The sequence below is a fragment of the Capra hircus genome, chromosome 8, assembly GCF_001704415.2.
Source record: "Capra hircus breed San Clemente chromosome 8, ASM170441v1, whole genome shotgun sequence".
Taxonomy (NCBI): domain Eukaryota; kingdom Metazoa; phylum Chordata; class Mammalia; order Artiodactyla; family Bovidae; genus Capra; species Capra hircus.
Window position 1 is genome coordinate 19647028 of NC_030815.1, and position 72089 is coordinate 19719116.

A 72089-nucleotide genomic window follows, 5' to 3' on the forward strand; every position below is an offset into this window, starting at 1 on the left:
AGTGAATATATTTATGCCAAAAAATGATAATAATTTATAGAATATAGAATCCAACACTCTCTTCCCATTTACTACAGGTAACACTATAATTCCTATCCTTTGAAAAAGAAACTGAACAAATATCTGCTGTTAAACTTACACTAAACTTAAGGAAAAATTAATATGAACTGTACTATTCAAGCTATCATTCTCTGTTTAAGAGAGCAGGTATGTCAGCTTGGAAGAACTCATTCAGTTAAGCCCAAACCCCTAGGCAAGACTGCCAATACAAACAAAGGTGACCACTAATCTGTAGGAAAGAAGATTCCAACCTTCTTTGGTAGCTCATTTCCATAGCTAAAGTTAATAACTCTTTCACAAAGTTCTTCTTTCTTCCACTGAATTAAAACTTTCCTACTTTAGGTCAGACACATTAAGTTTCCTTTTATCAGTTAAGTTCAGTCACTCCGTTGTGTCTGACTTTTTCTGATCCCATGGACTGCAGCACAGCAGGCCTTCCTGTCCATCACCAACTCCCAGAGGTTACTCAAACTCATGTCCATTGAGTTGGTGATGCCATCCAATCATCTCCGTCTCTGTTGTCCCCTTCTCCTCCCACCTTCAATCTTTTCCAACATCAGGGTCTTTTCAAATGAGTCAGTCCTTCGCATCAGGTAGCCAAAGTATTGGAGCTTCAGCTTCAATATCAGTCCTTCCAATGATTATTCAGGACTGATCTCCTTTAGGATGGACTAGTTGGATTTCCTTGCTGTCTAAGGGATTCTCAAGAATCTTCTCCAACACCACAGTGCAAAAGCATCAATTCTTTGGCACTCATCTTTTTTTATAGTCCAACTCTAACATTCAAACAAGACTACTAGAAACACCACAGCTTTGACTAGATGGACCTTTGTTGGCAAAGTAATGTCTCTGCTTTTTAATATTTTGCCTAGGTTGGTCATCACTTTTCTTCCAAGGAGCAAGTGTCTTTTAATTTCATGGCTGCAGTCACCATCCACAGTGATTTTGGGGCCCACAAAAATAATGTCTGTCCCTGTTTTCACTATTTCCCCATCTCTTTGTCATGAAGTGATGGGACTAGATGTCATGATCTTCATTTTCTGAATGTTTAGTTTTAAGCCAACTTTTTCACTCTCCTCTTTCACTTTCATCAAGAGGCTCTTTAGTTCTTCTTCACTTTCTACCATAAGGGTGGTGTCATCTTCATATCTGAGGTTATTGATATTTCTCCTGGCAATCTTGATTCCAGCTTGAGCTTCATCCAGGCCAGCATTTCCCATGATGCATTCTGCATATAACTTAAATAAGCAGGGTGACAATATATAGCTTTGACATACTCCTTTTCCTATTTGGAACCAGTCTGTTGTTTCATGTCCAGTTCTAACTGTTGCCTCCTGACCTGCATACAGATTTCTCAAGAGGCAGGTCAGGTGATCTGGTATTCCCATCTCTTTAAGAATTTTCCACAGTTTGTTCTGATCCATATAAAGGCTTTGGCATAGTCAATAAAGCAGAAGTAGATGTTTTCTGGAACTCTCTTGCTTTTTTGATGATCCAACAGATATTGGCAATTTGATGTCTGGTTACTTTGGTTTTCTAAATTCAGCTGGAACATCTGGAAGTTCATGTTTCACAGACTGTTGAAGCCTGGCTTGGAGAATTTTGAGCATTACTTTGCTAGCATGTAAGATGAACGCAATTGTGCAGTAGTTTGACCATTCTTTGGCATTGCCTTTCTTTGGAATTGGAATAAAATCTAACCTTTTCCAGTCCTGTGGTCACTGCTAAGTTTTCCCAGTTTGCTTGCATATTGAGTGTAGCACTCCTTTTGCAATAAAGAGTTCACAATGTGAGCCACAGGTTGCTCTCGATCTTGTTTTTGCTGACTATATAGAGCTTCTTCATCATTGACTGCAAAGAATATAATCAATCTGATTTTGGTATTGACCATCTGGTGATGTCCATGTGTAGAGCCTTCTTTTGTGGACGAGGATGTTTGCTATGACCAGTGCCTTTTGGCAAAACTCTATTAGCCTTTGCCCTGCTTCATTCCATACTTTAAAGCCAAATTTGCCTGTTACTCCAGGTATTTCTTGACTTCCTACTTTTGCATTCCAGTCCTCTAAAATGAAAAGGACATGTTTTTTGGATGTTAGTTCTAGAAGGTCTTATAGGTCTTCATAGAACCATTTAACTTAGCTTCTTCATCATTCCTGGTTGGGGCACAGACTTGGAGTATTGTGATATTGAAAGGTTTGCCTTGGAAACCAACAGAGATCATTCTGTCGTTTTTGAGACTGCATCCAAGTACTGCATTTTGGATTATTTTGTTGACTATGATGGCTACTTCATTTCTTCTAAGGGATTCGTGCCCACACTAGTAGATATAATGGTCATCTGAGTTAAATTCATCCATTCTAGTCCATTTTAGTTCGCTGATTCCCTAAAATGTTGATGTTCACTCTTGCCTTCTCCTTTTGATCACTTCCAATTTGCCTTGATTCATGGACCTGACATTCCAGGTTCCTATGCAATATTGCTCTTTACAGCATTGGACCTTGCTTCTATCACCAGTCACATCCACGACTGAGTATTGTTTTTGCTTTGGCTCCATCCCTTCATTCTTTCTGGAATTATTTCTCCACTGATCTCCAGGAGTATATTGGGCATCTACTGTCCTGGGAGTTCATCTTTCAGTGTCCTATCATTTTGCTTTTCCACTGTTCATAGGGTTCTCAAGGCAAGAATACTGAAGTGGTTTGCCATTCCCTTCTCCAATGGACCACGTTTTGTCAGAACTCTCCACCATGACCCATCCATTTTGGGTGGTCCTACGTGGCATGGCTCATAGTTTTTTATTGAGTTAGACAAGGCTGTGGTCTATGTGATCAGATTGGTTAGTTTTCCCTGATCATAGTTTTAGGTAGCAAATAAATGGACAGTAAACTTTCTTGAGACTGTTTTTCAGAAGACCCTGCCAGATATAACAGAACTTATTAAATTTCTGGTGAGTGAATCAATAACCCAATAGAACTAAAGTACTGAAGTGAGGCTGCATTTAAGAAGAAAATAATTACTTAGCATATTATTAAAAAATTAAGAGAAACTCACTCATTTCAAGATGACAAATAGTGCTGTGCAAATAGCTGCTGCTGCTACTGCTAAGTCACTTCAGTCGCGTCCGACTCCATGTGACCCCAGAGATGGCACCCTACCAGGCTCCTCCATCCCTGGGAATCTCCAGGCAAGAACACTGGAGTGGGTTGCCATTTCCTTCTCCAACTGTGAAAACTGAGAAAGGTTCTAATGTAATTTTGATATTAATTAGAGGGAGTTTAATGAAAAGGAATTATCAACAATAAGATTAAAAGGCAGTGATCATATAGGCAAATTCAATTAAGAGTTGCCCCCTTCCTTATACTTTTAAGAGAACTCTATTTCTATGAGTGTCAGAATTAGACCTGAGCATGTGTCATACATTAGGTAACAAGGCCTCACCCACAAAATGTTAGTAATTTTGTCATTAGACTCTGCCTGTCAGTAGTTCAGCACTAATTCCAATACCTAGCTTCACCCATTAGTAAGCAGGAAACAACTCTAGAGTCTTCTGGACCCTGACTCCATCCAGCGAACCAGCACTAGCCCCAGGGCTCCCACAGGCTTCTGCAATGAGCCGTCTCATGACTAGACCCTGCCAAACAGTGGCCAGCAGAGTCCACACAAAGCAGAGTCTGGCAACCAGCCAGACTGGGAGTCAAACAAGCCTACCAGATGATCTAAATAGCCAGTTCATTACAACAAATAGACCAATGCAGCCCTTAATAGTAGAACCCCTAGAGTATATAGCTCTAGTGAACAAAGAGAGGAGTCCCCTGCAGAAACACATGGGATGACTCCTAGATAAAACCATTTCTCCAAGTTCAGGAAATGTAACTAATATACCAAAGATAGAAAAACACAAAACCAACTTAGTCAAAATGAGGCAGAAGAGAAACATGTTCCAGACAAAGGAACAAGGTAAAACTAAGTGAAATGGAGACAGACAATCTACCTGAGAAAGAGTTCAGGGTAATGATAAGATAACCAAAGAACTCAAGAGAAGAAAACATGCAAACCTTCAAAACATGCAAACCTTCAAAACATGCATGAGAAGTTAAAAGTTTTTAACAAAGAGTTGAAAATATAAAGAACAACCAAACAGAGACAAAGAATACAATAAATGAAATGAGGAATCAAGAATAAGTAAATGATAAAGAGGAATGATCAATGACCTAAACGATAGAGTAGTAGTAAATCACTGAAGCTGAAAGGAAAAAAAAAAAGAATGAAAAGAAAGAAGACAGCTTAAGGGACCTCTGCAACAATATCAAGCACACTAATATTCACATTACAGGGGTCTCAGAAGTCAGAAGAGAAAAAGGGTCTGAGAACATACTGAAGATATAATAGCTGAAAATATCCCTAATCTGGGAAAGGAAACAGTCAAGTCCAGGAAGCACAGAGAGTCCCATATAGGATTAACTGAAAAAGGAACACACCAAAACACATTGTAATTAAAAGGAAAAACAAAATTAATAATAAAGACAGACTATTAAAAGCATCAGTGAAAAATCAACAAATAGCATAAAAGAAAGCTCCCATAAGGAACAGAAATTCTACAGACCAGAGCAACTGGAACAATGTATTTAAAATGATGGAAGAGGGAAACCTACAACCTAGAATACTCTACACAGCAAGATTCTCATTCATTTTGGTGGAGAGAGAAAAAGTTTTACAGAAAAGAAAAAGCTGAAACAGTTCAGCACTACCAAATGAACTTTAAAACAAATGCTAAAGGAACTTTAACATGAAAAAAAAAAAAAGGCAACAACAAGAAACAATTAGGAAATAAAAATACTCATCAGTAAAGGCAAACCTTTGCTTCACTTTCTTTTCACATGCCAGCAAGGTCATGCTCAAAATCCTCCAAGCTAGGCTTCAACAGTACATGTACTGAGAACTTCCAGATGTAGAAGTTGGATTTAGAAAAAGCAGAGGAACCAGAGATCAAACTGCCAACATCCATTCAATCACAGAAAAAAACAAGAGAATTAAAAAAAAAAAATCTACTTCTGCTTCATTGACTATGTTAAAGCCTTTTACTGTGTGTATCACAACAAACTGTGGAAAATTCTTAAAGAATTCTTAAGAATTTCGCTTAAAGAGAATGGAATACCAGATCACATTACTTGCTTCCTGAAAAACCTGTATGCAGGTCAGTAAACAACAGTTAGAACCAAACATGGAACAACAGACTGGTTCAAAATTGGGAAAGGAATCCATCAAGGCTGTATACTCTCACTCAGTTTATTTAACTTATATGCAGAGTTAATCATGCAAAATGCCAGGCTGGATGAAGCACAAGCTGGAATCAAGATTGCCAGGAGACTCTTGATGAAGGTGAAAAAGGAGAGCAAAAAAGTTGGCTTAAAACTCAATGTTCAAGAAGCTAAGTTCATAGCATCCAGTCCCATCACTTCATGGTATATAGACAGGGAAACAGTGGAAACAGTGACATACTTTATTTTCTTTGGCTCCAAAATGGGCAGATGGTGATTGTAGCCATGAAATTAAAAGATTCTTGTTCCTTGGAAGAAAAGTTATGACCAACCTAGACAGCATATTAAAAAGCAGAGACATTACTTTGCCAAAAAAGTCCACATAGTCAAAGCTATGGTTTCTCCAGTAGTCATGTATGGCTGTAAGAGTCGGACCATAAAGAAAGCTGAGCACTGAAGAATTGATGCTTTTCAACTGTGTGTTGGAGAAGACTCTTGAGAATCCCATGGGCTCTAGGAGGTCAAACCAGTCGATCCTAAAGAAAAATCAACCCTGAATATTCATTGGAAGGACTGATGCTGAAGCTAGAGCTCCAATACTTTGGCCACCTGATGTAAGAACTGACTTATTGGAAAAGATCCTGATTCTGGGAAACATAGAAGGCTGGAGAAGACAGGGATGACAGAGGATGAGATGGTTGGATGGCATAACTGACTCAATGGACATGAGTTTGAGCAAGCTCTGGGAGAAGGTGAAGGACAGGGAAGCCTGGTACGCTGCAGTCCATAGGTGTGCAAAGAATAGGAAATGACTGAGCAACTGAACAACAACATACACAGAGGCAACCTATACTAAAGGTAGAAAGTCATCCACACACAAAGCTAATAGCAAGTATAAAGACAAAAGTAGTAAAGTCATCTACATCCACAATAAGCAATTAAGGGATACATAAAACAAGTAGAGTAATATATGACAGAAAAAGACAGTAATCACAAGGGGAGGATAGTGTAAATTGAGGGTTTTGAAAATGCATTTGAAATTAACAGATAAGCAATTTAAAATAATCACATTTACAGAGAAAATGCTACATAAAAACCTCATGGTACTCAAAAACAAAATTTATAATATAGATATAGATATACATACACACACACACACACACACACAACACACACACACACACAAGTATAAGGAATCCAAACACAACATTAAAGATAGTCATCAAATCACAAGGGAAGAGAAAATAAGAGGGGAAAAAAGGAGTAGCTAGATGAATACAAAAACAAGACCCATATACAGGCTGCCTACAAGAGATTCACTTCAGATCTAAAAACACACATAGACTGAAAGTGAGGGGAGGAAAAACGTTATTCAGTACAAATGGAAATCAAAAGAAAGCCTGAATAGCAATACTTCAGTTCAGTTCAGTTCATTTGCTTAGCCATGTCTGACTCTTTGTGATCCCATGAATCGCAACACGCCAGGCCTCCCTGTCCATTACTCCAACTCTTGGAGTTTACTCAAACTCACATCCATTGAGTCAGTGATGCCATCCAGCCATCTCATCCTCTGTCGTCCCCTTCTCCTCCCGCCCCCAATCCCTCCCAGCATCAGGGTCTTTTTCAATGAGTCAGCTCTTCACATGAGGCGGCCATTATATCAAAGGAAATAGATATTAAAACAAAGACTTAAAAGAGACAAAGAAGAACACTAAATATGATCAAGTGATCAATCCAAGAGGTTATAACAATTGTAAATATTTATGCACCCAACACAAGAGCACCTAAATGTATAATATAAATATTAACAGAAACAAAAGGAGAAATGAACAGTAACATAATAATAGTGGTAGACTTTAACACCCCACTTATATCAAAGGACTGATCATCCAGACAGAAAATCAATATGAAAATATTGGCCTTAACTGACACATTAGAGAAGGGGGCTTAATTGCTATACAGAGAGCATTCCACCTGAAAGCAGCGGATGACACATTCTTTTCAAGTGTACATTGGACAATGCACATACTTATCTTCAATTAATCTACAAAAATGGAAACAAGACTATACAATGGGGAAAAGATAGTCTCTTCAATAAGTGGTGCTAAGAAAACTGGACAGCTACATGTAAAAGAATACAATCAGAACATTTTCTCACACCATATACAATAAACTCCAAGTGGCTTAAAGGCCTAAATGTAAAACCACAAACCATAAAATTCCTAGAAGAAAACATAGGCAGAACACTTTTTGATATAAATCATAGAAATATTTTTTTGAATCTGTCTCCTAAAGCAAAGGAAATAAAAGCAAAATAAATAAGTAGGACCTAATTAAACTTAAAAGCTTTTGCTCAACAATGGAAATCATTGACAAAATTAAAAATCTTACTGAATGGGAGAAAGTATTTGCAAATAATATGACCTATAAGGGATTAATATATATAAACAGCTCATACAACTTGACGTCAAAGGAAAAAAATAAAAAACCTGATTGAGAAACAGAAGATCTGAAAGAACATTTTCCTAAAGAGGTCATGCAGATGACCAACAGATAGCCATATGAAAATATACTTAACACTGCTAATCATCAGGGAAACGCAAATCAAAACTGCAATAAGATGTCACTTCACACTTGTCAGAATGGCTATCATCAAGAAGACTACAAATAACAAATATTGGTGAGGATGTGGAGGATTCTTCTGTTGGTAGGAATGCAAACTGGTACAGTCACTGCAAAAAACAGTATGGAGGTTTCTCAAAAAAAAAAAAAAAAAAACTAAAAGAATTACCATATAACCCTGCAATTCTGCTCCTGGGTACGTATCCAAAAAACCCGGAAGCACTAATTTGAAAAGATACATGAACTCCAATGTTCATGTGTGTGCTTAGTCACTTAGTCATGTCTGACTCTTTGCAACCCTGTGGAATGTAGTCTGCCAGGCTCCTCTGTCCATGTGGATTCTCCAGGCAAGAATACTAGAGTGGGTTTCAATGCCATCCTCCAGAGGATGTTCCCAACCCAGGGATCCCACATGGCAGGTGGATTCATTACTGTCTGAGCCACTAAGGAAACCCAAGAATACTGGAGTGGGTATCCTATCCCTTCTCCAGGGGAACTTACCAACCCAGGAATTGAACCAGGGTCTCCTACATTATAGGCAGATTCTTTACCAGCTGAGCTACCCAGGAAGCTATGCCAATGTTCATAGCAGCACTATTTACAATAATCAGGACATGTAAGTAACTTAGATGTCCATCAACAGATGAATAAAGAAGTTGTGGTACATATATACAATGGAATATTACTAAGCCATTAAGAAGAATGAAATTGGGTCATTTGTAGTGATGTGGATGAATCTAGAGTCTGTCAAACATAGTGAAGAGTTCAGAAAAAGAAAAATAAATATTGTATGCTAGCAAATATATATGGAATCTTGAAAATTGGTACTGATAAACTTATTTCAAGGGCAGGAATGGAGATACAGATGTGGAGAATGGACTTAATGGACACAGCAGAGTAAGGAGTGGGGGGACGAACTGAGACAGTATCATTGACATATACACACTATCATGTGCAAAACAGACAGCTAGTAGGAAGCTGCTGTATAGCGCAGAAAGCTCAACTCGATGCTTTGTGATGACCTAGAGGGGTGGGATGAGGAGCTGAGGGAGGTTCAGGAGGGAGGGGAAGTATGGGCACTTATGGTTGATTCCTATTGTTGTACAGCAGAAACTAACACAACATTGTAAGGCAATTATCCTCCAATTTAAAAAAAAAATTAAACTGAAAAATACCTTCCTAATCATTGAACATCCAGCCTGTTTTAACAAACTATGAGTTTAACTACGGACTCAATCCATCTTACCCAATACATTAAAATGAACTATTTCTAGTACTTAAAACCCCTGCATTTTCCTTCTTATTGAAGTAGACACTAGCTTTCTTCTCTGATGTGTATTTCCTTCATGATTTTTTTTTTTTTGAACTTTGAGGATATCTGCTCCATGCTCTGACAATGTTTTGATATCTTTATGTAAGGTTGGTACCACCCCACTTCTGATCTGCTTGTAGTGTTTGCTGAGAAACTGCATGTGGAACACTTTGAATCTGTTCTCTATTTCCTCAGGCTCTAGTGGATTTTCCTAACAATTTGGTCCCAGCAAGGCCAGAGGGCTTGGTGCAGATTCCTCTTCCTTTCCTGACCTGGAAGCTTGCTATCCAGATCTTAGACAAGGGACCCTTTACCTAGAGCTTTAATGATACACATTGACAGGTTCCCCCAGATCCTGAGTTCACTTATATACCCTTGCCTAGTAGCCAGTAGGAACATACTTCTTTTTGCATGCCATATGGGAAATGGCATTGTCTCAGGAGTACCTTCTATTACCCCGCCCTACAGGTTTTTCCTTAGCTACTACTGTCCACGTGTGGGTAACGGTATAGCTTTCAGAGCCCCTAACGGGTGCAGGACAAAAACTCCTCTTCTCTCATTATTTCCTTTAACCGAACATAGCTTCCCTTCTGGGACCTGTCCAGAGAGAAGACACTGTGACAGACATCCTCCGCTTCCTTTACTTCTCTCCCCTCCTCCTTCCCACAGTCCCTATTAATCGGATCAACTATATTTTAGTTTGATTTCCTACCAAGTAGAGATTTCTTCAAAGACTTCTAGGCTCAAATCTTATGACTCTTCCTAAATGATGAGCGGAATATGGAGACATTGGCTTAATAACAATGGAATATAAATGAACAGGAATACAGAAAATAATGAAATGATTTTACTGTGAAATGTCTGGCACATAGTAATTATTTAAACATTTAAACCTATGATTATTACACTACCTAGAAAGATACTTTACAACATAGCCAAATAGCAATTAATAGCTTCCAAGTCTCAGTTTTCAATCAGGAAAGAGGTTAATATAGCCTGAGAGTGAGAAATACCCAGGTCATTTGCCAAACTTGTAAAAAATCCTGTGAAGTGATAAGAAAAGCAATGCAGCAGGGCACAGCTGGACAGACAAACTCTGCAGGAAGCTTGAGCCACAGAGATTTGTTATTTTTATTTTTTGTATGGATCTGGGCTCTACCAGAGAATGTGGGCAAATTACTGTAACAGCTTCTTGCTCTTCCTTATGCAACCTGTTCTTCAGATTTTAAACCTCAGGGCATTGTGTTATAACACCAAGGCCAAATGTTTCAACACCACTGATCCTAGCCCTTAGAAGAGGGACTGTCTAATTCAGGGGTCCCCCAGCCCCAAGCCTCATACAGAAAGTGGTGTGCGGCTTGTAAGGAACCATGCCACACAGCAGGAGGTAAACAGCGTGCTAGGGAGGGAAGCTTCATCTGCTGCTCCCCATGGCACCCTTTACCACCTAAATCTCCCTCTCCCAAGTTCCATGGAAAAATTGTCGTCTATGAAACCAGTCTCTGGTGCCAAACAGGTTGGGACCACAGCTCCAATCGATAGTGCTGTGTGATCAAAAACAAAAAATACACAACACTGACCATGAATACTTTATCTGTGCAAGAACCACCACCAGGCAAATATATATTTGGTAAATTATTATGAATGCATGTGCTATTATACATCAGGACTCAGTCTCTCCATAAAAAATTTCTCCAGACTCGGTGCCGTTCTGTCTTCCCCAGACCTTTGTGTGTAACCTTCACCTTTAGCACACAGTGTTGTCATCTGCCTACTGTTTACTTCATGAGGGTGATACTTCCTCCACTATTTTCCCTTTTATATGCACCCTTCAATTACAATCTCTGCCTGTCTTTTTTAGGAAATGGCTTGCTATTTCCAGACTTGCCAAGACTACACAAAAGCCAAATTATTTTTTTCTCTCATCCTAAAAGTCTCAGATTGCAAATTAAGCTGGAAAGGTAAAGCAAAAATAAAATGGTAGATGGGCTACTAGGTCAGAGTCAAGAAAATATGCCATGGAATGAGGTAGAGTTATTCAGTAGTATGATAGAGGATTACAAATCCAATCCAAAATGAAAAGCCTGTAGTGTTAACTGGAAGATAACTATAATATGTTTTTTTTTTTTTGAATAATGTCTTTCTTTGGCCACCTGCCTACCAAGTTTCTTAACGTTTTTAGTCTCTAACTTTGGTTTCCAAAGTTACTTTAATCCCATTAACACACATACCTTCAGACCTCAGCCATTGAAAATCTTTTGTGGGTCATCGAAAGATGAGATCATTGAGCCAAGGGAACATAAAGCCAGATCAAAGAAGGGCCAGTTTTTGAACATGAAAGAATTTGAATAAAACACTCCCCATCTTCCAATTTATCAAATTCCAAGAGACTGCTTTCTGTATTATTCCAGAAAATTTTGAGAGGCAATATTTAATGTATATAGAGTTTGAAGTTAAGCAGACATGAGTTTGAATCCAGATCCCTAATCACTCAATTGTTTTGATCCTCAGTTTCTTATCTATAAAATGGGAATAATCTCTCAGAGTCTTGCTACGCCATGAGGACTTGGGAGATTCTATCTAAAGAGTTTCCAGCACAAAGTTGGGCGCATGGAAGTCACAATATTAGTGGTAGTTCTTTTAACTTCCTTCACAATCTTCTACTCCAGGACTTTGCCATACCTTAGGTTTCAAGTCTACCACCAACCTTTGAGGATCCCAGGGTTTCCTAGTTTCCAGGGAGTCATAGCCGTACATGCAAAGTATTAGAAAAGAGGTAACTAGTCTGGAAAGTCTGCAAAGCAACATTAATTTCTTCATATAAGAAAGAAAATTCTTATTCAAAAAGCTTTAAACCAAAGGAAAACATGTTTATTAGGTCATTTTCCATGGAAATGGCTGGATAACACAGCCCATGGTAATTGTGGTCATATGCTTATAAGTTATGCACTTTATCATGAGCATATTCAAAAGATGCCTATTAAAGGACCATGAATTTTACTGGAGTCTCACTTATCACCATGTATTCCTCAACTGATGTTTCTAGTCTTCTGGTTCCAGAGTCTCTAAAAGAAGAATGATATCTAAATAGGTTATATAGCATGGCTGGAGCAATATTCCTGCTGAAAAATGTCTAAATTTCTGAGATTATCAATTGTATCAAAACCATTATTATCTATGATAATTATATATAGACTCCCATTTTAATTTTCAACAATATTTTTCAACAATACTGCTACCATAAAGGATTGGGGCCCTAAGCAAATAAATATTCTGGGTTTTCTTACCTTTTCTATTAAAGCAGAGCTTGCATTAAACAAACTAAAGTCCTAAGATATTTCTTTCAACATCCACTGATACTTAAATGATCAGGAGGAGTGCAGGCATTTACTAAGAATACAAGTAAGAGAAAGGGTTAACAACTGTTTTCTGAGCTGTCTCCCTGCACAGAACTCTGCTTGTATGAGCTCAAGACTTCTCTCTCTCATTCTGGGTTCCACACTCAGAACTCAGGTATCTACTCCCCAGCTGGTAGTTCCCTCTGTCTGGAATGAAGGATAAAAGTCAGAAAACAACCAAAGATCCTTAGAAAAATGAGATTGCCTAGAAGTGGGATGGAAACAGAGGGAAAGGTGGAGTCAGACTACCCAAGACAAGGCTCTCCCTACTGGAGTTTTGAAGGAAAGGGAACTAGGTGAACCAGTTGCCAGGACAACCTGCTGTTGGGGCAAGGGCAGTCGGGGCAAGGATATGGGAGACCTGTGGCTGCTCCTGCTCCTGCCCCTGTCCCTGGCAGCCTTCCATGGGGTCAAAGGCTGTTTGGAATGTGACCCCAAATTCATCGAGGAAGTTAAATCCTTACTTGGAAAGTTGGTACCCCCAGAAGTCCCTGGCCGAACTCATATGCTTGAACGGCAGATGGAGGAGATGATCCGTTTAAGCTTCAAGGTCTCCCACAGGGACAAGATGCTTCGGGTGTTGGGTGAGGGAAGCCTAAGCCCCTAAGAATTTTGGGACCTAAAGGGAGAAGGGAGGTAGGGAAGAGAGTACCTGGGGCCACATAATTTCCTCTGTAAATGTAATTAACCCCTACATGTTCCTTTACCCCTCCTCTCTAGCTGTTCAAAAGGTTGTCGATTTGAGAACATGGCTGAAGATCGAACTTGATAAACTGAGCAAGGAAACATGGAAAGGTGAGGTACTGTTTCAGTGTTAAAAGAATGTATCGCCCAAGCAAGTCTGAGAACAATTCACTGGGGGAAACAAGGCAAAACAATTAGGATTAAATTATGAACGGAAAGGCCACCTCTCTCTTCTGATGTCCATTCCACCCCTTTTCAGGTGTTTTTATCCTTCAAGGCAGGCTTCTCGATATCCGCAAAAACCTGGACTCCAGACTGGAAAAACTATTAAAGAAATTCTCTGAAGTTGGTAATATCAGATGTATATCTAATGCCACTGAAATTATGTGAAAGGAATAGGAAATGAGGGGTGAGAGGAGGAATAGGGATTCACATTAAAATAATCCAGAATGGGTGGAGGGGTGGCTGGAAGGTAATGGGTAACCAAATAAAGACAACTTGAGTATAAATATGACACACTTTAAGTTGATTCTAAGCTCATTAGATCTTTCTGATTCTCTTTTAGCTTGTTCTGAAGATTGTGGTAAGTACAGTATATGTAGTGCCTGGAGGTTTCAGTTCCCATCTCTTTCATCTCCTCCACTTGTCACCGCTGAGAACATAATTCCTAAAGCTCTCAGCTACAAGGGGGAATGTCAATGATCTGTGACAACAAAATCTAGCTTATGAAATCTCAATCACTCCATATAATTTGATGTGCTCAGAGGCCTTCTATACCAGAGTCTTTAATCCATAGCCTCAAAATAAGCTGAGGCATTATTTTCCCACTTCTTCCCAGAGATTGGGCTTAAAGTTGTGATCCATCTCTAAAATTGACGGATAGTGAGTGACTAAACTGAACTGAATTGAACTGAGGGGAAGAAGAAAGTTACAACAATGTAACCAATGGAAATGCCCAAGACCTAATTCACACGGATGTCTAAGCTAAGGAAACTCCATGCTGTGGCCCCCTTCCCACTATCCTTCTTCTCTCCATCAGTTGTGACTGAAGGTCCTATCCTGGATTGTTGGACATGTCTTCGCATCACGTCTCGATGTTTCAAGGGAGAATATTGTGAAGGTAACAAACATTGTTGTGTGGCACTTTGGAAGGCCAGGGATCAAGTAGTTTCTCATTGATCTAGTCAACAAATATTTGTTGATCACATTCTATGTAGGTCATGCTAATGCTACAAATAAGAGATAAGATGCTGGACAAAATTTGTGCCAGAATAAATTATTGGGCACTGGATCACTGAAGAGCTTAGAAATGAAAAGGTGTACTAAAGGTGGAGAAATTAGGCTAGGGGTAGTAGGCGAAAATGTTTTGTAGAGCCTAGGAGTCTAAAAAAGAGCAGAATAACCAGGGAACAGGATGTAAATAGTGAACAGAGCAATTTTTAAGGTTAAAAAGAGTCTTATGGATAAAGCTTTCAAGTTAATAATTTTCCCCTCTAGCTCATGTTTTCCCCTTTTTTCCTCCAGAGGACGATCCAAAGAAGGCTGAGAATCGAGAAATTGGACTATTTCTGATACTATTAGCAGAAGGTGTAATACTGGGAGGTGTTTTGCTACTGTGAGTTTTCCTGCTTTCAAACACACACTGGGTCAAGCATTTCTTTGGCAAAGAGACTGCCCCATCTTCCCCCTTCTTCCAATGGAAATAAGGGGAAAGAAGTAATCTCAAACTTTAGGATATCCTACCAATAGGAATGAAACATAAAAGTTTGATGGGATAAAAGTTGGGAACATAGGAAATGGAGAAAGTGTGATGAAGTACGAGAAAAATGCTTGTAGAGGAATTCAAAAAAAGGAAGAAAAAAATAGTTACAATTTTTTAAAGAATTGGGCTACTAATATTTAAGTTGGGATTATTTTATTTCTCTAGATTCCATTTTTGCATCTCTCATCGGAGGAAAATGAAGGCAATACGAAGGTCATTAAAGAAATACTTGGAGAAGAAACTTGAAGAATTAATGGGGGTAAAGGATGAGAAGGAGAAAGATCTCAGAGGCAGAGAATAAATACATAGACACAGGCAGGAGGTCTTTCGTAATTTTCTTATGTGTTGACTCTGAGTAGAAAATCAGGAATTAAGCTCTTTTGCAGTCATAAAGTCAAAGTATTCTAAAACTGAATTTAGTTTCTCTGGTAAAGATCCTTTCCGATATCCTGAGGGCAACGGAAGCAAACATTTTATTGGAAATTGGACAGAAAGCAATGCTAGTATGTAGCAACACACATGAAAGATAGTACACTACATAATAACAAAGAGAGAATGGTAATCTAAGATTCCACAGAAAAGGTAATAAAGACGAGTTTTATTTCTCATTCTATCAGTCTAAGCATCCAAACAATGGACTTAATGTGTGTAACTATTACCAACAAAATTTTAAGTATGGTTTTGGTTCTTTTGTTTTAAAAAAAAGCAAAATAAAAGACGTGGAATCAATTTTCTGATAGTGTAGACTCCATTTAGGATAATGATGAAATAGATGAAAAACTTATGCTTGCAGAACAGAACTTGTCACTTTTCTAAACTTGTTTTTTTCTATGATGTCAACCCACGTTCAATTTATTATAAATAAAGTTCTTTGTAATCACATTTTAAGAAAGACTGCATGGTTGGTAATTCTCATTAATATCTTTAATCAAGATCACTTTCAAATGTCTAGGGCTGTTTTATTTCCATCTTTCATTTAGTAACTCTTTCCATATTTATCAGTAGGTTCAATGCAGGAAATTTTCTTTGACATTTAATCATCATTATGATATCATAAACACACACACAAAAGTCCAAAATATGAGCCTGAGTTTTGTCCCAACCATTTTCCATAAATCTATGTTCTATGATTGAGTTGGATATTGTCTCAGTCTAGTTTCTCTTATTAAACACTTCTAATGTGTATATTAAATCTTAATTACTGTTTTACATCTACGATCAAATTGAACTCTCACAATAATCTTTTGAGTAATACTGTTATTGACTGCAGCACTGTGAATGAAGAAACAGGAAGATATCTAACTCAAGGCCCCACAACAAGTAATTTAGGCTATGACAAACTCCCGTGGTGGCTAACCTTACTCATACCATCTGATTGGAACTGACATCTATAATCATGGAGATAAATGGAAAGATGGTAAGTGTGGGTTTATTCTCAACATATTCTTGATTACAGACAGTGGTGGCAAAACCTGGAATAAAACTGCTGCTGCTGCTGTCACTTCAGTCGTGTCCAACTCTGTGTGACCCCATAGATGGCAGCCCACTAGGCTCCGCCATCCCTGGGATTCTCCAGGCAAGAACACTGGAGTGGGTTGCCATTTCCTTCTCTAATGCATGAAAGTGAAAACTGAAAGTGAAGTCGCTCAGTCATATCAGAATAAAACTGAGGCCTGGCTAACCCTAAAATACATGAACTGTCCACTCTATTTTGTTTTGTTCTAGTTTGGAAGCTTATTTAGAAAGAATACCACCACAGTTTATTGTTAGGAAGATAGGTCCTGCTTCAGTTATACATGTGTGTGTGCTCAGTTTCTCAGCTGTGTCCGCTTCTCTGTGACTCTCTGGTCTATAGCCCACGAGGCTCCTTTGTCCATGGGATTTTCCAGGCAAGAATATTGGAATGGGTTGCCATTTACTCCGCCAGGGGGTCTTCCTTACATGGGGATTGAACCTGCGCCTCCTGTCTCTCCCACACTGGCAGGTTGATTCCTTAGTGGTAGGGAGAAATAATTTGCAATTTTTTCACCCACTTTAGATCTCTGAGTGCTTGTTTGTTGTTGCTGCTATAATAATGAAATATTGAATGAATCTGAATATATTTGAGGAAGACTTGAACATTAATATCTCTCAGTTTCTAAATTTGAATTTCCTGTTAAAAATTACAGGACAAGCATATCACTGGCATCTATCATTTCCCTATGACTTAAGGTTTATCTCACCAAAAATTCTTGAAACATATTAACTTCATTCATGGTCTTTATTAAATTACTGTATTTATCTTGCTTTAAGTTCAGTTCAATTCAGTTGCTAAGTTGTGTCCGACTCTGTGACCCCATGGACTGCAGCACATCAGGCTCCCTGTCCATCATGAACTCTTGGAGTTTACTCAAACTCATGTCCATAGATTCAGTGAAGCCATCCAACCTTCTCAATCTCTATTGTCTGCTTCTGCTCCTGCCTTTAATCTTTCCCAACATCTAGTTCTTTTCAAAAGTCAGTTTTTCACATCAGGTGGCCAAAGTATTGGAGTTTCAGCTTCAGCATCAGTCCTTCCAATGAATGCTCCAGACTGATTTCCTTTAGGATGGACTGGTTGGATCTCCTTGCAGTCCAAGGGACTCTCAAGAGTCTTCTCCAACACCACAGTTCAAAAGCATCAATTCTTAGGTGCTCAGCTTTCTTTATAGTCCAACTCTCATATCCATACATGACGACTGGGAAAACCATAGCCTTGACCAGACAGATCTTTGTTGGCAAAATAATGTGTCTGCTTTTTAAAATGCTATCTATGTCGGGCATCACTGTTCTTCAAAGGAGTAAACATCTTTAAATTTCATGGCTGTAGTCACCATCTGCAGTGATTTTGGAACCAAACAATTAGTCTCACTGTTTCCACTGCTTCCCCATCTATTTGCCATGAAGTGATTGGACCAGATTGCCATGATCTTAGTTTTCTGAATGTTGAGTTTTAAGCCAACTTTTTCACTCTCCTCTTTCACTTTCATCAAGAGGCTCTTTAGTTCTTCTTCACTTTCTGCCACAAGGGTGGTGTCATCTGTATATCTAAGGTTATTGATATTTCTCATGACAGTCTTGATTCCAGCTTGTGATTCATTCAGCCAGGCATTTCACATGATGTACTCTGCATAGAAGTTAAATAAGCAGGGTGATAATATGCAGCCTTGACTTACTCCTTTCCTGATTTGGAACCAGTCTGTTGTTCCATGTCCATTTCTAACTGTTGCTTCCTGACCTGCATACAGCTCAAGAGACAGGTCAGGTGGTCTGGTATTCCCATCTCTTTCAGAATTTTCCACAGTTTGTTCTGATCCACATGGTCAAAGGCTTTGGCATAGTCAGTAAAGCAGAAGTAAATGTTTTTTTTCTGGAATTCACTTGCTTTTTCAATAATCCAATGGATGTTGTCAATTTGGTCTCTGGTTCCTCTGCCTTTTCTAGAACCAGCTTGAACATCTGGAAGTTCTCAGTTCATGGACTGTTGAAGCCTGGCTTGGAGAATTTTGAGCATTACTTTGCTAGAGTGTGAGATGAGTGCGATTGTGTGGTAGTTTCAGCAGTCCTTAGCATTGCCTTTCTTTGGGATTGGAATGAAAACTGACCTTTTCCAGTCCTGTGGCCACTGCTGAGTTTTCCAAATGAGCTGGCAATATTGAGTGCAGCACTTTCAAAGCATTATCTTTAAGCATTTGAAATAGCTTAACTGGAATTCCATCACCTACACTAGCTTTGTTCATGGTGATGCTTCCTAAGGCCCACTTGACTTTGCATTCCAGGATGTCTGTCTCGCATTCCAGGATGTCTGGCAAGTGATCACACCATCATGATTGTCTGGGTCATGAAGATCTTTGTTTGACTGTTGTTCTGTGTATTCTTGTCACCTCTTCTTAATATCTTCTGCTTTTGTTAGGTCCATACCATTTCTGTCCTTTATCGAGCCCATCTTTGCATGAAATGTTCCCTTAGTATCTCTAATTTGCTGGATGAAATCTCTCATCTTTCACATTGTATTGTTTTCCTCTATTTTTTTTGCATAGATCACTGAGGAAGGCTTTTCATTATAGAAAATTATATTAATAGGATAATATATTTGCCAGATTTTGTGTGTTGCTTTCGTGCAGCCTTTTGAATTTCTTGTTGATTCCTCCCGTTCCTCTTCTACTCCATTCTCATTACTCTCTTTTAGAAAACCCTGGTTAACAAGGATGTATCTTTCATTATTTTATCAAAACCTAATTGGTTATAAGCAAACAGATACACACACATACATATAAATACATTTATACACATAATTGCTTGCTATTAAGAAGTATACACACTTTTGCATATTGATTTTCATAGTTACATGTTTTGTGACAATTAAGCTAACTGATATCAAAGTCTATTCACATTTTGGTGGTTGTGTACCATACCATAGTGTGATGGTGCCATAGTTATTCTAACATTCCTCTATTTTGGGTATTCTTTTCATTAGCTTTTTTTTTTTTAGTCATTGTAAATAACGCTACAATAAACACCCATGCAATAAAAATCTACTTACTGATTCTCCCATTTGTAAGAGATGATGTTACAGAACTAGAATATCTAAAGTGAAAGTTGTATGTTCTTCATCAGAGTCTGCCCACATATCCCCATCCCAATTTACAGAACCCAATGCTTTCTTAATTTAATGCCTTGAATTAAACAATAGGCACCTTACAAGGCTGGTATTCAACTTGCATTGTAATTCAGCCAATAGAAGGATAAGGTCCTGTGTTTTATTTTCAGCAATTTCAGCCCTGCACCTATACAAGATAAGGTTCTTCCTCAAAGTACAGCAAGAAGCTTCTAGGTCATATATGTGGGGTCTGAGCTGAGAATTTGAATCCCAGAGTTTATCCTTTGAGCATTGTGTCCAGTAAAATAGATGCGACTGCCGGGGTCCAGCCCCGGTGGATCCAGGGAATTCGAAGGGTGGACGGCGTTGGCGTGGAAAGACTTGTTTATTTATTAATATAAGATTAGATTAAGAAACTATAGCGTAGTAGGAAGATTAAGTGGAGAAAGAGGGCTGAATAGCTTGGTTTACGCGGAAGACCAATAAAATTCCAGACAAGGAATTTGCACCATCTACGTTGGGCCACCGGCGCCCGCTTGAATATCTAAGGGTGCCTCGCCTTTAGCTCCCTTTCGTGCGGGTCTTAACAGCCAGGGCAAGTAAGTAGACCTGGCGAGCCTCCGCGCCCCAGGTGGAGATTCAGCCTGAAGTTAAAGTAAAGAGCAGAGGGAGGAAAAGGGAGAGAAGAAGAGAGAGACACAGAGAGAGAGAGACACGGGAGAAGCCAGATTCCCAAGAAACCAGGCCGAGAGACTAGTTCGAGAAACTGGCCCGAGAAGCTGGCCCCCATCCTTTATTGTTCAGAAGGCCTTTTATACTTTTGATAAAACACGGAGATCAATGGGTAACACAAAATTATGTAGCGTTCGCAGCCCAGACTCTTTCTATACATCATTTTGTATACAAAAGGTCTCAGGTGATTTACATTATCTTCTGGCCAAGAGGCTTGTTAACACCTTTTGGCTCTCTTCCTTAATGAATGTTAATTTTGTTTCCCCTGAAGTGTTTTTCTTTAATCTGCATCTCCTTAAAGCATTAAAGTTACATCTCTATAGAACAAAGGTGCAGAGGGATATAACAAAGAAGGTACTTAACTCAAAGATCTAATGTTGCTAATACCAGGTCTACTACTTGCATTTCTATATACCAACTATATCTAAAAATAAAGGATATGAAAATTTGGCAGCAAGCATTGACTCAACAAATGAAACTTTTAATCAGTCCTATTCTAAAGATTTTGACTCCTCGGAAGCTCCTACATTCCTAGGATGTTTGAAGCTTCCTGTGCCTCCTGCGGTCAGGAGGCCTCAAACAATCACATGCGCAGCTGTACGAGTCCTGCAGGCAGGCTAGAAAGCCATCAGAGGGGTTTTGGATTGAAACACTCTTTCAAATGCAGAAGACTAAAGCCCTGAATTGACTTTTTCCAGAAAATGTCAGAAGAGTGGAAAAGCAGAGCACAAAAACCGGCAGATTTTTGTTGGGGTACATGCTTAGGAATTTCCAGAGGGGTCCCTGAAGTCTGAGCACACCTTGCGTATGTCAGCTTCCTTCCTCATGACCTTGTCACGGGCGGGATTCCTCACACTGGCTCCCGGCACGCGATCAATCAACATCATCATATTCCCTAGTTTTCAAAAACTGTTTGAAAGTATCATATACAGAATCATCCAACTTACGTCTTATAAATTATTGATTAATAGTATCCAATGGAGATACTTTACATAACACTATAAACAGTTCATGCCAAGGACTATCAGTGCTTTCCTTACTACTGGCAGTAAGTTATCAGCATCTTTAATAGGACTAGAAAGTCAATTCCAAAAACTCAAAACCAATTCTGAAAACCCATCTTTAAAGTTATATTCCTCTAGAACTACCCTTAAGAACAAAATCTGCATTAGTCTGTGTTCTTCAGAGAAACAGAACCAAAAAGATAGATCAGTAGACAGACAGAAAATTTAGGAAGATTTATTATAGGAATTGGTTCACACTATTATGGATCCTGAGATAATGCCATCATATACAGTCTACAAGTTGGAGACCCAGTGTCATAATTCACTTAGAGTTGAATGTCTGAGAACCAGGAGGAATCTGGTACCAGTTCAAGAGTTGGAAAGCCCAAGAACCTAGGAGATTCCCTGGCTGAGGGCAGAAAATAACAGATGTCACAGTCTGTTGATTGTGTGTGTGTGTGTGTGTGTGCGCGTGCGCGCGCAGTGTGTGAGAGAAAGACAGATGGAATGAGGGGGAAGGGAGACAGGAAGGGAAAAAATGTGCCTTTCTTTCACCAGCCCTCAATGGAGTGAATGATGCCACATACTTTGGTGAGGACAGATATTCTTTACTTAGACTACTAATTTAAATGTTAATCTCTCCCAAAAACACCCTGTTAGACAAACCCAGGTACAATGTTTTGCCAGCTATCTGGGCTTCCCTTAGTCCAGTAAGATTGAACACACAACAGTAACAATCACAAAACATTACTTATCAAATCTTGTGAAGAGTGGCTATTTATATTCATTTGAGACTGTCTATTCATACATCATAAAGAATACAAAAACACTGAATAGGGTATTCTAAGTAGGTAGGAAAAGAACATAGTAAACTCAAAACATGTACAAAGAGGGAAGTTAGACTGTATCTGAATGAAACAAAAGGCAGAAATTAAAGAGATAATAGCAGATGCTAATAAAAGTCTTCATCCAAACACTTAACAAAATTTTTAGATGATACATTAAAAAGTTAGAAATAGAGAATCAAAGCTACCACAGAATTTATTTTTATCTTAAGAGACTGTTTAAAACAACTAAATGGCAATAACATACAAAACTTGGATAAAATAGATATTTTAATAAAAGCACAAATTAACAATATTGACAAGGAAGAAAAAAAACTAACCAGGTTGCCAAAGTTCTTTAAAGAAATTTTAAAACAGTATGAACACTACTGAAAAATGCTTAAGGAAAAACCTGAAATGAGATATAACATGCTGCCTTTGATTTTTACCCAAATGGTGAAACTCGTTTCCTCCCACCTTGAGTGCATGGTGCTTGGTTGTTCCCTTCACTAAAGTAAGGAAGTGGTTGTTGCTGCTTAGTCGCTAAGTCATGTCCAGCTCTTTTGTGACCCCATGGACTGTACCCCGCTAAGTTCCTCTGTCCGTGGGATTTCCAAGGCAAGAATACTGGAGTGGGTTGCCATTTCCTTCCCCAAGGGATCTTTCTCAAACAGGGATTGAACCTTCATCTCCTTCACTGGCAGGTGGATTCGTTACTGCTGAATCCCCAGGGAAATTCAAAGAACTAGAGAAGGACAAACAGTTTTGAAGAAAAGGGCTGAATCAACTTTGTTGGGGTCAAAAACAGACATCTATTCAGTGTTTGGATTTATATATATGAACATAACAATAAGATCAAAGCTAATGAAACACATTTTAAAGCACTTGAACAAAGTAAGTAGTGAACCTGAAAATATGACTGAGAAGATCATCCAGATTAAAAGGTATGAAGTGATGGAAATCAAGGATAGAATATTAAAGATCCCTGCATGATAGTAAAATTTAAATACAGCTTTAAGTGGGCTAAGAGAAGCAGCCAGCAATTATTTCATTATTAAGACATTTATTGTCACCCGGCTTACTTAACTTATATACAGAGTACATCATGAGAAACACTGGGCTGGAAGAAGCACAAGCTGGAATCAAGATTGCCAGGAGAAATATCAATAACTTCAGATATGCAGAGACACCACCCTTATGGCAGAAAGTGAAGAGGAACTAAAAAGCCTCTTGATAAAAGTGAAAGAGTAGGGTGAAAACGTTGGCTTAAAGCTCAATACTCAGAAAACAAAGATCATGGCATCTGGCCCCATCACTTCATGGGAAATAGATGGGGAAACAGTGGAAACAGTGTCAGACTTTATTTTGGGGGGCTCCAAAATCACTGCAGATGGTGACTGCAGCCATGAAATTAAAAGATGCTTAGTCCTTGGAAGAAATGTTATAACCAACCTAGACAGCATATTAAGAAGCAGAGACATTACTTTGCCAACCAAGGTCCATCTAGTCAAGGCTATGGTTTTTCCAGTGGTGGATGTGAGAGTTGGACTGTGAAGAAATCTGAACACTGAAGAATTGATGCTTTTGCACTGTGGTGTTGGAGAAGACTCTTGAGAGTCCCTTGGACTGCAAGGAGATATAACCAGTCCATTCTAAGGGAGATCAGCCCTGGGATTTCTTTGGAAGGAATGATGCTGAAGCTGAAACTCCAGTACTTTGGCCACCTCATGCGAAGTGTTGACTCATTGGAAAAGACTCTGATGCTGGGAGGGATTGGGGGCAGGAGGAGAAGGGGACGACAGAGGATGAGATGGCTGGATGGCATCACGAACTTGATGGACGTGAATCTGAGTGAACTCCAGAGTTGGTGATGGACAGGGAGGCCTGGCATGCTGGAATTCATGGAGTCACAAAGAGTTGGACACAACTGAACGACTGAACTGAACTGAACTGAAGACATCTATAATATTCAGATACAATATTAAAATGCCTAAAAATCCAACCTGTTTTCTGCTTTCTTACTCCTTGGCAAACTTTTGAGATGCTGACTTTGGGCTGAATTCCCATCAGCTATGACTATGTGTTTCGAATTGCTGACCCTTCCATCTGCACAATTTCTGAAACTACTTTATAATATAGATCCACAGTCTGATTGTTTTCATTTCTAGAATCATGAACACAAGGAGAGGCTGGTTGTTTGTGATTTTATGTGTTTATAATACGATGAAATGAAGATTATCTAATTGAATTATATGTTTATCTACCAGGAAAGGTCCTATGGTACATGATTTCAAGTGTAAAATACAAAATTAATTGCTTACAATCCTAATTTAAGCTTGTTGTTCAGTGTCTAAGTGTGTCTGACTCTTTGTAACTTCATGGAATGCAGCACACCATTCCCGCCTGTCCCTTACTATCTCCTGGAGTTTGCCCAAGTTCATGTCCATTCAATCAGTGACAGGTCAATTTAAATTTGAGCTAACCATAAATATTTATTTTTTAAAAGATCTGTAAAATCACCTTTCAATAAGCAAATTCTCAACTCAAACCTCATTTATAGCTTAGTGAAAGAATACAAATCATTTTATTACTGCAACAATTATACTTTAAGAACTAACACATAATCCAATGTCCTGATGGCAACCCTACATGAGTTTATTTTGAACATTTCCCTAGGATATACAAATTATTAGGAGAATGTATTTCTTTGAGTCTGCCAACCTGATGCAGATGGTACATTTTCTGACTCTTCACTATTCTTGTTCAGTTCAGTTCAGTCACTCAGTCATCTTCGATTCTTTGTGACCCCATAAACCGCAGCATGCCAGGCCTCCCTGTCCATCATCAACTCCCGGAGTCCACCCAAACCCATGTCCATTGAGTTGGTGATGCCATAGACATCACCAAGTCAACCATAGCCTTGACTAGATGGACCTTTGCTGACAAAATAATGTCTCTGCTTTTTAATATGCTGTCTAGGTTGGTCATAACTTTCCTTCCAAGGAGTAAGCGTCTTTTAATTTCATGGCTGCAGTCACCATCTGCAGTGATTTTGAAGCCCAGAAAAATAAAGTCAGCCGATGTTTCCACTGTTTCCCCATCTTATTGGCCATGAAGTGATGGGACCGGATGCCATGATCTTAGTTTTCTGAATGTTGGGGGTTCCCTTATTAAGAATCAGTATTTTCTAAGTTGTTGTTTGTTTTTTTGTTTTTTTTTTTTTTTTTGGTCAGGAAAACGAGATCAGAACTTCTGCTGAATGAAAATTCCATAATTCATTTTATCTGGAGATAACATTAAAAGATGGTGGCCAATCAAATTAAGTTACTCAAAACATAAATTATTAGAATATAAAAAATAAAAGCCAACTAACAGGATCTAACAGGATAAAACAGTAGCTGGGTTAACATCAGAAGTTTCTTAATTTCCATTTATTAATAGTCTTTCTAACTTCACTCCCTTACTTCCTGACTCAAAGGGAGGTTGTACCTTCTTCCACCTGAGGCAAATGCTTTCTTCCAGATTTACATCATTTCCTGATCTGCAGCCTCTTCTGGAATATTCCATCATTATTTAACTCCCATCATTCATCTCTCTTCTCTTCTTCAATACTAGTCTTTACTTTTAGTGTCTATTACTATATAAAGCTTCTTCATCCTTTGTCTACTCTAACCTCCATGCCAAACACTTAAAAAAGCAAATTTCTTTACTCTTTTCTTCCTCTCAATTCACCACAACCTATATTTTGCTCCTCACCACCAAACGGAAATTGCTCTATGGTTGTCACTGATCCCTCATTTGTTAGTCAGTTTTCTTTAGTCTCCAATGGAATAATTTATTATAGAATTAAGAAAATCTGACTCAGGTCATCAAGTACAACTTGTTTGGGTTTAGACCAAAAGGAAAAAGAGAACTCATCTTTGTAGCCCCAGAAAAATAAAAATAAAATCTACCAAAAAAAGAGTTCTCTTTATTCTTCAAGTTGCTTGTCAATTCTAAGACTTACCAGAGTGCTAATGATTTCCTTCTTAAACTACCCCTTTGTACTTGGCAGGTTTTGTTATGTCAAAGTTTTCGTTTCTATTTTTCTAACCATGTTTTAGTTGCTTTGGTGGGAGAAGGAGGGCTCCTCTTCCTCATCTGCCTACTTATTTAGAAATTGAACACCAGAGAACTGACTTCAATTTTTTTCTTACTCCATACCTGTAGAATCTCATCCACCCATGTGATTTTAACCATCATTTAGTAATTGCTAGCCAGCCCTGGCTCCATGGATACCATCAGTTCAGTTCAGTTGCTCAGTCGTGTCCGATTCTTAGTGACCCCATGAATCGCAGCACGCCAGACCTCCCTGTTCATCACCATCTCCCGGAGTTCACTCAGACTCACGTCCATCAAGTCAGTGATGCCATCCAGGCATCTCATCCTTGGTCGTCCCATTATCCTCCTGCCCTCAATCCCCTCCAGCATCAGAGTTTTTTCCTATGAGTCAACTCTTCTCATGAGGTGGCCAAAGTACTGGAGTTTCAGCTTTAGCATCATTCCTTCCAAAGAAATCCCAGGGCTGATCTCCTCCAGAATGGAGTGGTTGGATCTCCTTGCAGTCCAAGGGACTCTCAAGAGTCTTCTCCAACACCACAGTTCAAAAGCATCAATTCTTCGGCACTCAGCCTTCTTCACATTCCAACTCTCACATCCATACATGACCACAGGAGAAACCATAACCTTGACTAGATGGACCTTAGTTGGCAAAGTAATGTCTCTTCTTTTGAATATGATATCTAGGTTGGTCATAACTTTCCTTCCAAGGAGTAAGCATCTTTTAATTTCATGGCTTCAGTCACCATCTGCAGTGATTCTGGAGCCCAAAAAAATAAAGTCTGACACAGTTTCCACGGTTTCCCCATCTATTTCCCATGAAGTGATGAGACCGGATGCCATGATCTTCATTTTCTGAATGTTGAGCTTAAAGCCAACTTTTTCACTCTCCTCTTTCACTTTCATCAAGAGGCTTTTTAGCTCCTCTTCACTTTCTGCCGTAAGGGTGGTGTCATCTGCATATCTGAGGTTATTGATATTTCTCCCAGCAATTTGATTTCAGCTTGTGTTTCTTCCAGTCCAGCGTTTCTCATGATGTACTCTGCATAGAAGTTAAATAAGCAGAGTGACAATATACAGCCTTGACGTATTCCTTTTCCTATTTGGAACCAGTCTGTTGTTCCATGTCCAGTTCTAACTGTTGCTTCCTGAGCTGCATACAGATTTCTCAAGAGGCAGGTCAGGTGGTCTGGTATTCCCATCTCTTTCAGAATTTTCCACAGTTTATTGTGGTCCACACAGTCAAAGGCTTTGGCATAGTCAATAAAGCAGAAATAGATGTTTTTCTGGAACTCTCTTGCTTTTCCATGATCCAGCAGATGTTGGCAATTTGATCTCTGGTTCCTTTGCCTTTTGTAAAACAACTTTGAATGTCAGGGAGTTCATTGTTCACGTATTGCTGAAGCCTGGCTTGGAGAATTTTGAGCATTACTTTACTAGCATGTGAGATGAGTGCAATTGTGTGGTAGTTTGAGCATTCTTTGGCATTGCCTTTCTTTGGAATTGAAGGAAAATTGACCGTTTCCAGTCCTGTGTCCGCTGCTGGCATATTGAGTGCAGCACTTTCACAGCATCATCTTTCAGGATTTGAAATAGCTCAACTGGAATTCCATCACCTCCACTAGCTTTGTTCATAGTGATGCTTTCTAAGACCCACTTGATTCACATTCCAAGATGTCTGGTTCTAGATTAGTGATATCATCATGACTATCTGGGTCATGAAGATCTTTTTGTACAGTTCTTCCATGTATTCTTGCCACCTCTTCTTAATATTTTCTGCTTCTGTTAGGTCCAGACCATTTCTGTCCGTTATTGAGCCCATCCTTGCATGAAATGTTCCCTTGGTATCTCTAATTTTCTTGACGAGATCTCTAGTCTTTCCCAATCTGTTGTTTTCCTCTATTTCTTTGCATTGATCGCTGAAGAAGGTTTTCTTATCTCCTTGCTATTCTTTTGAACTCTGCATTTAGATGCCTATATCTTTCCTCTTCTCCTTTACTTTTCGCCTCTCTTCTCTTCACAGCATTTGTAAAGCCTCCCCAGGCAGCCATTTTGCTTTTTTGCATTTCTTTTCGATGGGGATGGTCTTGATCCCTGTCTCCTGCACAATGTCATGAACCTCTGTCCATACTTCATGAGGCACTCTATCTATCAGATCTAGGCCCTTAAATCTATTTCTCACTTCCACTGTATAATCATAAGGGATTTGATTTAGGTCACACCTGAATGGTCTAGTGGTTTTCCCTACTTTCTTCAATTTAAGTCTGAATTTGGTAATAAGGAGTTCATGATCTGAGCCACAGTCAGCTCCTGGTCTTGTTTTTGTTGACTGTATAGAGCTTCTCCATCTTTGGCTGCAAAGAATATAATCAATCTGATTTTGGTGTTGACCATCTGGTGACGTCCATGTATGGAGTCTTCTCCTGTGTTGTCAGAAGAGGGTGTTTGCTATGACCAGTGCATTTTCTTGGCAAACCTCTATTAGTCTTTGCCCTGCTTCATTCCACATTCCAAGGCCAAATTTGCCTGTTACTCCAGGTGTTTGACTTCCTACTTTTGCATTCCAGTCCCCTATAATGAAAAGGACATCTTTTTTGGGTGTTAGTTCTAAAAGGTCTTGTAGGTCTTCATAAAACCATTCAACTTCTGTTTCTTCAGTGTTACTGGTTGCGGCATAGTCTTGGATAACTGTGATATTGAATGGTTTGCCTTGGAGACGAACAGAGATCATTCTGTCATTTTTGAGATTGCATCCAAGTACTGCATTTCGGACTCTTTTGTTGACCATGATGGCTACTCCATTTCTTCTGAGGGATTCCTGCCTGCAGTAGTAGATATAATAGTCATCTGAGTTAAATTCACCCATTCTAGTCCATTTTAGTTCGTTGATTCCTAGAATGTCAATGTTCACCCTTGCCATCTCTTTTTGACCACTTCCAATTTGCCGTGATTCATGGACATGACATTCCAGGTTCCTATGCAATAATGCTCTTTACAGCATCAGACCTTGCTTCTATCACCAGTCACATCCACAGCTGGGTATTGTTTTTGCTTTGGCTCCATCCCTTCGTTCTTTCTGTAGTTATTTCTCCTCTGATCTCCAGTAGCATTGGGCACCTAATGACCTGGGGAGTTCCTCTTTTGATATCGTATCATATTGGCTTTTCTTACTGTTCATGGGGTTCTCAAGGCAAGAATACTGAAGTGGCTTGCCATTCCCTTCTCCAGTGGCCCACTTTCTGTCAGACCTCTCCACCATGACCCTTCTTGTGTTGCCCCGCAGGCATGGCTTGGTTTCATTGAGTTAGACAAGGCTGTGGTCCTAGTGTGATTAGATTGACTAGTTTTCTGTAAGTATGGTTTCAGTGTGTCTGCCCTCTGATGCCCTCTTGCAACACCTACCATCTTACTTGGGTTTCTATTACCTTGGACACAGGGGTATCTCTTCACGGCTGCTCCAGCAAAGCACAGCCGCTGCTCCTTACCTTGGATGAGGGGTAACTCCTTACCGCCACTGTTCCTGACCTTCAACATGGGATAGCTCCTCTAGGCCCTCCTGCGCCTGCACAGCCACCGCTCCTCAGGTTGCTCCTTCCGGCTGCCGTCCCTGGCCTCGGGCTAGGGTTGGCTCCTCAGGGTCGCCGCCCCTGGCCTCGGGCACGAGGTGGCTTCTCCCGGCCACCCCTGACCTCGGACGTGGGGTAGCTAGCCCCAGCCGCCGCCCTGACCTCGGCCGCAGGGTAGCTCCTCTCCGCTGTTCCTGAGCCGTCGCAGCCTGGCACTCTAGGCCGCTGCCCCTGACCTCAGATGTGGGTAGCTCCTCTCGGCAGCGCTTAGTGAGCCGGCTCTCGCAGCTGCCCGCGCTTAGTCATATATTACCCAAAAGGTAGAAATCTCAAGGTATTCTGGAATCCTCTCTCTTTCATCTATTCCAAGCAGTCTCTTCAGTTAGCATCGATTTTTACTCCTAAATATCCCTTAAATCACCCTAGCTACTGCTGCAGTTGAAGCCCTTTCCTCCTTTCTAAGGGCTTATGGGCATGGCTTTCTAATCAGCCTCCTGAGTCCAGCCTCTTGAAAAGCCAAAGCCATCCTTCCTTTTGCAATCAGAACAATCAGTCTTGAAACACAAATTTATTTCAAACTCCTAAGTAAAGTACTCCAGTGACTCTTCCACTCCTAAAAGTGTAAACTTCTTTGTACAACATTCTACATGGCTAAAATTTTACCAACCGACTCTATAATCTCACCTTTGGCAAAATGCATTCCTAGGCCTTCCTCTCTACCTGGGGTCTGCCAAACATACTTGGCTTTTTCATACTCCTAGCCAATACTTGCTCAGTTCTTTTCTTGATTGCCTGGTAGTCTTCCCCAGTCTTCAAAATCAACATCTAAAATCATCTCATTAAGTCTTTTCTGAGATGGTCAGACAGCATTAATCACTCACAACCTTCAGGAGCCATTAAAACTCTTTTGCTTCTATAAAGCACTTTTCACAGAGGACAGGTATTATAGGTTTGTATATCTCTTTCCTAGACATGAAATCCCCAGGAACAGGGACCATGCTATATTCATATACCCATGCTATCCCATATTCCCCTTGCTATCTTCATATTCCCTACTTTTAGCAATGTACCACAAAATTGCATCAGCTTACATGCCCCTTAATTGAGGAATTTCATGTAAGTATGAATCAGTGTCTGATTCCAAGAGGTTAGAAATCATGTATATTTGTTCACAGAGATCACTGTTAATAAGTGGTACTAAAAACTGAGTATTAGCTAGATGAAAATATAAATATGTAAATTGATGAATGCTGATATTTGAAACTGCATAAAGCTGGCTTAAGACTCAACATTTAAAAAACTAAGATCATGGCATTGTCATGTCACTTCATGACAAACAGAAGGGGAAAATGTGGAAGCTCTGACAAATTTCCTCTTCTCAGGCTCTAAACACACTGTGGATAGTGACTGCAGCCATGAAATTAGAAGACAATTGCTTCTTGGCAGAAAAGCCATGACAAACCTAGACAGTGTATTAAAAAGCACAGACATTACTTTGCTGACAAAGGTCAGTATAGTCAAGGCTATAGTCTTTCCAGTAGTCATGTACAGATGTGAGAACTGGACCCTAAAGAAGGCAGAACACCAAAGAACTAACACTTTTGAACTGTGGTCTTGTAGAAGACTCTTGAGAATCCCTTAGACAGCAAGGAGATCAAACCACCAGTCAATCTTAAAGGAAATCTACCCTGAATACTCAGTAGAAGGACTGATGCTGAAGCTGAAGATCCAAAACTTTGGCCACCTGATGTGAACAGCTGATTCATTGGAAAAGACCCTGATGCTGGGAAAGATTGAAGGCGGAAGGAGGAGGGCAACAGAGGATGAGATGGTTGGATAGCGTCACTAATTCAATGGACATGAATTTAGGCAAACTCTGGGAGGGAGGGGGAGAAAGCAATTGCAACCCACTCTAGTACTCTCGCCCAGAAAATCCCATGGACAGAGGAGCCTGGTAGTCTGCAGTCCATGGGGTCACTAAGAACTGGACATGACTAAGCAACTTCACTTTCACTTTTCACTTTCATGCATGGGAGAAGGAAATGGCAACCCACTCCAGTGTTCTTGCCTGGAGAATCCCAGGGACGGGGGAGCCTGGTGGGCTGCCATCTATGGGGTCGCACACAGTCAGACATGACTGAAGTGACTTAGCAGCAGCAGCTGGGAGGTGGTGAAGGACAGGGTAACCTGGTGTGCTACAGTCCATGGAGTTGTGAAGAGTCAGACATGACTTGGTAACTAAACGACAACAACAATGCACTAGGTATTCTTAATACACTATATATACTTAGTCTGTTATAGTGCCTGTGGAAGACTCAGTGCATATCTTTAGAAGCCCTTGCAGCTTGATGGCCAACATTGCCATGGAATACTAGCTACATGAACACTGTTCAGAGCTAATAAATTCCATGGAACTTAGGTCAAATTGGAGTAAACACTAAGTTCCCAAATCAAGTGCACAGGTTCCTAGCATGAAACTGAGCTCAAGGGCACCTATAGGAAGTTCACAGCAGTTCCAGTTACACCTAAGGGCAGCTCAACAGGCTTTGTCCCACCAGCCTGTCTTACTGCCAACTGGACCAGAAATCTGAAGAACTCTCAAACTTTCTAATAGTCTTCATGACTTTTGGCATTGATCTAAATTGGGAACTTATCTCAGAGATCAGGAGACTGCAGCATATTCCCCTGAGTTATCCTGATTACAGGGATAAGGTGGGAGTTGGGTAAGGGGCAGTAGAGATATTAATATTTAATTACCTAATGATATTAGTGTTAATGAACATGGAAGGTTCTGGAACATTACCCTGAGCATTTGCTTTTCCTAACTTCAACATGCATATTTTAATTTTTCAGCTCACCTAAAAATAGGTTGCAGAAAGACTGAGTAAAACTATAGTAGTGAGAGTAAAGCCAAAGAATGGAAGTAAATTTCTGAGGAATAGAAGAATGACACTTTGCCCTCCACTTCATATCAAGTAGCTTACATAACTTCAGATCCTTGGGTTTGCATTCCCAGATTCAGCACTACTAAAATCACCAAGCAATATTACATCTGCTTGCACATCTTCCCCTTACAGAGAAAACAAATTCTAATGACTTCCAATCACAGGGCAGCAGGCAGGTAGGCATGTTTGTCAAGCATCTGCTTTGGACCATTATGGACTTTCTGTGAGGCAGAGGTATTCCTGCCTAACAAGGCTTCATCATTCTGCCTGATGAGATAGCCCTTCATGATTTCTGCTCAAAGTACTAATAATCATGGGCTCTTCAGACTCAGAATTCATATTTTCTTTTTCATCCACATTCTCTTTATCTTACTAATAGTGTCAGAAAATGTTGAACAAGACTTTTCTAGTGAATAAAACACTTTCTGTTTTTATCTTTGGCACTTTGGAAATCTATGTGAATAATACTTTCAGGCCAATAGGGCATCATTTATTAAGTTGTTTCTATAACTGATAACCTCAGTTATCAGTTCTGGGCTATGAAAACAGTCTAAAGAGAGTTCAAATAAAAGATTGAAAAATATTAAACGCAGAGTTTGTGATGCAGTGCTTATTAAGACATACTGAACCCTGTATAAAAACTGGCTTCATTTTCTTGAAAGAAAATGCAAGGGAAATTTACAGTCATTATCTCTGGGTGGTGTAGGTTACCAGTGATTATTATTTTCTCTCTCTCTCTTCTTTTTTTTTTTTTTTTTTGGCTCATTGGTGTTTCTGATTTTTCCACAATGAGCTTGCATCTTACTTATGTAGGAAGAAAGGCTATTTGACTTAAACTTGAGGGCAATAGGACTTCCAAAGCAAATATGGTTTAATACAATTTGTTACAAACTGTCCAATGAAATAATTTAATCCAGTACTTATTTTATGAAATAGATTTTACATAACAAAGTAGCCTAGGTTACTGCTTCATTAAATTTCTACCCATGGAAATGAAATTTGGTTTAACATTCTTTTTCTTATCCTATAATTCTAGTATATTTTGTCTCAAAAGCTTATTGAGGCAAAATCCTTCCAATGACTGTATGTAATATACTCAATACATGTGGGAGACTTAAAAGGAGATGGAGTGCAGTGACATTTTAAAAATAAAAATGGTATTAAAATTATTATTACTAAAGCAACAACCTATTTATCATTGATGTGCATGCTTAGTCGCTCAGTCACGTCAGACTCTTTGCAACCCTGTGGAATGTAGCCCACCAGCTTTCTCTATTTTTTCAAGAGGGAATGCTAGACCAGGTTGCCATCTACTCCTACAGAGGCTCTTTCCAACCCATGAATTGAATCCTCATCACCTGTATCTCTTGCACTGCAGGGGAATTCTTTACCTGCTGAGCCACAAGGGAAGCCCTTATATTGATAATAAGACTACAAAAAATTGAAGTCGTGTTTTTAATTCTAAGCTATGAGCCAGCTCAGGCATTACTCACTACTCACCTGCTAACACTAAGGTCAGTAAGTGCTGGCTCCCGGCAAGTAAGGACCTCTTTTATTTGCCACCTACTCTTACTATCTTGTCATTAGATTCTCACTTTTGTAACCTGATCCCATTTATGATCTCAATATCACAAGGCAATTCCCATGTGTTTTCTTCTTTGTTTTAGACAGCACTGTCTAATAGAAATAGAATGTAAATAAGTGAATATCAGCATTTTAGGAATCAGTGAACTAAAATGGACGGGAATGGGTGAATTTAATTCAGACAACCAATATATCTACAACTGTGGACAATCCCTTAGAAGAAATGGAGCAGCCCTCATAGTCAACAAAAGAGCCTGAAATGCAGTACTAGGATGCAGTCTCAAAAATGACATAATGATCTCAGTTCATTTCTAAGACAAACCATTCAACATCACAATAATCCACATCTATGCCCCAACCACTAATGTGGAAGAAGCTGAAATTTACTGGTTCTATGAAGACCTACAATACCTTCTAGAACTAACACCAGAAAAATATGTCCTTTTCATCACAGGGGACTGGAAAAATTTTTAAAAAATAGAAAGTCAAGAGACACCTGGAGTAACAGGCAAGTTTGGCCTTGGAGTACAAAATGAAGCAGGGCAAAGGCTAACAGTTTTGCCAAGAGAATGCACTGATCATAGCAAAAAACCCTCTTCCAACCACACAAAAGACAACTGTACACATGGACATCACCAGATGGTCAATACTGAAATCAGATCAATTATATTCTTTGTAGTCAAAGATAGAGAAGCTGTATACAGTCAGCAAAAATAAGACCGGGAGCTGACTGTGGCTCAGATCATGAACTGCTTATTGCAAAATTCAGACAAATTGAAGAAAATAGGGAAAAGTAGTAGACCATTCGGGTATGCCCTAAATCAAATCCCTTATGATTATACAGCAGAAGTGACAAATAGATTCAAGGGATTAGATCTGATGGACACAGTGACTGAATAACTGTGGATGGAGGTTCATAGCATTGTACAGGAGGCAGTGATCAAAATCATCCCCAAGAAGAAGAAATGCAAAAAGACAAAATGGTGGCCCGAGGAGGCCTTACAAATATCTGAGAAGAGAAGAGAAGTGAAAAGCAAAGGATAAAAAGAAAGATAAACCCATCTGAATGCAGAGTTCCAGAGAATAGCAAGGAGAGATAAGAAAGCCTGCTTAAGTGAACAATGCAAAGAAATAGATGAAAAAGATAGAATGGGAAAGATTAGAGATTCTCCTCAAGAAAATCAGAGATAGTAAGAGAACATTTCATGCAAAGAGGGGCACAATAAAGGACAGAAATGGTATGGACCTAACAGAAGCAGAAGAACTTTAAAAAAGGTGGCAAGAATACACAGAAGAACTGTACAAAAAAGGGCTTAATGACCTGGATAAACACAATGGTGTGGGGTCACTTACCAAGAACCAGACTTTCTGGAGTATGAAGTCAAGTTGGCCTTAGGAAGTTACTGCAAACAAAGCTTGTGAAGTTTACAGGATTCCAGCTGAGCTATTTCAAATCCTAACAGATGATGCTGTTAAAGTGCTGTATTCAATATGCCAGCAAATTTGGAAAGCTCAGGAATGGCCACAGGACTAGAAGAAGTCAGTTTTTACTCCAGTCCCAAATAAGGATAATGCCAAAGAATGTTCAAACTATCATACAATTGCTCAGGACATGAACTGGAAGTTCCACATACACAGGCTGGATTTAGAAAAGGCAGAGGAACCAGAGATCAAATTGTCAACATTTGTTGAAACATTTAAAAAGCAAGAGAATGCCAGAAAAAATATCTACTTCTTCTTCACTGACTACACTAAAGCCTTTAATTGTGTGGACCACAAAAACTGTGGAAAAGTCTTACAGAGATGGGAATACCAGACTACATTACCTGACTCCTGAGAAACCTGTATGCAGGTCAAAAAGCAACAGCTAGAATCAGGTATGGAACAAAGGACTGGTTCAAAATTGGGAAAGGAATATGTCAAGGCTGTATATTGTCACTCTGTTTATTTAATTTATATAGAGAGTACATCATGCAAAATGCCAGGCTAGATGAAGAATAAGCTGGAATCAAGAGTGCTGGGAGAAATATTAACAAATTCAAATATGCAGATTATGCCACCCTAAAGGCAGAAAGTGAAGAAGAACTAAAGAGCTTCTTGATGAAGGTAAAAGAGGAGAGTTACAAAACTGAATTAAAACTCTCAACATTCAAAAAACTAAGATCATGGCATAGTGTTCTATCATTTCATGGCAAATAGATGTGGAAAAAATGGAAACAGTGGCAGACTTTATTTTCTTGGGCTCCAAAATCACTGAGGATGGTGACTGCAGCCATGAAATTAAAGGGCATTTGCTCCTTAGAAGAAAAGTTACGACACCTAGTTCAGTTCAGTTCAGTTCAGTCGCTCAGTCATGTCCAACTCTTTGTGACTCCATGAATCACAGCATGCCAGGCCTCCCTGTCCATCACCATCTCCCAGAGTTCACTCAGATTCACGTCCACCGAGTCAGTGATGCCATACAGCCATCTCATCCTCTGTTGTCCCCTTCTCCTCCTGCCCCCAATCCCTCCCAGCATCAGAGCCTTTTCCAATGAGTCAACTCTTCGCATGAGGTGGCCAAAGTACTGGAGTTTCAGCTTCAGCATCATTCCTTCCAAAGAAATCCCAGGGCTGATCTCCTTCAGAATGGACTGGTTGGATCTCCTTGCAGTCTAAGGGACTCTCAAGAGTCTTCTCCAACACCACAGTTCTAAAGCATCAATTCTTCGGTGCTCAGCTTTCTTCACAGTCCAACTCTCACATCCATACATGACCACAGGAAAAACCATAGCCTTGACTAGATGGACATTTGTTGACAAAGTAATGTCTCTGCTTTTCAATATGCTATCTAGGTTGGTCATAATTTTTCTTCCAAGGAGTAAGCGTCTTTTAATTTCATGGCTGCAGTCACCATCTGCAGTGATTTTGGAGCCCCCCAAAATAGTCTGACACTGTTTCCACCATTTCCCCATCTATTTCCCATGAAGTGATGGGACCAGATGCCATGATCTTCATTTTCTGAATGTTGAGCTTAAAGCCAACTTTTTCACTCTCCACTTCCACTTTCATCAATAGGCTTTTTAGTTCCTCTTCACTTTCTGCCATAAGGGTGGTGTCATCTGCATATCTGAGGTTATTGATATTTCTCCTGGCAATCTTGATTCCAGCTTGTGCTTCTTCCAATCCAGCGTTTCTCATGATGTAAACCTAGACTGAGTATTAAAAAGCTGAGACCTCACTTTGCCGTCAAAGCTCCGTATAGTCAAAACTATGGTTCTTCCAGAAGTCATGTATGGATGTGAGAACTGTACCGTATGGAAGGCTGAGTGTCAAAGAATTGATGCTTTCAAACTGTGGTGCTGGGGAAGACTCTTGAGAGTCCCTTGGACAGCAAGGAGATCAAACCAGTCAATCCTAAAGGAAATCAAACCTGAATATTCATTGGAAGGACTGAGGTTGAAACTGAAGCTCCAATACTTTGGGCACCTGATGCAAAGAGCCGACTCATTGGAAAAGACCCTGATGCTGGGAAAGATTGAAGGCAGGAGAAGGGGACAACAGAGGATGAGATGATTGGATGGCATGACCAATTCAATGGAAATTAGTTTAAGCAAACTCCAGGAGATAGTGACAGACAGGGAAGTCTGGCATACTGCAGTCCATGGGTTCACAAAGACAGACACAATTTAGTGACTGAAAAACAATACATAATTTTAAACTTTATAGTAGCCACATTAAGGAAAAGTTTAAAAATAGATGAAATTAATTTAATTACTATATTCCAACCCAAATATCCAAAGTAATATCATTTCAATGTATAAGCTATATATATATATATATAATTAAATACTGAGCTATTTTAATTATTCTTTTAGGTACTAACTACTCAAAATTTGTCTGGTATTGAATAGTTTATACCTTCAGTATATCTCAAATTGAAATTTTTTTAATTGGAGCTACCTGGTATGCATTTACATATCATAAAGTATACAGTTGAACAAGAAGACCCAAAATTGTTCCAAGCATGCTTAAACCTTTTCCAATCACACAATCCAGTGTCAGCTTTTAAATTTATCATAAAGTTGAAGACAATTAAAAACCTCTTTCTCGGTCACATTGGCTATATTCCAAGTGTTAACCAGTCCACACATGGCAGTTCAGCTCAGTTCAGTTCTGTCACTCAGTCGTGTCCGACTCTTTGCGACCCCATGAATCACAGCACGCCAGGTCTCCCTGTCCATCACCAACTCCCGAAGTTCACTCAGACTCACGTCCATCAAGTCTGTGATGCCATCCAGCCATCTCATCCTCTGTCGTTCCCTACTCCTCCTGCCCCCAATCCCTCCCAGCATCAGACTCTTTTCCAATGAGTCAACTCTTTGCATGAGGTGCCAAAGCACTGGAGTTTCAGCTTTAGCATCATTCCTTCCAAGGAAATCCCAGGGCTGATCTCCTTCAGAATGGCAACGGCAACCATTTTGGTGAGCACAGGTTTAGCTTCCACTAATTGTTTCTGCTTAAGGCTTTCAAAAGTTGAACTTTTTTTCCAGACCTTTGAGGATCAAACCTCAGATATGACCCATACCAAAAGCCCTTAGAGACACTTTTCACAGGAGACCTTTTCAGACAACAGGCACCCCCAGCGTACACACCTATATAGGAGAAACCCTTCAGAATATATTCCCATCTGATGGTGACTCCTGGTATGTGACAGCTCCCTGCTCAGGGAATAAGTATTGCATTCTGAATTTGGAGATAATTTTTAGAAAAGACACAGTATTTTAAAAATACAAATGAAGTGATAATCTTGGAAAATGCAAATGAAAGCGTAAATGACTTACTTTGGAATACACATAAATTATTTCAGGCAATAAGGATTGATTTAATAAAAAGAATATTGATTTATTAACTTATTAACTCAAAGGTAGACTGTTGTAGTACCCTGAAGCAGTAAATCCTGAGAGTCACTTATTGTGTTGCTCTTGCTTATGACTGCATTTGGGGCTTTCTCCCCTCTTATGGATCCTATTTGTTGACAAATATATGCCTTAAAAGAAAAGGAGGAGGTGGTTTGTATGGCCTTTTTGTGGGAGGAGTTCTGTTTTGTCTTATTGCAAGGTGAATAGAAGAGCTGGGGCTAAGATTCTTGTACAATTTTGCATAAGTCAATTATAATGTAATTGATGTCAACTAAAAGTCTTTAGTGAGAAAATACATTTTCCGGAAACTTTCAGATTACCAAGAGGAAGAGCTTCCTCTGTAATTACATCTATATTAATATGGTTGCAGAGAGTACGGTTAGGATCTACTCCACAGATAAGAAATGGGTAACAAAATGGGTATTTTGGCATTTTATCTTGTGCAATATTATCTTCCACACATACATAATTGTAATCTATTTTTCTGGTGCCTTTTTCTAATGCATAATGTATTTTGAATTACATGGTTTATATACAACCATATACACACGACTTAAAACAACTAATTTTATGCTCAGAATGTGAGCCAATTTAATATAGTTCTGAAGAGGTCAAAATTCTTTGTTTAGAATTTTATTTTCTTTATCAGTGGATTTACTTCATGGGTCCCCTAGAACATCACTGTCCAACAGATAAACAATGCAAACCATAAATATAATTTAAAATTTTCCTATCTCCATATGAGAAAAGTAAAAAAAGGCATAATTCATATATTTTTATTAAACCTTAAATATCCCAATGAGATATTGTACCATCTTTACTTTTTATTTAAGGCATTGCAATCTGGTGTGCTTTTGGTACCTATAGTCTCTATCGATTCAGACTAGCCACAATTTCAAGTACTCAATAGCCACATGTGGCTAGTGGCTGTCATTATTGAACAGCAGAAGCAAAGATAATATTCACAGTGAAATTTTGGTATAAGTTACTGAATATATGTTACCCTGTTCAGCAAAATGGAAACCCAAGACCTAATCAAAATTATGTTTAATAATCAGTTAAATGGTAAACTTTCATATTTATTAAAACAAAATTCAAAGAAATCTGTCATGATCTTCTGTAAAAAGTATTACTTCACCTACAGAATACAGCACTTCTATTTTTTTCCTATTGGCAAATTTTCAGGCTAGGTTCAACACAGACGGTTAAAAACCCTTGATTACAGTTTAAACTAGTCTCAAAATTAGTTCACATAATTACCTGTCAGTGGAATCTGTCACTGGTTTTTCCTTTTTCAAAACATTTTTTTAATCTAACATCTTCAGAGTTTCTTTAGAAAATTGAAATATTAGAATGACTCAGTCTGAGTGAAAAAATTTAATTTCTATCTCACCCTTTCATTCAAATGTATGATTTATTTTCCAGTGTTGAAAAATCTGTAGCATTAATTTCTGTGACTTAAAGAATTACAGTACAGTTCAGGAAGACACTAGGAAAACTGCAGACATATTTACAAAAAGAAATATCCACAAGCTATTACATTGTCATACACTGGTGCACTTGTCTGCCTATGTGATATTTTTCTCCATGTTCAATGGTGCATATCAAGTTAACAACCAAAATTTATTATCTAATGTATTTTGTGATAATAGGATAGCTCATATTTTAATCAGCCATAGATTTCTTCTCAATGAGGTCTTCTTGCCTTAAGCACAATATATTCATTCAGTCTTAACTTTTTTTTTTTTTTTTACTTTACAATACTATATTGGTTTTACCATACATTGACATGAATCTGACACGGGTGTACATGAGGTTTTCTTCTACTTTCCTTTATTTTTAACAAAAAATTTCATGTGGATGCTTCTAACAGACTTAATAAATCATTTTGTGATACCACTGTATTTTTAAAAACCTATTTGTTTGACTCTGCAAGAGTGCTCTGTATTTAGTTATTTTAAATACAATAACTTTATAGTCTATTGATCACCTCCCACTAAGTCAGCAGTATCTCCCTTTGTATCCCCTGCTTGACTATAAGCTACTTAAGAAAAGTGATATCATATCAATTTTCCTATTTTATAAAAATAGTTCCTTACCTGTAATAGATGCTTCATAAAACATGTGGACTTTATGAATCATTATAAAGCTGCAACCTCAGTATTAGTCTAACAAATGACTTAAAAAACATGGAGTTGTAATAGCTATATTAGACATTATATATTATACTATTATAGGAATATTCAACAGCTGCTCTGTTCTGGGCACCATATACATTAGTTGTGATGTTTTAATTATCCTATAGGTAAAGGATCTGCCTGTAATGAAGAAAACTCAGTAGACGCTGTGGGGTTTGATTGCTGGGTGGGGAAGATGCCCTGGAGAAGAGCATGGCAACCCACTCCATATTCTTGCCTTGGAGAATGCTATGGACAGAGAAGCTTGGCAGGCTACAGTCCATATGGTTGCACAGAGTTGGACATGACTGAAGTGATGAGAAAGCAAGCACACAGTCCTTAAAGTTATGATAAACCTAGACAGTATATTCAAAAGCAGAGCCATTACTTTGCCAACAAAGGTCTGTCTAGTCAAGGCTATGGTTTTTCCAGCGGTCATGTATGGATGTTAGAGTTGGACTGTGAAGAAAGCTGAGTGCCAAAGAATTGATGCTTTGGAACTGTGGTGTTGGAGAAGACTCTTGAGAGTCCCTTGGACTGCAAGGAGATATAACCAATCCATTCTGAAGGAGATCAACCCTGGGATTTCTTTGGAAGGAATGGTGCTAAAGCTGAAACTCCAGTACTACGGTCACCTCATGCGGAGAGTTGACTCATTGGAAAAGACTCTGATGCTGGGAGGGATTGGGGGCAGGAGGAGAAGGGGACGACAGAGGATGAGATGGCTGGATGGCATCACCGACTCGATGGACATGGGTTTGGGTGAACTCCAGGAGTTGGTGATGGACAGGGAGGCCTGGCGTGCTGCAATTCGTGGGGTCACAAAGAGCCGGACATGACTGAGTGACTGAACTGAACTGAACTGATAAGGATAATTATCATACAAGGATAATTAAATACTAATATGAAGTATATACTATGAATAGCCCCATTGCAAACCAGTAAAACTGAGGTTCTAAAAGAAAAGGATACTTGTTTTAGAGCAGAGTAACTGAGTCAGGGTTTGGATATACACTGCCTGATGGCAAAGTTGAGTTTTTAACCACTGACATGGCCTCTAGAGGCCTCTGGTTCTGAGAATCTTAGATGATAACACTGTTTGTTTTTTTTTTTTTAGATGATAACACTTTTAAACAATGGAGTTCCTAATACCAGGGATGATTCCACTGAATAATATACATTTAGATACAATAGGCAAATACAAAACAAATATATCATTCATAAGTATAAGAATATTGAGACCAACTTACTGAATAGCTATAATCCTTTGTTACTGTTATTTATTAACTTTTTCATTATTTTTTCTGAGTAAGCTTTATGTACCTACCATGTAACATCATGATTCTCTTTGAGGTTTTAAATTCATTTTTTATTTCTCCTAGATTCTGACATATTTATGTTCAACTGAAAGACTTTCTGATCTTAAGAATATGTTCAAGTGTGTTGGTTTATACCTATACTCAAATTTACAGTGACCACTACAGATTTTTAAACTTGACTAGATAATTGAATTTTCTCACAGACCAGAAGCTATCAAGAGTTTATTTGATTAGAGGTACCTGCTTCATTTTTGTTCTGTGTTGAAAGATCACTTACTATCAACCTGCTATGATGACATCTGTTAAAATATGTTTCTTAGGGAAATAAATTTTTAAAAAAGGTAAAAGTACACAAACACACAGAAAGTAATTCTCCAATATTTTCATCTTAACATATATCTCAAACTTTTTTCTTTGAGAAACTGCAAAATGTCCTTTTCCTACAACTGCATTTTTAGTTTTATACGTGTGTGTTTGTGTGTGCGTGTATAAACTAAATATATTTTTATACATTTGCTATGTAATAATAGTATAAACAAATAAATATACCCACACTACAAAACTACTTAAGAACATAGGTTAAAAGTTAAGGATAGACACTAGGCCAAAATGGCAGAGTATGAAGATCCCGAGCTCACCTCCTTCCGAGGGCACACCAAAATGACAATTATTTACAGAGAGACTATTGATGAAATAGACTGGAAGATGAGCAGAAATATTTTCTACAACTAAATATATAAAGAAACATCAGTAATGAAATGGGTAGGAGGGGTAGAATCAAGGTAGAGTCAAGACGCCATACATTCAGGGTGACCCACAAACAAGAAGATAATTATAATTAAGGAGGTTTACCCCAAGGAGCAATGGGTCCAAGCCCCATCTTGGGCTCCCTAGCCCACCTATCTCACATTGGAAGAAAGAACCCCCAAGCATCTGGCTTTGAAGGCCAGTGGGGCTTACTTTCCAGAGAGCCAGAGTACTGTGGGAAATGGATACTCCACTTTTACAGGGCATACACAAAATATTCCATGCTCCAGGACCCAGGGCAGAAGCAGTACTTTGAAAGACCCTGGGTCAGATCCATTTGCTGATCTCTGAATGCTTCCTGAAGAAGCAGGAGGTACAGGAGATCACCCTGGGACATAGACACTAATGACAGCCACCCGGGGGAGCTTGTACCATGGCCACTGGTGCTGGCAAGAGTCACTTTGAAGTACTCCATCTAGTTCATCACCACTGGGACTCACCTCCAACTACCAGCCTGTAGAAAGAAGTACCAGGACACCTACCTGCCTGTGAGCACAAGTACCAGGACCCACCCAGCAACTAGCCAGATGGGGACAGAACCCCAGCCACCAGCAAGCAGGCTGCCTTAAGACCCTCTGAGACCACAGCCATCTCAGGATATATCCCAGTCCAGTGGGCCTAGGTCCAGAGCCCCTACACCAGCACACCACACTAGCCCCAAGCTGCAGGACCTTGCAGCTAGAGATTCTGGGATTCAATTCTGCCCACTGGTGACATAAATCAGTCCCCAAACCCCTGGACTCCAGTCCTGCCCACCAGAATGCAGATGCATGAACTTTGGGATCCAGCTCCACAGACAAGAGGACCAGCCCCAGCCCTAAGAATAGCCTCACACATGAGTGGGCAGGTACCATCCCCAAGAACCCTTAGGCCATGGCTCTACTGATCACAGATGGACACCAGCCCCAAGATCACTGCAGCCCCACACCTGTCATAGCAGAACCCAGCCCCACCCACGAACAGTCCAATACCAGCTCTTAGACCCAGGGTCCCTGCAGTCATAGACCCCAGGACCTGGCTCTGTCCACCAGTGGGTAGACCCAGCACTAGAATCCCCCGGGCTCCAACCCTGTCCTCCAGCAGGCAGACACAGCTCTGGAACAACTTGGGCCTCAAAGCCAGCAACCTCAGGATCTGATCCCATTCACCAGAGGCCAAATTCAGATCAAAGACCCCTTGGACCCTTCACCCACACTGGGATCCAATCTCATTCACCACTGGGCTAACATGAGCTTTGGCACACATCAGAACCCACAGCCGGTTATGTCCAAAACTGACCCTTACCCATGAGGAGACCAACACTAGATCCAAAAACTTCAGCCATATAACTGCCCAGCAACTGGATACAGCTTTGCCCACGGTTGGTGATCACTAGCTTTGGGATTCCCCCCAGGATTCCACAACCAGCCAGCCTGTGACACAGTGCCACCCACCAACCAGTGGCAGGCACCTCCACTCAAGGCAGGGTCTGGCAACCAACCAGACCAGGGGTCAGCCACACCTCAAAGACTGCGCATAGTGGTCAACTAGCCACAAGAGAAGGGACCCATACAGCCCACAGAGGAGGCACTCAGAGTGGACAACTCCAGTAACCAGAGGGGAGTGTACTGCTGGGACACAGAGGACATCTTCTACAAAAGGACACTTTTCCAAGGTTGGGAAAAAAACAACCTACTAGATACACAGAAATTAAAACAGCAGAGTAGGCAAAATGAAGCACAGGACATGTTCTAAATAAAGGAACAAGATCAAACCCCAGAAGAACTATCTTTTTAATCTGTTGGATTCTTATACAATAGAACCAATCCCATTTACCACTGCATCAAAAAGAATAAGATATCTAGGAATAAATCTACCTAAAGAGGTCAAAGACAAGTATTGAAGATGACATAAACAGATGCAAAAATATCCAATGTTCATGGACTGAAAGCATTAATGTTACTAATATTACCCAAAGTAATCTATAGATTCAATACAATCCTTATAAAATATATATGGTGTTTTTCACAGAATTAGAAAAATAATTCTAAAATTTGCATGGAAATATAAAAGACCCTGAATAGCCAAAACAATCTTGTTTAAGAAGAATAAAGCTGATGGAATCATGCTCCCTGACTTCAGACTAAACTACAAAAGTTCAGCAATCAAAACACTATAGTACTGGTACAAAACAACACATAGATCAATGGAAGAGAAAAGAGAACCCAGAGAGAAACCCATAAACTTATGGGAAGTTCAGTCAGTTCACTTGCTCAGTCATGTCTGACTCTTTGTGACCCCATGGACTGCAGCATGCCAGGCTTCCCTGTCTATCACCAACACTTGGAGTTTACCCAAACTCGTACCCATCAAGTTAGTGATGACATCCAACCATCTCATTCTCTCTTGTCCTCTTCTCCTCCTGCCTTCAATCTTTCTCAGCATCAGGGACTTTTCAAATGAGTCAGTTCTTCGCATCAGGTGGCCAAAGTATTGGAGTTTCAGCTTCAACATCAGTCTTTTCAATGAACACTCAGGACTGAACTCCTTTAAGATGGATTGGTTCAATCTCCTTGCTGTCCAAGGGACTCTCAAGAGTCTTCAACACCACAGTTCAAAAGCATCAATTCTTCAGCACTCAGCTTTCTTCACAGTCCAACTCTCACATCCAAACATGACCACTGGAGAAACCATAGCCTTGACTAGATGGGCCTTTGTTGACAGAATAATGTCTCTGCTTTTTAATAGGCTGTCTAGATTGGTCATAACTTTTCTTCCAAGGAGCAAGCATCTTTTAATTTCATGGCAGCAGTCACAATCTGCAGTGATTTTGGAGCCCCCCAAAATAAAGTCAGCCACTGTTTCCATTCTTTCCCCATCTATTTCCCATGACATGATGGGACTGGCTGTCATAAACTTTGTTTGCTGAATGTTGAGCTTTAAGCCAACTTTTCCACTCTCCTCTTTCACTTTCATCAAGAGGCTCTTTAGTTCTTCACTTTCTGCCATAAGGGTGGTGTCATCTGCATATATGAGGTTATTGATATTTCTCCCAGCAATCTTGATTCCAGCTTGTGCTTCTTCCAGTCCAGCATTTCTCATGATGTACTCTGCATAGAAGTTAAATAAGCAGGGTGACAATATACAGCCTTAACATACTCATTTTCCTATTTGGAACCAGTCTGTTGTTCCATGTCCAATTCTAACTGTTTCTTCCTGACCTGCATACAGTTTTCTCAAGAGGCAGGTCAGGTGGTCTGGTATTCCCTTCTCTTTCAGAATTTTCCACAGTTTATTGTGATCCACACAGTCAAAGGCTTTGGCATAGTCAATAAAGCAGAAATAGATGTTTTTCTGGAACTCTCTTTCTTATTCGATGATCCAACAGATATTGGCAATTTAATCTCTGGTTCCTCCGCCTTTTCTAAAACCATCTTGAACATCTGGCAGTTCATGGTTCATGTATTGCTGAAGCCTGGCTTGGAGAATTTAGAGCATTACTTTACTAGCATGTGAGTTAGTATGATAAGTTATCCTCCGACAAAAAATTAAGAATAGACAATTGAGAAAGATAGTCTCTTCAATAAGTGGTGCTGGGAAAACTGGACAGTTACATGAAAAAAAATTAAATTAGAACATTTCCCACACAATTAAAAAAAATACTGGAATAGATTAAGGACCTACATGTAAGAATGGATACTACAAAACACCTAGAGAAAAATATAGGCAGAACACTCTTTGCCTAAGTCAAAGCACCATTTTTTTGGATCTGTCGCCTAAAGAAAAGAGAAGGAAAAACAAACAAATGGACTTACCTAAACTGAAAAGCTTTTGCAGAGCCAAGGAAATCATGAAAATGAAAAGATGGTCTACTAAATGGTAGAAATACTGGCAAATGATATTACCAATTATATAAAATGTATAAAGAAGCTCATAAAAATCAACATCAAAACCAAACAGTTCAATTAAAAATGGGCAGAATCTGATTTAATATTTTCCATAGAGAAATGTAAATGGCCAACAGGCACACAAAAAGATACTCAACACTGCTAATCACAAGGGAAATGCAAATCAAAATCACAATGAAATTTCACCTCACACCTGTCAGAATGGCTATGATCAAAAGATCACAAATAATAAGTGTTTGCAATGATATGGAGAAGAAGGAACCCATGTATACTGTGGGGATGTAAAGTGGTGAAGCCACTATGAAAAACAGTGTGGAGTTTCCTCAAAAACTAAAAATAGGACTACCACAGCTACATGATCCAGTAATTCCATTTCTGGCTGTATATCTGAAGGATATTAAACCACTCAAAAAGATACATACACCCCAGTATTCACAGCAAAATAAGATTTACAGAAGCCAAAATATGAAAGCAACCTAACTCAGACATAAAAAGAATGAAATTTGGCCATTTGAAACAACATAGATGGAACTGGACGGTACAAAGTGGAATTATACAAATCAGAAAATGACAAATATGGTATATTATCACATATGTGGAATCTAAAATATAAAATGAATATAACAAAACTGAAAAAAGGTCACAGATACAGAAAACAAATTAGCGGTTTCCAGTGGAGAAATGGAAGGGAGGAGACGCAAGATAGGGGTAAGAGAAGGAATATTAGGGTAAGGGATTAAAAGGTAAAAACTGCTATGTACTATGATCTTCCCTTGTGTCTCAGCTGTTAAAGAATCCGCCTGCAATGCTGGAGACCTGGGTTCAATCCCTGGGTTGGGAAGATTCCCTGGAGAAGGGAAAGGTTGCTACTTCAGCAGTACATGAACTGGGAACCTGCAGATGGATAAACTTGGTTTTAGAAAAGGCCAAGGAACCAGAGATCAAATTGCCAACATTCGTTGGATCGTAGAGAAAGCAGGGAATTGCAGAAAAACATCTACTTCTAATTAATTGACCACACTAAACATTTGACTGTGTGGGTCACATAGAACTGTGGAGAATTCTTGGAGAGATGGGAGTACCAGACCACCTTACCTGTCTCCTGAGAATCCTGCATGCAGGTCAAGAAGCGAAGTTAGGACCAGACATGGAGCAATGGAGTGGTTCAAAACTGGGAGAGGAGTACAACAAAGCTGGATATGGTCACCCCGGTTCTTTAACTTATATGCAGAGTACATCATGTGAAATGCCAGGCTGGATGAATCACAGGCTAGAATCAAGATTGTCAGGAGAAATATCAACATCCTCAGATATGCAGATAACATCACTCAAATAGCAGGAAGCAAAGAGGAACTGAACAGCCTCTTGATGAAGGGTAAAAGAGGGGAGTGAAAAATCTGGCTTGAACCTGAACATTCAAAAACCTAAGATCATGGCAACTTCATGGCAAATAGAAGGGGAAAAAATGGAAACAGTGGCTGCTTTATTTTCTTGGGCTGCAAAATCACTGCAGATGTTGACTGCAGTCGTGAAATTAAAAGACGCTTGCTCCTTGGAAGAAAATCTATGACAAACCTAGACAGAATATTAAAAAGGAGAGACATCACTTTGCTGACAAAGGTCCATATAGTCAAAGCTATGGTTTTTCCACTAGTCATGTATGGATGTGAGAGGACCGTAAAAAAATGCTGAGTGTCGAAGAATTGATGCTTTTGAACTGTGGCTTTGGAGAAAACTCTTGAAGGTTCCTTGGACAGCCAGGAGATCAAACTAGTCAATCCTAAAGGAAATCAACCCTGAATATTCTTTGGAACAACCAATGCTGAAGCTCCAATACTCTGGCCACCTGATGAGAAGAGCCAACTCATTGGAAAAGACCCTGATGCTGAGAAAGACTGAAGGCAAAAAGATAAGGGGGTGGTAGAGGAAGAGATGTTTAGATAACATCACTGACTCAATGGATGTGAACGTGAACAAACTCCAGGTGATAGCAGAGGACAGAGGAGTCTGGCATGCTACAATCTGTGGGGTTGCATAGAGTGGGACACTATTTAGTGACTGAGCAACAACTATGTATAAAGTAAATAAGCTACAAGGATACATCATACAGTACAAGGAATATGGCCAATATTTTATAATAACTTTAAATGGAGCATAATCTATAAAAATTTTGAATTACTAAGTGTAGTTCCAAACTGAATAATGCCCTTGATTTCTGGAATCAAAGAGGTTTTCAAGTACTTTGAATTCCTTTCTATAATGTAGACAGAAAACTGGGTATGGAACATATTGGCAGCTTTGTGACTTAATCTGCCTCCACAAACTGAATGGACAAATGGTTTTAACCAAAGAAGTATTTCCAAGCAAGCATCAAACAGATTGTCTGCCAAAGTTCAAATTTCTTTCAAATGGGGCTTTTAGATTAATTATTACCCACACTCTTGATTGACTAGGCCTGCAAAAAAATAAAGAAAAGAAAAATATGTGTGATTTACATTTCTGATTAGAAAACTCTGAGATCTGCCTTTTAGTAATGATGTCTTCAGTATGCAAGTAAGATGAGATGGAGGCTCAAAGGTCCAGGGGAAAAGCACAAATCTTTCCTGAGAACAATTTTTACCGAAAATGCCATCTTGTCATCTTCTGCAGCCGTTCATTCAGGCTCATGAGTTAGTTCAGCTGCACACGCGGCTCATTCCTTATCTAATGGAAAATGATCTTAGTCTGACTGCACTGCTCAGCAGTTGAGAAGTTCTAATTGTTTCCTGTGCATTCATAGTTTCGTGTTTTTAAAATGTCTACTCGTTTTTCTTTCTCGCTGTATACCCCTTTAATTAAACATCATCAGCAACTTCAGCATTGAAACATAAAGAATTCTTGGGAGAAACAGATTCCATATGTACTCATTTCAGTCGTCTTCTGGGCAGTTTTTCTGCTCCAGTGACCCTCTTTTATTATACTGCCACTTGGAAGAGCAACACTACAGTGTTCTTGGCTAGCTATCTTACATACACTGTCTTGAATCTCCACCAAAAATCTGTGCCAAGAATTTAGTGTGACTCTACTTGTACAAGTGAGAACAAAGACTCATACTGTTTGACTAGCTAAAAATCATGATGCTCGTGAATGAAAGATGTAAGGTAAATGTGCCTTTAAATATTAACAGACATATTTTTTAACCCTTTTATAATCAGAGACAGACAAGGAATCGACTATTCTAGATTTTAGATATACTTCCTTGTTTTAGACTGAGCCCCTGCACTGGATTGTTGGGATGTAACACTGTTTGAAATATATTCCAACATCACTCTGCAACTGATGACTTTAAACAAATATCTCAGAAACATAAAACCGACTTCCAAGTAGTTTATGCTACCCAAACTCCATGCCAGAAGATACAATGACACACACATGATTTGTCCCATTTCCTAAAGGTGAGATTAATTTGATAGAAACAAACAAAAAATAATCCTGAAGGGGAAAAAAAATCACCACCACCACCACAACAAACCAACCCACTTAATCTGAATTCAGAGGTTCTGGCTAGTTCAAACAATGAATAAAGAAAATGGGAAGAATACAATTTGCAGCAATTTTGCAAAAGAGAACAACAACAACAAAAACCTTTACTTTACAAATAGCTCTGGCTTCATATCTAACCAAGCAAGCAGCTAGGCAGAGGCAGATAATAATGTGATTACTCTGGTAATGATATGCATTAGATACATTATGGGAAACAATAGTGCTCCCTACTGAATGCAGTCAATCCAGTTATTGATTTTTCTTAATGTTAAAAGCACTACTCTAAAACTGAAAAGAGATATCCTTTATTTATTCTCTTTCCCTTTCACTTTCCAAGTCCATAGATCCTTTGATGCGAAGTAGTATACCAAGATAATGGAGTAATGTATATCTAATCTGACACCTACTGGGCCAGGCTAATGTTTCAGATAAAAACTGCTAGGATACTGCTGCTCATGAAAAAAGCAATCCATGATAGGAAAAAATCTGAACTTCCTTTTAATTTTTCTTTAGGTTTGTTTTCTAAATCATCCTTGGAAATCAAGAATACTTTTCTTTCAAATCAGAATAGTAATATACTGATTAGTCCACAGATCAGGTAAAGCTAGCAGGTCTACATTAAAATGCTCTCTCCACCATAAGTTTCATCTATTTAAGTTTTCAATACATTATCATTGTATAGTAAACAGGGACATATGTACCTGGATATACTTCCCTTTTAAACCTCTACAACTACAGTTTAAATCGCTTGCTTCTACAAACATAACACACGCAGACATACTCATCTCCTACCTTGCCTTCATTCTACACTTCATGCCTCCTCTTAAATTAATATTCAGTATCCATAGGGTTGCAAAGTATCCACAGTTGCAAAGAGTCAGACACAACTGAAGCAACAGCACAGCACACACACACATACCTGTAGCTAAGCATTTCTAATAAACATGAGAACAAATATTTCAATAAATAGAAAACAATTTGGCAAATTTCAACTTTCCTTTTCACTTAGCAGAATACAGTATTTTTTCACCTTTATTAAATATTATGTCACACTGTCTTTGTCAAGGGAATAATTAAGTAAAATAGTAGACTGGTGCCAAAAGTTCCTTTTATGACTGGTTTGTTCCATCAGAAAAGCCACACAATATATTTGCACCCATCCTCTGCCTGATGCTTGATTCATCTCATGCCTGTATCACTTTTTTTTATTAACTCTAGAGGATAGTAAGAAATTTTTCCTCTTGTCATTTTCATTTGGCCAATTTCATTTAAACTGCCCCCAGAGGATCTGAAACAGCATGTCCAAGGTGACAGACCTAAGATCAGTAACAAAGGAACTAAACAGCATTTCAATACCCTCAATTTAATCAATGCAAATCATATGTGCATTTCTATTGAACTTTTCCATATATTTTAACAGCGGAGAATCAAAACTAAAGAGTAATTCAATTTTATCAATCTACCTAAAACAAGATCTTCCTTAGGTCTGTTAAAGTTACTAAGATGAGAAAAATTGCTTAATTTTTAAAGATTTTTCCACATGACAAACTTTTCGTTTAGCATATTGCTTACTTGGCCTAAAGCCATGTAGGTGAATACAGTAAAACATTTTGGCCTGGTATAGAAAAGCAAACAACATCAGAAATTAATTATTCAATTTTTCTAAATGGCTCTAAGCCCAGTTAAGATTATTTCCTCCAATTATTAACGTGGAGACATGAAGTACAAAGCACTTAGGATGAGAAATAATTTTGTTTTTCTTTTCCCTATTTTCCCTTTTCTATCCAATAATCCTTTAAGAGAGACTAATTCAGATAGCTTGTTATCCAAACGGCTTTCCAAGGAGAAATCTTTTTTCATGTTTTCTCTTCCACTTTACACTCTAAAATTGTCTTCCAATGACAGCTTTCTATGACTTCTTCTTTGGCTAAAAGAATTTTGATACCTCTTATGTACCTGAGTTGGTCAAAAAGGCTTTCTCCATCTAGTTTCTTGAACATTTGCCAAATCTTGTGCTGTAGATATTAGAAGGCTTTTAAGTTACTACAAGAGGCCTTTACATTAATACGTTTATCAAAGGTTATCTGTACCCTGAATATAGTTTATGTCCTACACTATACATTCTAATTTTCTTTGTTAGTTATGCAGTCATGTACAAAATAGAAACTAATTTCAAAGCACTGTCAAATTAAAAACGGTATTTGGTCCTACTTTCTTCTTTGCTGAAAAAAATATTAAGTAGGTCTGAAAAAATATCTATTATAAAAAACATCTGAAATGTTTAGGAGTTGGTATAACTGCTCTGGAGTTGGTATAGATCTGTATAAAATGTAGAAACCATAAAACTTTTAGCAGAAAGTGTCAATGGTAATATATACAAATGAATTACTTTTGTTTTACTTAACTCCTTGTCCATGCTTAAAGTTTTCATAAAAATGGAGAAACTAACATAACCATAAATTATTTCCATCTAGAAAAGCATATAATGATGATTTTATTAAAAATAGGTATTCCAGGAGTTCCTTGGTGGCCTAATGGTTAGGACTCCAGGCTTTCACTGCCATGGCCCACATTCCACCTCAGTCAGGAAATATCCCACAAGCAGTGTGGCACACGGAGAAGGATATGGCACCCCACTCCAGTGCTCTTGCCTGGAAAATCCCGTGGACAGAGGAGCCTGGTGGGCTGCGGTCCATGAGGTCACTACGAGTCGGGCACGACTGAACGACTTCACTTTCGCTTTTCACTTTGCTGCACTGGAGAAGGAAATGGCAACCCACTCCAGTGTTCTTGCCTGGAGAATCCCAGGGACGGGGGAACCTGGTGGGCTTCTATCTATGGGGTCGCACAGAGTCAGACACGATTGAAGTGACAGCAGCAGCAGCAGCAGTGTTGCATAACCAAAATAAAAATAGTTACTCATTAGCTTATTAGTGTGATGAGTACAAATACAGTATATTGCATTAAAAAGACTTTTATACTTTAATGTCCATTTCACACACTTGCATTGTATTGATGCTTTTGAACTGTGGTGTTGGAAAAGACTCTTGAGAGTCCCTTGGACAACAAGGAGATCAAACCAGTCAATCCTAAAGGAAATCAACCCTGAATATTCATTGGAAGGACTGATGCTGAAACTCCAATACTTTGGGCACCTGATGCAAAGAGCCGACTCATTGGAAAAGACCCTGATGCTGGGAAAGATTGAGGGTGGGAGGAGAAGGATGTGACAGAGGATGAGATGGTTGGATGATGTCACCAGCTCAACGGATATGAATTTAAGCAAACTACAGGAGATAGCTGCAGTATACGGGGTCACAAAGAGTCAGACATGACTTAGTGACTAAACAACATTATACTGAATTTTTACAAGAGTTACAAACTTTTTCAGCTGTGATTTCTTAATTGTAAAATAATAATATCAAGTTGGCCTGGGGTTTAGACAATTTATGCAAATTACCTGTAGCACTGCGTGCCCAGTAGGAGGTTTCATAAGTAAAAGCTTCTTCCACTAAATGTCACAACTCTTGAGTGAAAAATAAAAGGGTCATCAGCCCCTACCTTACAAGCAACAAAAATGAAATGCAAAAATTACCAAGAGATGTTCCATGTTAATACAGTGCGTAAGGACTGGGACCCAGGCATTCTGCCCCCAGCCTAATTTGTTCATTTACTTACAATCATATTTTACAGGTTATGGGGATGCAGTAATAAAACAGACAAAATTCTAGCTCTTGTGGATCTTATGCTTCAATAAATGATCAGCATGTCATGTGATAGTAAAGCAAAATAAAGCAGACCAAAGGGATGAAAACTTGTACAGTTGACAAGGGTGGGTCATTTCATGTTGGATCTTGGGAATAAACCTCTTTGATGAAATCGTATTTGAGCAGAGATCTGAAGGAAGTAAGGGAGTGAGGCATGTAGGTATCTGGAAGGTCATTGCAAGGATGATTGCTGTATTTTAGAGTCAGCATGGCAGTCAGTGGATCTAGAGCTGGTAGGGTATAAAGATGAAATCAAATAGTCTAAGCAGACAGCAGATACTTTTGGTGCCCTGTAGTCCTTTGTTCTTATCACACTGCATCACACTTTTCAGTGAATCACTGTTGTTTTGACTGTGGTACATGAACTCTTTTCTAGTATTTCTCTTCTCTCTCTTCCTGCCATTAATTAGTAGGCTTTGTCAATACTCCAACAATAACATTGCAAAAATTGAAGTTTACTATGCCTCTCTCAACACACTGCTTGTCAGTCATCGCGGTGAAGGTGTTGTCAATTACAATTCACAGATGAGGGACTGGAAACACAGAAGCCCTGGCTTGTTTCTACAGAGCCATAATTTCATAAAGCAATATGTTTGATTTTGAAATGGTAATCCCATTGCACCATGCCTCTAACCCCACTATTCTACTTCTCAACATGCTCCTAGAATAAAAGCTCCATTTAGAGTTTTTTTCTGACAGTAGGAAGGTTTGGCTCAGAAAGAGGTAATATCTCAAAATCACAAAATGCACTTAAACGTAACATGTGTGAAATATTTTGTATCAAGATGCTGAAAAGAATAGGATTTGCTCAAAAGAGAAAATCAGCTATTTACTAGAGGTAAGTTTTCAACAGAAAATAGTCAAGTATGATGTCTTAGTAAAAATGTACTTTATCGCATGGATTGAATGTGGTTCTTCTTAAGTTTACTTTGAAGTAAACTTAAGAAAATTTAAGTAAATTATGAACATGATTCCTAACTTTGTATACATATATACACACAGAGAGAGAAATACATTAAATTAAAAAATAAATAAGATTTCCATCTAAGTTTTATATATCAAGTTTGCTTGAAATCAAACATCTTTAAAAGAACATTTTATGAAATATCTTCAGTAACTTGACCATACCTTTGTTGTTTAGTTGTTGACTTGTGTCTGACTCTTTTGCAACCCCATGGACTGTATCCTATTAGGCTCCTCTTCATGGGATCTCCCAGGCAAAAATACTGGAGTGGGTTGCCATTTCCTACTCCAGGGGATCTGCTTGACCCAGCAACTGAATCCTCATCCCCTGAGTCTTCTGCATTGGTAGGAGGATTCTCTACCCCTGAGCCACCCAGGAAGTCCCAACCATACCTTCAGTTCAGTTCAGTCGCTCAGTCATGTCCAACTCTTTGTGACCCCATGAATCATAGCATGCCAGGCCTCCCTGTTTATCACCAACTCCCAGAGTTCACTCAAACTCATGTCCATCGAGTCTATTCCATTTTTCTGATTAATCATTAATAGACATGCATCACATAACATGAAGGAAACAAAAATAATTTATCCCTCAACTCTACACCTAAAGTTAGAAAATTTGGGTGAGTGACATAAATTAACAGGAACTTCCATAGATATTTTGTTCATAGCCAGAAAACATTCAAGATTTCTCCATAGAAGAATTAATCTACATGCTGGCCAGCCATCATACTTAATTAAATTTGTAAGGGTCACATCAGAGGTAAAGAATATTATCCACATGGGTAATGCAATAGGAATACTAATTCACTCAAAGGAGTCTCAGTTGCCCTTTCAGCTTCACCTTTTCTTATAGAAATTCTTATTGTGAGAATAAAAATACCAAGCTAAGCACATCTACTAACTCACACTCTTGTTTGAGCCCAATTTAAATGTCTCATAAAATCATCCATTACTATGGGCAATAAGTATTTATATTGAGGCTTCATCCATCTGTTCTCATTCAAATAAAGGAGGATATTATTTGTATACAGGAAAAAATTCTGTCTCAAGGAAATGTGTCTTAGCTATTTGCTCACCACATTGATACTCAGAGTACAGTAGTTTTTGTGTGCGCCACTCCTACTGGGCATAAGTTACTGATTTAAATATTACAATTAGCAAAGCTAAAGATCATTATCAAAATTCGCCACCTTACTCTCGTAATTCCTTCAAGCAGATTGACCTTTTATGGTACCTTCTTCCCATCAACCAGCTACAGACAAGCTGGTTCTTGATGATTAAAGCTCAGATTCTATCAAGAACTAAGACTGTTCATAACTTTCTAACAAATAGATTAAGCTCGTATATATTTTCCAGTTGCTTATTAATGTGCCAGAATCCTTCTGAGTTGCTTGATTTATTAAACAGAAAGTCAATGAAAAGGAGCACAGAACTTTGGGAATAAGCAGACATCAGCTAAAATCCTGAATCTTACAAATGGTGTGAAATCACGCAGGTTCTTTAATCTCACTGAGCTTCAGTTTCCTTAAGGATAACATGCTGATAATACTCTACCTCAGAGCATTGTTTTTGGTTCAAATGAGATAATGCTCAGAAAGTATTTAGTAAGTATGTATAAGTATTATAACTATATAATACTTATTTAATTATAAAAGTATTATATGTGCATATGTGTTTGTATATGCCATTCAATTTCCCTTGGGTACATATATTCTGTAAACACTACACAAAAACTAACTTTATGTTCACAAACTTCAAATGTATTGACTTAATATAATCCTAAATCATTAAAGCTAAGTTATATTGGTGAGTTGAACAAGTTACTGCATCAGTCAGCTATTTCAGCATTAAGTACCACAGGCATTAAAAACATGGTTTAGTCTTGTCCCATATCTTCAACCTGTATCATTCATAACCCTGACTTCCATCCCATACCATTCATGATAAGCATTTCTTAGGTCCAAATTAATTTGACTCAATAAATACAAATTGAGAATCGATTTTACACAAGATAGTCCTAGGTGCTGAAGAATGAAGACAATTTAAGAAAATATTTCCTGCTAAAAAGTAAATTACTCTACTTTGGAATTGGGCACTCACATTATACCACATCACTAAAATCAAAGGATTATTCATATGAACAGATGCTTACCCAAATTCATCATCTAACTCCTGCATATTGATTTGAAACCTGTGAAGTGAGGTGAAGTGATGTGAAGTTACTCAGTTGTGTCCGATTCTTCGCGACCCCATGGACTGTAGCCTACCAGGTTCCACCGTCCATGGGATTTTCCAGGCAAGTATACTGGAGTGGGTTGCCATTTTCTTCTTGAAACCTGTGCTGCAATAATAAAACAATAAATAGTATAATTAACATGGTTTAGAAGAACGAACAATACCTTAACATAAGAGAATTAAAGACTCTTACTATTCTACTGCTCTAGATCTCAATTCACGTATTTGGAAAACGATGAGTTTGGAGTATCCACTTTGTCTCACAATTATTTTCCCCCGATTTCAAATATTTCTCCAATTAAAAATGCAAATTTGTTAGCCCTTGGCTAGTTAAATGTTGTAGTTATCATGATCAAACAGGTTGACTGGTTGTGACATTTATAGCTACTTTTATTATAAAATTAATGTAAACTCATTAAAAACTTAAGGAAGTCAAATAAAACTGGAAACAAGGGCAATATAAGATTTTTCCACAAAAATATTCAAGATAAGTATGCTGAAGTTTCTCCTATCCAAGTTTGTTAGGAAATGTGGGTGCATCCTCACACACACAATTTTTTCCTAAATGGTTATAATCATAACTACTTTATGCAAAAGACTTCTTAAAATTCACTTGGTGATCATCTGATACTGGGAGTTGGAATGGAAAAGGTTTGCTGGGAATTTTCTTAGAATACATATAGGATAAAAAAAAAATACTGAACACATTTTAAATGTAAATAAGTCAATTTACTGAACTTAATTTGGATTGTAACTCAGATAAAAGATGTGCTAGAATAACTTCATCATTTCAGAATAGACAATTCAAAATCCTACTACACAGTTTAGGGTAAACCTGGCCAAGACTAGGTTCTATTTAAAGATAAATTCTTTCCCAACTGCTAAATCTACCACACACGCATACATATATCTGCTTCAAAATTGTGAGAGAGACAGAGAAAAGGTGTTTGCATATGTATGTGTGTGTTTATAGGGTGTGTGTGTAGAGTGTGTGTTTGGCTGGTGGTTAATATAAAGATAAAACTGCCAGGGAAAAATTCTTTACTCATAAGCTTTGGGTAGAGTGACTGTTTCATTATACTTTCAATTGTCATTTCAAAGCTCTGTCTCTAGTTTCTTACACAGCTCCGCCAGCTCTGTGATATAACTAGATGGAGATCATTCTACTGTGACCAAGTTACATCTCAATACAGAACCCTCATTTTTCATGTCTCCTGCTTAAAAACAAACAGCAAGCTCCAGAGAAAGACATGCAGCTAACTGATATGAACCTTAACTAGAACAGTGGCATTTTCAGAAATGAAATGAACAGATCTCAAAGGATTCATATCTTAAATTTTTATCTGCAAAGACCTTTCTAAAGTCTTGCTCTTTGAGATATGAACTAGTTTTTCATCTCCCAAGGCAGGTCAGCACTAAGCTGTGTGTGATAGTGGTTGCATGGCAATTTGGGGGGCAAGAATTATTTTCTTCTGAATTTCTCACCTAATAGCTACATTTCTTGCCTCTCACAGGAACATCTGTGCTTAAGATTTTTATATTCAGCAAGAAAAATTTCAGAAGCCATGCTTTATAATAAGCTAATGATTCACATGTAACCAAAACATTGAAAAGAAATGACATATAGGATTTAGTCTATCTGTAAGTTTATTTTTGCCTCCCACTGTCCGTATAAAATGTATCGAGTGGAGAAAGAAGCTCCCTATACATTTTCATATGGACAATTCTATAAAAACTTTAACTTACAAAGCCTTGTCTTACTTCAGTAATTAAACATGTCCAATTCAATTTATCAACAGTTTAATGACTTTTTGCATATTTTCTTTCTCTGGAGCTAAGACCTGTAGTTAGCCTGCTTGCCTTCAGGGCAAGGGTATAGTTGATGAACTCCTTTCTTTTTCTGCTTTGCTTTTCCACCTCTTCCTCAAATCCACTGCTGTATTTTGAAGCTCCCTAAGGTCAAACAGTGGCAGCCAAGAGACGTCAGGGCAGGAAAATGTTTTCTTGCTTGTTCTCTGGGCCAGGAAGATAGCAGAGCCATGCATATTCCTCCAAGGGCCCCTCAGTGTCCCCTGCTCTGCCTCTTTGGCTACTCCTTCAGGCTCAACCCTTGTTTCCAGGTTGTCCGCAACCTCCACATGGAGGAGCTCTCCTAATGGGGTGCTCTGGTGCCCTGGGCAAGACTAAAGTTCAGTTCACATCCCACTCTACTGTACCCAGTATAAATCTGGCTACTTTCTGACAGCAGCCTCCTACTTTGTTGGCTTCTCTGGTGGCTCAGCTGGTAAAGAATCTGCCAGCAATGTGGGAGACCCGGGTTTGATCCCCGGGTTGGGAAGATCCCTTGGAGAAGGGAAAGGCTACCCACTCCAGTATTCTGGCCTGGAGAATCCCATGGGTTGTACAGTCCATGGGGTTGCAAAGAGTCAGACACGAATGAGGGATTTTTCACTTCCTACTTCCTTACTTTGCTCAGCCAGATTCGGCTTTATCCCTCCCCGATGTGGTCCTTCAACTGCAGGGAATGAATATCAAGGGAAGTTCGGTTGATATCTTTAAACTCCAGTTGAAGCTCTATACCTTTCAAGGTAGAGAGATGATTTGCTCCCAACCCTTTGCTATAGGAAGAAATGTTCACCAGAGCCATGGAAGCATTTCTCATATATCTAATTTATGATTTCTCTAAGGTGGTCTCACATTTACCAGAGGACTCAACAATTTTGGTGTTTGGTGCCTAAGCTGCAAACTTAATTTTATCTTGTTACAGTTACACATGTAAAACATATCTGATATATAATATGACACAATATCTTATATGTAACATATGCTTACTTAATGGTTCAATTCAGTTGCTCAGTCGTGTCTGACTCTTCGCGACCCCATGAATCGCAGCACACCAGGTCTCCCTGTCCATCACCATCTCCCGGAGTTCACTCAAACTCACGTCCATTGAGTCAGTGATGCCATCCAGCCATCTCATCCTCTGTCATCCCCTTCTCCTCCTGCCCCCAATCCCTCCCAGCATCAGAGTCTTTTCCAGTGAGTCAACTCTTCACATGAGGTGGCCAAAGTCCTGGAGTTTCAGCTTCAGCATCAGTCCTTCCAAAGAACACCCAGGACTGATCTCCTTTAGAATGGACTGGTTGGATCTCCTTGCAGTCCAAGGGACTCTCAGGAGTCTTCTCCAACACCACAGTTCAAAAGCATGAATTCTTTGGTGCTCAGCTTTCTTCCAGTCCAACTCTCACATCCATACATGACCACTGAAAAAAACATAGCCTTGACTAGACGGACCTTTGTTGACAAAGTAATGTCTCTGCTTTCAATATGCTACTTAGGTTGGTCATAACTTTTTCTCCAAGGAGTAAGCGTCTTTTAATTTCATGGCTGCAATTACCATCTGCAATGATTTTGGAGCCCCCCAAAATAAAGTCTGACACTGTTTCCACTGTTTCCCCATCTATTTCCCATGAAGTGATGGGACCAGATGCCATGATCTTCGTTTTCTGTATGTTGAGCTTTAAGCCAACATTTTCACTCTCCTCTTTCACTTTCATCAAGAGGCTCTTCAGTTCTTCTTCACTTTCTGCTACAAGGGTGGTGTCATCTGCATATCTGAGGTTATTGATATTTCTCCTGGCAATCTTGATTCCAGCTTGTGCTTCTTCCAGCCCAGTGTTTCTCAGGATGTACTCTGCATATAAGTTAAATAAGCAGGGTGACAATATACAGCCTTGACGTACTCCTTTCCCTATTTGGACCCAGTCTGTTGTTCCATGTCCAGTTCTAACTGTTGCTTCCTGACCTGCAAACAGGTAGGTCATACTTAATGGTAGTTGTCATTATTATTGTCACCACCATCAATATAATACTTACCACCAATGGAGAAATGTATCTTACTCACCCAAGTCTTAAGTTTTCACTTATAGTCAAATGTTTAAAGCAGTTTTATTTATCAGTCAAGATCTGGAAACAATCTAGATGTCTATTAACAGGTAAATGGATAAACAAATTTTGCCATATTCTTAAAGTATAATACTACTCAGCAATAACAGAATGAACTACTGATACAAACAACATGTGTTTAGTTGCTCAGTCATGTCCTATTCTTTGCAACCCCAGGGACTGTAGCCTGTCAGGCTCCTCTGTCCATGGGGATTCTCCAGGCAAGAACTCTGGAGTAGGTTGCCATTCCCTCCTCCAGGGGATCTTTCCAACCCAGGTATTGAACCCAGGTCTCCACATCTAAGCCCTCAAAAAACATAGTTGAGTCTTCAAATAATTATGGTGAGTGACAGAAGCCATATTCACAAAAGAGTTAATGGTGTATCATTCTGTTTATATAAAATTCCAGAAAAGAAAAAGAATTCAGAAGACAGATCAGTTTTTGCTTGGGGAAGTCGGTGATGGCAGAGAAATAAGGGTGATAAGTATTACAAAAGGCATGGGAAACAGGTTTAATGAATGTGTTTACTCTCTTGACTCTAGTGATGGTCATATTTGTGTATACACACACACACACACATATATAGGAAAACATAAAATTATATACTAAGTATGTTCAGCTTATTGTATGTTATTTATACCTCAATAAAGCTCTTTACAAAATATTCAAACAACAAAAGTGTGGACATCCCACTAAGTTATCAAAATATTGATGAGCTTTCATCAAAGTCTTCTCAGGCTAGTTTGTGATCATTGCATTTCTAATTTATATCAGGAACTTTGTCTGCTTCTCGATTGATCCACATAGTCAAGATTAATATCTTGTGAAAGGTTTAAGTTATTCACTTGACTTCTACCCACTTTTATATTTTGCTGTCAATTCGAATGTAATATTTTTCTAAATATATTAATATGTCTTGATTTACATATTATATATGAATACTACTAACATTATGTATTTATTTTTAAATTTGTCATTTGCTGGAAATTCATATAAATTCTATTAGCTTTTCAGTGTTCTCTCTTGGGTTTCAGGGCAATCTGTTTGGAATTTGTACCTTCTAATATGTTTAATTGGGTATTTTCATTGAAATATAAAGAGGAATGTCTGCCATCGCCATATCACCAAACTTTGACCCAAAATCTGCCATGTTTTTAAACACAATAGTTATATTCCTATAGACAAGCCGATAGAAAATAATTTGCTCTACATGATATTGTATACTATTTTTAAGACCAACTGTCTAAGTTCCCTATAAGTACCTCTGTTAGATGGATATTATAACACAAACATCTCCCTTGCATAAAAGCTGTGAAATCTGCAGTGCTGTTTTTAGGAGCTATGAGTTCCTTTTAAGAAATTTTAAGTAACTTTTCACTTAGTTTTTAGGTTGAAGTACAGTGCATCAAGCAGAAAATCTGGCTAGTCTTTGTTTTGAAAGACTTTATGGTTTAGAGTCTTAAGCCACAGAAAAATTGTGTGAAATGTAGAGAGATTTCCCAAACGCTCCTTGCCCCCATAGATGTATGGCCTCCGCCATTATCAACATCCGTCACTAGAGTGGGACGTTTGTTAAAAACTGATGACCCTACAGTGACATCATTCTCACCCGAAGTCTACAGTTTACATTAGGTTTCACTCTTAATAGGCACTGCATATTCTATAGGTTTGGATAAATGTGTGACAGGTATCTGTCATTACAGTATCATAAAGAGTAGTTTCACCACCCTATAAATCCTCTCTACTTGCCTTTTATACTATTTATCTCTTGTCCCTACACCCTCCCTCAGCCTCTGACAACCACTGATGTTTGTACTGTCTCTATAGTTTTGCCTTATTCAGTTCAGTTCAGTTCATTTCAGTCACTCAGTTGTGTCCGACTCTCTGTGACCCCATGAATCACAGCACGTCAAGCTTCCCTGTCCATCACCAACTCCCGGAGTTCACTCAAACTCACGTCCATCGAGTCGATGATGCCATCCAGCCATCTCATCCTTTGTTGTCCCCTTATCCTCCTGCCCCCAGTCCCTCCCAGCATCAGTGTCTTTTCCAGTGAGTCAACTGTTCACATGAGGTGGCCAAAGTATTTGCCTTATTAGCAACTAACTATTAAGAAATTGTATATAAGGAAATAATATGTTCTATTCTTTTGGGCAATATCAAAATTTTGAAAGCACTTTTACATATACTGTACAATTTTTTCCACAGAGCACCCCTGCATTATGAGTCCAAGTTAACAAAATATGAAACCACATAGGCACTAAAATGATGAACTTATAACTCTCAATTTCATGTTTTTTCTACTAATCTCTGAAAGTATAGATGGTATGGTAGGTAAGTGTAAGTCCTGGAGTTGGCCTGCTTAAATCTTAAATCTACCCCTAGTTACATAACTTTAAGCAAGTTTTATTATCTGATCAAGCCATATTTTTTACCATCTTTAACACAGGCATAGTGACAGTATCTTCACTACTAGACTGTCACAATGATGAAGTGATATGATGTACACAAAGCTCTTCACATCAAATTTTATCACAGCATGTGCTCAGTAATTATTAGATTTTTAGTATATTTTAAATGTATGAACAGTAATAATTTTGTAAATCCCATTTTTTAAAAAGATGAGAAAAATGTAATAATAAGTGCATTCATTGGCTGTCCAACTATGATTATGGCCTATTTTTCTAGTGATCTTGATTAGCAAACATGCAATTTTAAAATAGGATTGCTTGAACATATAAATTTACTGCAGAATAGATTAATAGATAGTATGAAAGATAATTTTATTTTATGCTGCACAAAGCTTGTTATTTTCTGTGATAAGTTATTCAACATTCCATCAATACCAGAACATAATAGCAAATTCAAGCATTTCAATGAGAACTTTAAGAATAAAAACTGGAATATAGTGTATTAAGAAAGGTCCTATCATTATACCCTGTGTCATCTGCAATGTAACTATGACATACAGACACACCCACATACACATGAGCACACACTATGAAAGTCCAGAAAAATAAAATTAGGTGCTTGAGGGCTTGATATCTGAAACTGAACAATTCTGATAATCCTTCAGAATGCTGCATTTGGAGGAAGACTGCTCATTTCAGCTTCAATCACCTCATTAGTAGAATAAGGACAATATTACTTGCTCTGAGAATCTTATGTCAGGTACATGGCTTACAGCACATGACTCCAGTCTCCTAACTATTCTGAAGGCTCAAGCTGCATGCTTGACTGTTCATCGAATAAAAACACTCGTGCAACATGCTTTACACATTCCTGACCAAAGAGCAAATTCCTACAAAACTTGAAATCATGTAATCCTTTATGAGGAGATTATGTTATTTCTTATAGACATGGATAAAGAAAGTGATCCTATGTTTTAATTATAGGAAAAATAGACAAAAATGCTTCGGGGCAGGGGGCGGGGACGTGGAGAATACTAGCCTGGTAACTCCACAACCTGGCACTGAATTCGAAATAATTGATGCTACAACATGCCAGACCTTGCTGAAACAGTAGGTAGGCCAAGCAGAAGATGGAGGGAATGATACACTGTGAGTTAGAATGACAGAGGGAGGAATCCCGTGTTTCATTCATCTTCTCATGTATAATACTTCCTAACAGGAAGAACATCTTTAATCAGAAGTAAACTTCTCAATGAGGCCCTCGCTGACACTCTATTTAAATTACAATTATCTTCCCTTCCTGATATATTTTCACCATTGTAATTATCAATTTTACTTTTTAAGATTATTATCTGTCTACTCCTACTAAAATGTGAGCTCTATTGAAGGCATGGATTTCATGCTTTGCTCCTGATTGTGGTCCCACCACCTATACCAATGCCTGACAAGCGGAAGCTCCTCAGTGAATGGCGAACTAGCCGTGAATCATGACCCTGTGGGTGAGCCCGGAGGAGCTGAGGAAAGAGTAATGCAGCTAGATTTGTGCTCACTCACAGTTTTCTGTGTCTAACTGCTAACCAAAGAAAGAAAAGTCTAATTCTGGCACTTCATACAAAGATGATCTCTGGGATGCTATTTCCAAAAGAAACAGACATTTGCACTTAGATTTTTTTTAAACTTTTAATTTTGTATTGGGGTATAGCTGATAAACAATGTTATGATTGTGTTAGGTAGAGAGCAAAGGGACTCAGCCATATATATATATACACACACACACACACATGTTTCCATTCTCTGCTCTTAGATTTTATCAAGTCTTAATTCTAATGCAGTTCCCTTTTCTGGGCAAACTTCAAACTCATGGCAGGAGCTCCGCACCTGACCTACTTCTGAATGTTTCCTGTTAGAAGGGTACTCAGAAGTTCCACATTTTACTGGTGTAATATCAAAGCAGTTTTTCATTAACATCATTTTTAAATGCTTTGTAAAAAAAAAAAATATGTACAGCTTCCAAATACTTAGTAAGCTCTGGAGCTAGAGTGGTTGACTATAGATCTTAGAACTGGGATTCCATTTTCTCTTCCCTAATCTCTGGAAATGGTATCTGAATGCTGTGGCTTTCTGTACTGGATGGATTCACACTGCCTCAGTCTTCATTCTAGATTTGACACTTATTAGACCTAGTGAGGCAAGTTACTTAATATTTCCAGCCTTAGTTCTCTCACCTCTACCACAGACATGATAACAGTATCTCCTTCATAGAGCTGCAATTTGCATAAATGGTGTGATGCAGTCTGAACCTCTTGGCATATGATGGGCAATTGTGTGTGCTCCATAAACACTGGGCTTCCCTGGTAGCTCAGGTAGTAAAGCATCTGCCTGAAATGTGGGAGACCTGGGTTTGATTCCTGGGTCTGGAAGACCCCTGGGAGAAGGAACTGGCAATCCATTCCAGTATTCTTGCCTGGAAAACCCCATGGATGGAGGAGTCTGGCAGGCTACAGTCAATGGGGTCACAAAGAGTCAGACACAACTGAGTGACTAACATTTCTACTTTTCAATGAACATTAGGTATTGATGTCATCAAGTTTTAAATGTATGAAAGGTAATAATTTATTTTTCTGCAGGCTGGGTAATCAGTAAGAGGAATGCAGTGATAAATGTGTGCATTATCTGCCCAACTCTGATTGCTGGCAGTTTTCTGATAATCTTGATCAGCAAGCCTGTAATTTAAAAATGGAATAATTTGACCACATGTTAAAGGTATCTCAGTGGTGTGAAGTTTAGTTTTTAATCTGTTTCTTGAAATGTCTGCATCTAAAGGATATCATGGATTTTATTTTCATTCTCTTTCCTTCCCACTCCCAACTGTGAAGAAAGTAGGTGGGCAAAACTAGAGAGTGATCAGGGAATGACAGGATTGGTCAGGGGAGATTTCTCTGAGGAAGGGCACACCGTACTGAATTCTATAAAGAATGACAGTTGCACCTACCTGGGAGAGAGGGGAGGAGAAAGCATAGAGAACAGGCAATGGAGAAGTCAAAATCTCTCAAGAATCCCAAAGGCAATACTGCTTCTGAGCTAAACGGGGTGATAGCAAAATCCATCCTGCCTTTCTTCAATTATGTGAATTATTCTAAAACTCAGTCTTCCCAAGTATTTCCTTTATCAAATATAATTAGCTGGTGACAGGTTTCCACGTTCAAGGCTGCATCTCTCAAAGTCATCCCATACTGGATAGATGAGAGAAAGAGGCCACATCCCGTCACTTTGTGAGATGTCATTCTAGTCTTTAAAAAGTAATAGAGGTTACCTATTTGCATGTTCCTCAAGGTCTAATCATCCACATGAGAATGGTAAGCATTTAGCCTGTAACCCTTTACCTCTAATGCCACCTGAGCTCTCACCACCACGTATAACACAGCAGCCCCATCCACCATTGCTCGCCTTTCCCACCACCCTGCTTTGTATTCCTCCATGGCTCATATTACTACCAGACATATTATGTAATAATTTGGTTGCATTTGCTTTCTACCTTCTCACACTAAATGACAGTCTTCATAAAAGCATGACTTGCTATGTTGTTCACTCTCCCACTTCCAGCCTCTAGAAGTATACCTGGTACAGAGCAGGCATTCAACAGATATATAAACATGAATCAAAAATTTCAGGAAACATGAGAAAATTGCTCCAATCTTTCCCTTCATAAAGAAACAATTCTTATGCTTTTCAATGTTCAATAGTTCTGCCAAAGAATTATTTTAGTATAAGGCAGAAAAAAGTAATTAAAATACTTAGGAAAAGTTTTTAAAGAATCAAAACTACCAAACTACAGTGCATGGCTCCCTATCAGTATTATCACTCAAATCATCATTAATGAAATTAATGATTAAATAAATTTTAAAAAGATTTTAAAAATCTAAGCATCTTGCTCGCTTTCTTATAAGAACTAAAATACCCAGATGTTTAGAAACATCTGGAGAGTATATTAAATTTTTCACTTTTACCTGAATAAATGAGATCATGCACAGACAATGACTAGAACAACAATTAACAATACTTGTGTATTTTGAAAAATGCCTTTTTCTAATGATGGTAGTAAATCACCAACAACACCTACTTTTTTTTTTTCCCTACATCTTTCGTTTTCCAGCAAACAGCAATGGGGGTGGAGGGAAAGGCCAGTTTGTCTTGTGAAAGGTCCTGGATTGTAATTTTAGCAAAATCAATCCCAACTTGCTTTTCGCTGAAGTGTCACACTCAGCACTTGAACCTATCCTTTGTCAGTGCGGCGGGATTGAACACGTGCGGCTCCATTGGCATTACAGGTTGTCTTGCACACATCAGTCTCCCGGCTGTCGATGACAGAGCAGACCCGATAGATGACATTTGTTGAACAGCTGAGAAGATCGTGTCAAAGTTGTCCTCTACGGCATGCCTATTATCCTTTCATTTGTCCCTTTTGTGCCCAGAAAGTCAATGGCTACAACAGAGTCTCACTGCAACCAGCATAAAGTAGTGCGGTCTGAGCCCATCTGAACTCTCCCAAGATACATCTAGATTTGGGGGAGCTCTATTAATCACAGAAGTGTGAGGCTACATGGGACCTTAACAATGGACTTTTTCAGAGGAGTCTTTGTTTTTATAAATATTAAATATTTGTACTGTAGATTTTACCTCAGTTCCTTTCTCCCAACAAAGAAAAAATGCCACCTGCCTCACAGGAGAGCAACATCATATGGAGATGCTACACGGAAGAGACCCAAATCCTATTCTCTACTAACAATACCAAAGAAACCCAAATGTGTCTGAAAACTATGTTTCTAATATCAAAATTTTGAGGCTAAACTTAAAACATAATCGTAAACCATATAAAAGAGACAAACTCCAAGAGATGAATCCACTAAAGAAAACAAGAATATGTCTGATCTCTTCTTTGGCCAAGAAAACCAGATTATAACATGGCCTACATTAGAAATCTGCCTTACAATATTAATTCATTAAATAAATGTTCAACATGAAAATTTCAAGAATATGTATACATAATAGTCATTTTGTAGAACATGCTGAAATATACTTCATGTATTTACCTTGAAACAGTTATTCAACAAGAGAAGATACATAGCAGTATTTGGAGACTTATGACCTAGGTTTAAATTCTTGGCTCTGTCACTTATCAGCTTTGTAACCTTGGAAAATTACCTAACCTCTCTAAATCAGCTTTATCACTAAGAAAATGGAGATAATGGCATTATTCAAACTTCAAGTTTCAATGTCTGTCAGAGAGGATACTCCATGAGAAATTTTAACATTCATTACTTGGTCATCACTAAAGTCATGATAAATGAAATTTAAGTGTTTTAGACAGAAGAGTAAAGAAACAACTGTGTTTCTCCATAAATATGTATCTCTATGAATCACAAAGATGTGTGTATGTGTGTGCAAATGTAGAAGTATATACACAACCATGTAGCATGAGAAACTAGTTTTTAAAATATTTTAAGCACTCATCATATTTATAGGACCAAAATTATTAAATAAAATATGAAGAAATCATAAATATATAACAACCTCAAACTATGACTCCTTCAAAAACTAAACAGTATAAATATTGAAAAATTTTAAAAATTAAACACCATTTACAATAATTTGAAATAAAGTTGTTAATTCCATGAGTAAGAAAAATCACTTGGAGTCACTGAATACATTTTTTATCCATAATTATTTCTATTACTCCTAGGAGACTTCAAATATGGGGCAGGGAAGTCTCTACTAAATCACCTGACCAGGTAGTTTCTCACTTTGTAAATCAGCTATTTAGCTCTTCATAACTCTTTCTTCTAAGACTTTTCCCCATCCTGACCCCCATCATGGTAAGCATTTCATTCAAAATCAATATACTCCCAGAGCTCATTTCCCAGGGAGCAATTCTCATGAAAGCCATGAATTCCCAATGTGACTTGAACTCTGAGTACCAAAGTGCAAAACCTACCATGTAGTTAAGCCTCATGACTGAAGCCTGCAATCCTGTCTGTGGTATTGGTCACCCTTCTGTAATTAACTTGGTGCAGGCTGATTTCCTGTGTTTGTCTTTCAGCAGAAGGGGATATAATGCAATAGCTTGAAAAATGAAAGACCTTCTCATTTACACATGAAAAACCATCTTATGTGGTAGCTCCACGGGGCTGTCTGCAGAGCTCTGCATATACATTGCATTTAAGGGCTTAGATCTCTCCGCACCTGCTGTGTCACTACAGACCCCCACTAGTCTGAAGCCTGTTAGAGCAGGAGACTTTTCAGGCTGTGTCTACAGGACGCCAATGCAGTTGGTCAATTCAATTCATTTGATGAGGGGAAAAAAAATCAGTCATTCTAGTACGGGAAAATTCATCAATCCATTTCTTTGGTGTTGTGTAGACAAATAAACTGGTTACCTTCATTTTCCATTTGCCAACTGTTCTATAGGGCTGTATAGACCCTGCTCCAGGCTCATCATTTGTTTTAACCACACTAAATGCAGCAGTGAATCAAGTTTCCAATCTGAAAGCTGCCATCTGTTCAACTGCAGAGAAGAGATTTAGAAGATGCTACCTAGTTGCAGCCCCACAGAGGCCTGAGGCAGCTTTTGCCAATGAAAAATGCAGTACTGGTTATTTTTTCTGTGAGACTGCCCTTAAGAGACAAAGTATTTTGTGTATTACTATATAAGGAGATTTATGTCACTGATCAGTTGTTTATAAGGCAGACATAGTGTTACTGAGTTGATAAAAGGACAGTAACCATTATCCAGTTAATAGAGTTATTAACTAGAGCCAAATTGGTTCAATAATCTGAAAGCAATAGGGATTAGTCCAGAAATTCTTTGACCACCCACACACTATGAAGGATTTTAAGGGTAGTCACATAAATGGTCTAAAGGAAAGCAGAGAACTTTAATAGTACAACACATAGCATATTTAGATCTTATGCATGAGATTGACTATGAGTCACTTGTAGTGTATATCTTTCTTGGAAGATGTCTCCTCAGCAGCCTCCTTCTAGTATCGGATCCTATGAGCAGGGAATTTAGGTTGAATACTAACATATCAACAAAAGTGTATTGTTATTTAATATAAAATCTAAGTATATATTATCTATATTTCATGAATTTCTTATATTACAGTATTTAATATTTGTATGAAAACTATTTTACAATATATCTAATGTTTACGTCAATCATATTTTCTACAAGAACCTGTGTTTAAGATCTAACCATTCGTAAGATCTTATGTGTCCCTAAATATGCTATTGTTTATCATTATATAAGATAGGAAAGAATCAACAGTAAACATCAGTCATTTAAAAAATCATGTAGCACTAAACTTATAGTTTGGATGGTGATGATACAGTCCCACAGCCATAGCAATAGGGACGTTATGCTGCAGAGTTTCCACATTAAAAGACAATAACTGACTAAAGCTGCAAGTTGTCTAAAGTTAGCTTTCAAACTGTAGCTCTTTATTTTGTTCTCAAGACACCCTGCTATGTTAAGATGAAAGCTTATTTTCACCCTCAATTTGAAGCAACCTAGACCAGAGAGCGGCTATGAGAGAAAGAGCAAGAGTGTCTTGTCCAGCTGGTATAACAAAGCACCGCCCCACAAAACAGACTTAAACAGCAAGTCAAGAGATTTAACTGAGACATAAAA

At 38.7% G+C, this 72089-nt stretch overlaps 1 protein-coding gene across 2 annotated transcripts; it reads left to right on the top strand.

Moving 5' to 3' along the window:
* On the top strand, positions 12772-15982 carry IZUMO3 (IZUMO family member 3). Of its 2 annotated transcripts, XM_005683598.3 has the most exons (7): positions 12772-13234; positions 13371-13445; positions 13594-13683; positions 13900-13917; positions 14374-14454; positions 14859-14949; positions 15262-15982. In XM_005683598.3, exons 1-7 carry the CDS (start codon positions 13003-13005, stop codon positions 15395-15397), a joined length of 723 nt encoding a protein of 240 aa, XP_005683655.1. In that variant the 5' UTR covers positions 12772-13002; the 3' UTR covers positions 15398-15982. The 2 variants fall into 2 exon arrangements, with proteins under 2 accessions (XP_005683655.1, XP_005683656.1); XM_005683599.2 differs by lacking the exon at positions 13900-13917 and having other exon boundaries at positions 13003-13234; positions 15262-15397.

Bases quoted from the DNA above. Each gene is read 5' to 3' on its own strand.
- IZUMO3 (XM_005683598.3), top strand. From the start codon at position 13,003: ATGGGAGACCTGTGGCTGCTCCTGCTCCTGCCCCTGTCCCTGGCAGCC. The intron at 14,455-14,858 runs GTAACAAACATT...TTTTTCCTCCAG, and splicing joins CAAGGGAGAATATTGTGAAG to AGGACGATCCAAAGAAGGCT. The intron at 14,950-15,261 runs GTGAGTTTTCCT...TTATTTCTCTAG, and splicing joins CTGGGAGGTGTTTTGCTACT to ATTCCATTTTTGCATCTCTC.